Below are 72089 nucleotides of genomic sequence, written 5' to 3'. Positions count from 1 at the left end.
ATCAAAACAAACATGCACACGCTATAATAGAAGGCGTCAATTTAACCACCCTGAGAGAGATTTATGTATGGGTTTGATTTATGAGGTAGGGTGGACAAGCTGATGCTAGATCTCTCCTTTTCCTGAGAATCAAGAGAGGACTTCAGGCCCTCCAGTGCCCATGTGGCACCTTTCTTGGGTTGTATGGCCGTTCTAAGCAGTAATGCCAGTAGTTAAACATCTTGTGATACTTGTACAGTCTTGGGTCTCACTGATGTTCCTCTGAGCTCAGTCCATCCCTGAGTACTTCAGGGCTAGTGTCAGGCTCTCCTGAGCACCCACTTTCAGCATGGGGCAGGCCCTCCCCTCCCGGGTGAGCACGCAAAGCGTCTCATCACGCAGGCAGGCTATCGGTGGCAGGAACCAGCTCACAGCCAAGGTGAATCACCTGGTTGATCTGACACGCAGCATGTCCAGGCTCCCTGTGCTGAAGTGGCACTAATTATTCTCTCAGTGTTATGAAACACGGTAAGCAGGTTAGAGCACTGATTACATTGCAATGATGATTACAGGAACCATCTCAGATATATGCCTTCCCACAGGTATATTCACCTGCCCCTGCTGCGTACACCTGCAGCACATTAGCGATGCTGCAATGAGTTATTTACAGTGCGTGGGAGCCTCCCAAGGTTGCTGTCAGCAAGCAGAGGCCAAACAGGGCCTCACCTTCTTCCATGGTGACTCCACCTCTACTTTATTCACCTAAGTACTCTGTTCTTATGGCTGTGTCTGAAATGCCTGGAAGGTTTCTAGCTCTTTTATAAGAGCTAGTACTGCAGTGAGTTAGTTCATATAGAGGAGGCAGATGCTGAAGTGTTACATGACAATAAGGAGAGGTCCTGCCTGCTCATACCATGGGGCTTCCCCCCATCCTCTGCTCTCCTTCCCCCTGTCAGGAAAGCTAGCAAGCTGCCAGAGTGCCTGAGAAAGCTTTTGCTTTCCTTAGCTGTTTCCTTTGGACTAGAATCTCTCTCTCTCCTTTTTTTTTCTTTCTTTTTTTCCCCCTAGCCATAGCTGGGAAGGCCACAAATGCAAACAGGTCTATTTTGCAAGTATTTCATTATTCTGAGGCATTTGATTGAAGCAACATTAAAAATATATCCCCAGTGCTAGGATTACTTTGCTCTCTGTTGTCAACAACATATTTTTTAAAAGAAACATTCCATGTTTTTTTTTGTTGGTGTAATCGCCTTGTTTTAGAGTTACTTAAGTAGGAAAATATTTCCCTTGGAATTGATCCAAGCCCACAGAAGTCAGGGAGAGTCTCTCTATTGACTTTAAATGCACTATGGACTAGGCTGCTGTAAACCACTAAAATGAATTCATCGGTAAAGATCAAGGCACTGTTGGGTTAAATGAGACAAATATGGTGGGGCTTGTGATGGTGAGCAGTGTTGATGTTAGTTGCATTAATGGAGCAGAAGGAAAGCTCTCTGGACTGTGGGTATTTATGCAGTTAATAGATGGCTGGATATTTATAGCCTGGCAGCAATCTTTTTAAGGCTATAGACACCAGGCATGGTTTTTCCCCTGGGGAAGGGAGAGGGGGATGAAGTGGAAGTGGTGGTGGTAGTGGTGGTGGAGATTTAAGATGTCTTTTCCCCTGATCTCCCTCTCTCTAATTTCACTCCACCAATTATTTAGGGTTTATACCCAAAGCCATGGCTGCGACCGCGTATCTGTTTGTGTCGCATGTCCTGTCTCCTTCAGCCTTGTCCTACCTGAGCTGACATGAGGATTTGGCCACAGTCCCCTGGCATAGGGGGACTGCATCGGCCCCATACGTGTCTCCTCAGCAGCCCTGGGCTGAACTGTTTGCGCAATTGCTGTCTCTCCTCCCCCAGCCAAAATGAGGATTGGAGCTGTCGAAGGAAATTTTGAGCGGTGCTGGCTGTGGAGCCCCGCAGCCCAGGTAGGGGATGCCCGGGCTGCCACTACCACGAAATGCCCTGCCTGCAGGTCTTCACCTGCTGGACTCAGGCAGCCCCGTGCGCTTGGCTGTCCCACCGGTTCCAGCAAAGACAATTGGGTTTTCAGTGCTTTTGAAAATGAGACTGCTTTATATAGGTACCTATGCATGGATAAGGGAGAATAATATGGCTCCTGCATTTGAAAAGGCTTGTCCCCTAGGCAATGCTGAGTGTTGATGCCCTTCTGGACACCATTTGAACCCTCGTATTACATGTTTCCTGATACAAATTAGAAAAGCTACTCCAAAACTGTACAGCCAAATGCTACTCATGTAAAGGATGGCATAAGGCTACTAAAACACAGCTATCATTCCATAAACTTTTGGTTGTTGCATTTTTTTATAACTCTCTGTCACACTGGAGGTATTAGAGAAGCAAGATAGTCATTCAGAAGGAAGAGCTTTCACTAGCTCTGATGAATGCTGCTGATTAGAATGAGCCTTGATCTGATGCTAGATACTGATCACAGACAGGATCTTCCCTTAAAAAAAAAAAAAAAAGCTTTTTTCATGTTTACATACAAATGCAACGTAAAAAAAAAAGAATTGAATACAGCCCCTGGAATCATACCCAGAATATTTGCCTTGGAGTATATGTTTACCTCCTGAGAATTCACGCAGTAATTAGATGAATGTGCTTAATTAATCACATTTTCTGTGCTGAAGAGGTTTGATGGAAAACATTTGCTTCTATCACTTTATTAAAGCATTATTGCATATTGTGCTTGTCATGTGTTCATCACCAGCCTTTTTGCCAATTAATCCTGACAAAATGAAGTTTACCAATAGCAAAGTATGCCAGTGCTTACAGTTGCTTTGCTGTAGCTTTGTGTACATGCCTTTATGCCTCTATGTAATTACTGGGTAATTGAGAGCAGAGTCTGTTTAATCTAAAACTGGATGTGCTAAATATAAACCATCTTCAGTGCCTGATTGATATTGTTTTAATAGCCTTGGTACTGTCTACTTTCATGGACATGTAATGCATGATTACCCTTATTTATTGCACTTGTTTACCATCAATTTTAAAGTCAAAATATAATTTGCCAGCACAGTTAATATAACTATGAAGCAGTTATTGCTTTTTCTTTTTTTTGCCATGTCTGAACTAAAGTATAGACATCCCAAATCAGATGCCTGAAGATAGCATCTTAAACCTTCTTGGAGGCACTTAGCAACTGGTCTAGGGTACAACATTGTTGAATATCCATCTCCTTGGGGCTGGGGTCAGTGGGAGCAAGCTGGGGCCTTATCTGCCAGCCGGACTCCTGCAGGGACACTCAGCCCTGTCCCTGCCTGGGTGCCAGGGCAGAGGTCCCCAAGAGACAGTGACAACAGAGGGAAGGGGGAGACTGAAACTGCTTTAAACACTGTCACTGCTGCTGGGGACTGGGGGCCTCCTCCAGGCTTTGGGAGCCTGGCCCCTGCCTGATGTTCATTTGTTTTCTCTGAAGCCACTGAATAAGGCTGGTGTCAGGTGCTCCCAGTTACTCCCTGCACCACCAGGCCAGGGACCTTCTCACCTGGGGCTCTCCAGCTGTTATAAAAGAGTAGCCCAAGGGGGATGGAGGTTGATCTCAGTCAGTATTCAATGTTAAATGACTTACGCATGACTATACAGCAACTCACTGAAAGAGCTAAGATTAGATTTTGCAGCTCAGTGTTTGTAACTGCTAAGAGGACAACTCAGATCTCATTGCCTGCTTCTGAACTAGTCCTTCACTGCTATGATACCTAGGCCATCTTTTTAAAGGTTCTTCCATTCATCTAAAATATTAGGCACACAGACAAATGTTAATTTGAGCAAAATGGTTTCCCTGTCCTATCAACTGTCCAGCACTGAGAAGCCTCTTACTGTATAAATAAGCAAGCTGTCATCAGTGCTTCTGCTTGCATAGTCATTAGGAATGGAAATACTTGTTTTCATAGAAAAACAAAATGCTTACTAGTGGGCAATCTGATTTGCTCTTCTCCCTCTACCTTGCTGCAGGAATTTTGTGTTATGATACAGGCATTTTTATTACTGATGCATGCACAAAGTTACTTATACTATTGTACATAGCAAGATATGCTTCATCTGTAAGTGTGCATTTCCAGCAATTACACAGAGCTACTGCAGTGATAATTTTTAGTCTTGAGACTACTTCATTTTTTGTCAAAAACTAAACCTAGATTTGGCTGGAAAATATTTGGCAACAGATTGACATTTTTGATAGAGTGCTTCTGCGTGCATAATGCTGTTGCTTCCAGAAGCCCAGGTTGCTGTTGGAAAGCAACTTGGATTGAAAGTTTGCAGCCAACTTCAACAACAACTCTGCTATACATGTCCTACCTTGTTACCCTGCCTGCCACTCGCAGAGTCAGTCCCCTGCTTTAATAATTTTTTCATAAAGGGGAGATATAGTCCAAGGGGTGGTTGAGTCTCTGTAAAAAAGGAGAAAGCTAGAGCTGAAGAGGGAAGACTGTGCAGCCATGCCAGTGACCATGCCCTTCCCTTCCTTCTCAGTCTACGGGTCAGGCTGAAATCCTGCTAAGTCCATTTGGTTACTCATATAGCTGGGCATGCTCTAAAACCTATGGAAGTCAATAGAAAGAACATGAAAACCCTTGGTGAGTTTGATAAAAGCCTCTTCTCGGTTTGGGGTTCAAAGATCTATCTGCAGGTGCAGTACCCCACAGTTAGCATTTCTAAATCAAGTAAAAATGCACAGTCTACTGTCAACACCTTGTTAACTCCTGGAAATATCTTAAAATACCCTGGAAATACCTTGGATAGACAAAGTACCCAAGAAATGGTAAATACCTCCCACTGAAGTGAATGGGAATCAGAAACGCCTGAAGGAAAAACTCAACCCATAGTCTTAAGGTGAGAGAGCCAGGCTTATTTGTAATACAAGTAATAGGGGAATGCAGTAGAAGCTGTATCAGCTGTTTCAGTCAGTTAATTATCGTTTCAAAAAATCAGAAGGAAATCTCCTAACTTATTCCTCTTTCCTAAAATTCTCCAGCCTCTTCATGAAGTGACCATGCCAGACATCTCCCCAGGACAGGCTGCCATTTGACACAGATAAGGCATAACAGGGGGCTGGTTTGGTCTCTGGACTAGTGAAGAAAATGGGTGGTGCTAATTAAAGATGCGTTCAAGAAAAAGCAGTGACTTCACATTCATGTGAAAAGCGCTACGCTCTGCTCTGGGACAAGAGAAGCAAATGCAGCAGCAGATAGCAAGAGAGAAAGGGAGGCTAATAGGAAGCAAGAAAGGTGGAAAATACCTGTGCAAAGGTTGGGATGAGAAAACCCTGCGATCACCCCGGATGCCGTTAGTGAGGCAGCCAGGAAGGAGCTTGCACGCTCTTTCGGTCCCCGCTGAAGAAAGCACTGAAGGGCATGCTCAAAGCGATGCAGGTGCCTACACGCTTGCTTTGCTGAAGGAGGAGGTGTCCCTGAACACCATGCTGCTGCTGCCTGCGCTCGTGTGCCTGGCGCCATCCCCCCTCTGATAGCAGCACACACTTGTTCTCTTCGTATCAAAAAAACCCTTTGCAGGATCCCCAAAGGGGCCACGGGGTCGGGCCCCACGTCCCCGCTGAATGCCGGGCTCTCGCCCCGCTCTCCGCAGGTGGCCGCGCGGAGGTGAGGGAGCAGATCAGCCCCTGCCGCCGCTGCTCAGGCCTCGGCGCAGAGCCGCCGGCGAGGGTGGCAATTAGTGCCACTGGGAGCTCGCTGAGCGCTGAGGTGGGCTCGCTGCTGAGCAGCTCCTGGGACATGAAAACAGCCTCTTCCTGCAGGGTGGGGTTTTTCTTTGTTTTTCCTGTTGTACGGTAACTACAATTAAACCTTTCTTGGCACGGCATTTCATTTGAGAGCTCTTTGCCTACAGGACTGCTCTGCATCCCTGTGTGAACTTCTTGATGTTTCATCGCACAAATAGGCTTCATTGGCAGAAACGACACCCTGCCGGGAAAAATCAAACGCTTCAATTACAGGTATTCGGCAGGGAGGAATCCGTCCTGAGACAGGGAGATGAGGGGCCGAGGCCTGCCCACAGCCCATGGATCGGAGCAGTTGCATTGAGGGAAGAATTTATTTTTAAAAGTCTATTTTTTTAAAAAAAGGCTGCTAGGTCTAAGGGGAAAAATAATAATTTCTCGACTACTGCCCAAGCCTTAGAAAGCCAAGGATGCTGGTTCTGCTTGAGCCAGCAGCAGGGGGATCTTGAACAGCAGCCCCTGAAGCAAGGCCTGAGGTTGTGTGCAAGTGCCCCCCAGGTTCATGACCCAGCTTTCCTGTCTGCTGTGTGCTTGGGCTTAAAATCTCACAAAAACTACCTGCAATGAGTGGAGGGGGTGCAGTTTTGGTGTTCACAACAAAAAATGCATCAGTAGCAGGGACTTTGTGGCATCTCTCATTCCTGCTCTCTCCTGCCGGAGAACACATCGTTTTGGGGGGCACTGCAGGGTTCTTGTATTTGACACAAACTGAGCTGGGCAAACTAATCGCAAGAGGCCTTGGAGGAACGTCAGCAGATCTCACCCCCTCCTCCTACCTTCCTTTCTTCTCCCTGTTTTATACTATCAGGGCTGGAAATATTTTGTCACCTGGGGTGGGATTCATCTAACTGAAGACAGACATTTACAGTGGGCTCTATATCTGGGTTTACTAAACGACCACTATGGTCAGTGGAGACACCCAGACACTTGTGGGGCTCATGCTGTCCTAAGGAAGTCTCTAACACAGGCCAGATGAGCTGTGCCCTAAAAGTGTCTATTTTTCTCCATTGATTTTGAAGGGAATCCAGAGCTCCTGGCTCAGATGCTGATACCTGCTGTGTCTGAATTTTGGTAAGAAGAATCCACACTGAAGTCCTTAGCCTCTGAGTTTTAGCAAAATACCTGCACTTGCTGCTGTTGCAATATACAGATTTATGCATGCAGTGTGATCATCATTGGGATTTTGTGATTTTCAGAGAGAAGCAACTTTATGTATCAAGGTCATAGCTTACTTTCCTGCATATAAATATTAGTCAAGGAAGAAAAAACAAGTTAAACCTTAGCCTTCTGATATTAAGCCTCACCAAGTCCATAATCCTTCTTTTCTAGTAGTAATGCAGCATATTTTCATTAATGCTTAATATGAAGAAGTCTAGCTCATCAGCCCAAAGAGGCTAGTAGTGCTAATACGCATGGGGTCATGGCATATAAATACTCAGAATGACCAGATGCAATTTGCTGTGCTAATTGTGCCTTCAACAAACACAATAACGACTAGTCCAAATCCTGCCCAGGTCAGCTGAGACTGAAAGTGGTTCCCATGGGTCGGCTGCTCAGTAAGAAACAGTCTCATTGCTCCCATATATTTGCTACACGGAAAGGAAATAAAATGCACAAGTGCAATTGTATGGGGCGTCCCTTAGAAGCACCTTGTAGGGCAATCAGGGACTGAATTAATAGGGAGCAAATACCCCAGTGATGGGTGATAGATAGTTACAGAATAGATTCTATAGATAATAGATTATGTATAGATATAGATTATGTAGATTGTCAATTATATACAGTTATATATATAGATTAGATAGCTATGGTTTGAGTTCTGGAGCTGATCAAGGGTGGCCACTGCTGTTGCCTTGTAAGCTTGACCAGTATTCTACAGCTGACAGAGGCTGGTGCTATCTATCCCTGCATCCCATTTATGCGAGGGAGACTCCATACGCCACCAGAGAGAAACGGGAGCCTTTCACAAGTGATAGAAGTGCTCCAGAAAGCCAACCACTTTAAATTAAGGAAAAAAGCGAGGGGGAAGTGGAGAGGAACAGCGTGCCATTTTGCAGCGCGGCAGCCATTCGTGCCGTCCAACCAAAGCAGGTGCCGGTGGGAGGTACAACCAGCCGCTACGGGAGGACCAGGGGGCACGTACGCTGGCTTAGCAGTTACTTGTGCCCTAAGGATTTTCTGTGCCCCAAGGAACAGCTGCCATTGCACAGGGAAGCCAAGGCAAGTTGCCCATTTCAAGATTTTCCAAAGAAATAAGAAAATGCAAGGAGTCTGCTGGCTGAGCTGGAGCATTTTGCACTCTGATGACTTTCACCTGCTGGGCCCTTCGACAAATAAAATGCTTCATTTTGGATAAACAAAATGCATTTGTTCCACCGCAAGAACAATCACAAAGAAAACTGTAACTTTTTTTTGGCTCAACTTGAGATGAAAATATAATTGCTTTTTTTTTTTTCTTTTTTTCATCCCTCCTGCACATGAAAAGCCTGCTCTTTGTGGAGCTCTGCTCTTGTCCCGTCCCGAGCAGGCAGAGGTGAGCACTGCCATGGGCTGAGCCGCTCCGAAAGGCGGGCTGTGGCTTTTGATTCTGCTGTTCATCACAGTTCATGAGAAGGACAGAAAAGAGATAACCGAAAATAAATGCTGCTCAAATCATTTGCAGGTACATCTCACTGCAAATATGTGATTTTTTGGGCAACACTTATGCATCAACATTTAGCTGTACAAGGATGAAAAGTTAACATATTCACTAGGCCCTATTACCATATAACATGTATTACCCTATTACCATATTAAATGTATAATTTATAAAATTTTAAGATTAGGCTGATTTCTGTTTTTTTTTTTTTAATACAGACACTTTGCGATTTAACTTAATTAGTCTGTCCTTTGGGTAAAATAATAAAATCCCTTAGCTCAATTTTAATCCAAATTCCCTAGTCACCAACTGAATCAGATGATATTAGAATACTTAAATCATTGTTTAAATACCTGAAGTCAACAAATAAGTCAAACTTGAAAATAAAGCTCCCATACCAAGTGGTTCCTTTTTAACAAGGCCCTGATAGATTTGCAGATTTGATGCAGGAATCGGGCGTCTTTCAAACTGCACTTGCAAATTAAGGTGACAGTCCAGGCAGGCAGCTCTGCACATGGGAACGTGCTGATATAAATGTGAACTAAGGGGAAAGCTTGCAAATTTTCCTCATTTATCATTCCTGTTACTCTTTCGGACTTAACTTATTGTGTATAGGTGTGTATGCACGCCCTAAAAAGGAATCTAAGCATCACATAAAAGGCAATAGTCTAAGGACAGGTCTGCTCCAACGTACTGAGTGAAAGCCAATCAGGCGGCTTGCTTAAAAACCATGAGATTTAAAACAAAAGACATCTTGTTACCTTTTACCTTTCCTTTGGTTATTTTGGGGAATTCTTGTTGCACCACTTGAAAGTCACAGACCTGTCCATTTTCAGTGCAAGTTGGGACTCTCCATAATTCATTATCCTACAGCACCAGAAAAGTGCCAAGCAATGGATGAGACTTGAATTAAATCGAGAGAGTCCCAAATGTCTGGAGCAGTCCTGGGGGAAGGTGCAGCGGAGCAGATGCCGCCATGCACCGGTCTAGGGAGCGTCCTCCTGGCAGCGACATGCCCCAGCCACTGCCGGGCGGGCAGCGCGGTCCAGCCGGGCCCTGGTGAGGTTTCGGGTGTTTGAACCACCTGGACCTCGTGGGGGAGACTGAGTAGGCTGCAGCACTGACAGTTTTGCCCACCTCTGCTGCAGGCAAGAGATTAAATCTAACCTTACTCGCTGTCCGAAAGCTGCACTCGGCATCCGTGGCGTGACCGCGTGGCTGCATCTCAGTGTGGCTGGAGCCACACGAAGCGCACGGGCTGAGAGATTTAGAAGATCTTCCCCACTTTCTGTGGCTTTGCTGCTGGGAGATCAGGTTAGCCGAAGCCAGGCAGCAGGGGGATGCAAAAAGCAGAGATTTGCCACCTGCTCTTCTGCCCTCGTGCCGAGCGCCTGTTGCAGAGCCCAGGTTTCAGGCAGCTGCGTTGCAGAGGCTCTTTCTTCGTGAAAGAGAAGCAGAAGGTAGGAAAGGGAAAAAGAAACATATACAGGGAGGGAATGGCTTGACTTGGAGCTGTTTCATGCTGATAACTGCCCTGCAGCAGCAGGAGGTCATAAATTCCAAAATTAGAGAGGACAAGAAATCTTCTAGTCAGCTCCAATAATTTCTGATTAATTTATAGACTAATAAGTTGCAATCCACTCCAATTAACTATTTTTATTTGGGTTTCTTTGAAGCAGTGGCTTCGTGGCTGACATAATTTTGATTCTAGCATTTTTTTCTTCCTTGTTTATTAGGGTGATGACTGTTTTAGGGGAAGATTTGTCTGAGATCTGTGGGGGGCACAGATGGCAGCCCCCTTGGGCTGGCTGCTAGGACCTTCCAGGCAAGGAAGAAAATTGGTCTTGGGACCACCGAACAGTTCAAATCCATTCTGACCTCAGCGCAGATATAGTGAATCCAAATAACCAAACACAAAGAAAAATTCTCTTGGAGGCAAGGAAGAGAGAGGATAAACTCCAGCATTAAATGGCTGCTGGTGTGTGCAATGAGTGGCAGAAGACAAAATGAACTAATTAGTTGATGTGTAAATGAACCAACACTTCGTATGCTCTCACATCTCACCTGTGTTTGATAACTGTGTTCTTGCTCTTTCTCACTGTATCCACAAGCCAAGCAGATTATTTTCCGGATATGCTTTAAAAAGGGTTCAAACTGGGAGAAGTTGGAGGCATAGCAGAACAGGACGAGAATGCTGAGCCTGCGTGGAGACAGGAGGTAAATATTTTGGTGGGTGCAGCAGACACTTGGGATAACGTTTTTGGCCAGCCCACGCTATCAGGTGCTTCTCGCAGATTATTGCACGGCTGCAGAGCGGTTTGGGAGAGCAGATCAGGACATGCTTTTGTAAACAAGTGAGGCTCATTAGGAGGCTGAAACTTTTGTGGTGGGTAGTTTTAATTAGCTGTTGATCAGGACAAATACTTTTTCATAAGCTAAGCAGAAGCAGCCATTTCTAGCTATAAGGCAGAGCCGCTTTTGCACATTGTTTGTTGAACAATTGCTATTTTAAACCTAATCCTAAATTATAAGACACATATTATAAATAAAGCAGGAATTAGCAGAGCATATGGGACCTAATAAACACAATATTCATAGGATTCGATGGGAAATATTAAGGTTTGATCCTGCCGGCCTTTCCCATATCAGCAATGTCATTGATATTTCATGCATTCATGTGAAAAGGCCTCTTTTAGAGAAGGATAATAGCTGTGAGGATAAACTACAAGTAAAGCAGCATGGAAATGAGTCTTTAAGGGATGACTTGTGATTTTGAATGTCCATGTTCTTGGGTGCCCAAAAAAACCCATCAGAAGCTGACAGAGGTTGGATTTTCCTAACTTCCTGTAAAAAGTCAAAATTGAAGACATCCACAACTGTGACTCAAAAATTTTCCCCCTCCATTTCTGGGGAGCTTTAGCCTATAGTGGAAGCTTAGAGTGGAAAGTACAGATTGTATTTCTCTACCACATCACCTTCACAAAGATGGCAGTGCTCAAGAAGCAAAAATCAAATGAAACATTTAGCGTAAATAACATTTACCTTACCACTTAACACTAGATAACATGAAAACCCAGAACAGAGCAGCACCAAGCTCTGGTGTTACTGGTATTTAGATATCTGTGTCAATGTGAAAAGCTTTCAAATATTTGGAGCCAAAATTGAAGCTTGAACTTTTCTATAATTAAAATGCATGTATCTTGATGAGGAAGTATGTATTCATAAATCATTAATGTTCTCAGTGCAGAGGAAGGTATAAACATTAGACTCTTGGTCCTGCCCTTCTACAGCCAAGCAGTGACAACCCATTCATATGAACAGATCTTATGAAAAGAGATGTCAGCAGCGTTTCGTGCCCGCCTTGCCTGTCTCTGTATGTTCACACGCATGCTTCATTCTGAGCGTCAGGGCAGAAATACCAGGATTAGACCTTTGTCCCTGAACCAGCCATAGAGACCATTAACTCGATCTGTCACTGCTGGATGCCCATTCCCAGCTGATCTGATTGATTTCCAGTGGATTAACCCAAATACATCAGCTGTTACAATAAACCAGAACCCTCTTACCAAGAACGGTGTAGGGGGAGAGGCCACACGGCACGCATGCAGCCCTCTGCGCCTCTGCCTTGCGCTTTGCAAAATGCTGAGCTGCGGCAGCACGTATTGATCCCAGATGTGATAACAGCTGTTACCCAGATGCACCAATCTATAGTCTGTGCCGCTGATGGCCAGCTAAGAACAGTAATCACACTTGCTGTGCTGGGAAAATAACAGACTTCAGCTTTGACCTTTGCTCTGAGGACACCGTGTTGCTTAGATGTTGGCTCTGTGAAGATGTTGCAAATCTCTGAGCAGTGTAAAATCCCCCAAGCTGCCCTCAGAGTACCTGCATGCGAATTTTATTTAATATAGGAGGGGCATCCCCATGCTTTCGTGAGCCCGGGTGACCGGGAAGCTGAGCATTAGTCAGAGCAGCTGCAAAGTTGCGTTTCCTCTTTGTCAGTCCTGATAGCTTGACCCCAGCCCAGTCTCCTAAAAGAAGAGGCCTTTTCATTTATATATCCACAGCTTTTTAAATTGCAGCAGGAGGCTTGTGTCTGTATCAGCCATGTTTCAGGGCAGGCTGCCAGCACCAGGCAGCTCACACTGCTGCCTGCCCTCGTTCCCCCGCTGCTCAGGAAAGCGTTTGCCTGGGCTCCCGCACAAACAAACTGTTCGGTGTAATAGCAGCTAATTGTTTCCAAGAACGAAACAGCGCTGCGTGGGATCCTTTGGGTTGCTTCTCCTGCTTGCGCAGCTTCCCCGAGTGCCAGCCCAGCCTGCCCGACCCGCAGCCCCAGTGCTCAGCCAAGGCCTCCAGTTACACCCTTTCTGCTTTCACGCCTGTGCTGAGCCAGAAAAGGGAGGGAAGCCAAAAAGCCTGCGTAAAGCCACTAAACAAGCTCCCTGGATGGGAGCAACCTGCCTATGCACACACACACAGACACAGAGCTCACTCAATGAGAACATACAGGTTCAGTCACACACATGCATGTTTAATGCAACAGCTATAGAGCAAGCACCTTCTTGATCACGTTGCCAAAATGCCACCACAGGCCTGACGACCTGCACTGCTGAGCGCCCTGCTGTAAACCTCAGCAGCACAGATGCTGCTCTGCAGGTGCTGGTGCTGGTGCTGCTTTGCTTTCCCAGCGTGCCAGGCCAGCAGTTACCTGATCCCTTGACGCCTTGGAAGACGCGTTGTGTGGCACAGTGCTGCCACAAGATGAAGATGGGACTTGCTCCAGAGGTCCTGGAGCCCACTTCTAGGGACTTTAATCAGTTTAATCAGAATCCTGCCTATTTTCAGCTTTAATGCTAAGCGCATAGCTCTCCCCCTCACTAAGATTTATCATGCAATTTTTCACTGAGGCCTTTGTGATTTAAAATGCATGTGTTGGGCCAATGATCTATCTGACACTGAAGTGACATATCTGCTTGTTATTAGCTCTGCATGCTGGGTTACTCTGCACCCATCGGTGCCATTCTGTACAATATTCAGCAAGCTGCAGCCCTAATACCTAAGCAGGAATTGCCTTGGAGCAGACTTTGCTGCGGTTCAGTATTTCAGAGTGAATCAGGTAGAAATATCAACTATTCATCTTCCACAGACCAGGCATAAAGCCAGATGTGTAAGGGGGAAATGCTAATAAGCCCAAGAAGTTCTGTTTCTAAAGAGAAACCCTCTTCCTAAATGCAGTGGGCTATTGATCAATGGCTTGGGCTCATTTTTGGAAAGTGCTTCAGGAGAATACTGATCTCTAGGGCTTTCAATAAGAAATGTAGTACGGTGGGGCCAATTTTCTTTTAAAGGTACGTGAGAGTGCCAGGATTGCAGCACATAAAGGAGAGGAGGATAGCTTCTGCAGGCTTCATCAAGCATAAAACAAAACAAAAACAATGTCTCTTAAGAAGAAAGTGAAAATATTTTGCCATGCATTTTTAATGCAATCCATTATTGAAAAGAGATATTATTCATAACATTTTCATTTGCCATACAGAAAGTAAGACCCATTACCAAAAGACTGATCCACTTAAGAATCTGCTTATCAGGTTGTTGTCTTAGGTGTGAAGGTAATAAGAAGATATTTTTCCTGGTTATATTCCTTTTATAAATCTGGTCATTGGGATGCTACTGGCTCTGAAGGGTGTTTAAATACAGTTTTGCCCACAGAGGTAGTAAATAATCTTTGACAGGAAGACCACTGACAATTTTAACTGGAATTTCAATTCAAGGAAATAAAAGGAATTGTCTATCCCCAAATGGTATTTGTACCAAGAGGCACTACTGTAATATTTGTGCTCAAAACTGAATAACTTACAGTTGCCAAAGAGTGACAGCAGCAGATTATTCTTTTCCATTCTTTTACATTATCTTGTACATAAGTTAAATGAACTAGTGATGTCAGAATGTGCTCCCAGGACATACGTATTTAGTTTTTATGTACTAACACGTCTCCCCTCATCTGTGCAATCAATCCCCTGTGTCCCCTGTTGGGACTGATTGATACCTGTTCTTCTCAGGTACATAGTGAAGTAAAAAAAAAGTTAAATAATTACTTCTCACAGGGTGTTTTGAACGGGGAAATGAAAACTTTCTTCAGTGCTAGTGTCTGGGCATATACCAGAAGGCGTATGTGGCCTGCCCCCTCAAAAACCCTCGTCTTCTGCAATAAATGCACCAGCAAGGTTAGTTCTCCTAAGCTGTGCCATTCTGAGTGTTCTATTAAAACTTCCTTTCCTGTAAGTGGCAATTCAAATTTTGGACAGGCTGCAGGGTAGTGTGTGGATAACGACATCTGTCAGACAGACTCAGTAGTGTGGATGGATTATTAATTTGCATGTGGTGGGTCTCAGCTCCAAGTGATCCAGCTACCTGTGCTCCAGAGCACCTCGGCATGGGCAGCTGCTTTAACACTCCTCTCCATCAACTGCACGTTGGCCAGTGGCTAGCAGCCTGGGAAGAGACCCAGGCTGAGTTGTTTCTTGTTCTCCTGAACTTACGAGATAGCTTCAATATATATATCCTTTGCCTTTACTTTGGGTGTAGATTGAATTTTCCAGATCTCATTTTCGTCATTTGGGGCAAAAGAGTGGGGACAGTCTGATTTCCCACACTGACACAAGCCCTTGCTCCCAAAGGTTTCAATGGGAGTTTTGCCCAGGTAAGGAATTAATTCATGGCTGTTCCTAAAATCACTCATTAATTCCTGTTCCAGCAGTCCTCCCCCAGCAAGGTGGTGTGTGGTGCAGTCCAGTTAAGATCTAAAGAAATACAATGAACCAGATTCCCTTGGGTGCAGCTTTATGGCTGGCACTGGAGTGACACTGCTGGAAATGCAAAGAACCACCAAGAATGAGGTCCTAGCAAATCAAAAGCCCATGTGTTCTGGTCTAAACAGCATAAATACTGCTTCAAATGGTTTGGAGGTTTTGAATGGTTTGAAGGTGGAGCTCTCATCTAAGAAATGTAAGAAAAATGTTGCAATGTTAGTTACAGCTGTTCAATTAGCCAGCTAGTAATACACACACGCATGCATGCACAGATATGCTTTTATAGATATATGTATTTATATGTATATTTAATGTATATAACATACAACATGCTACATATGCTATGATTAACACACACTTATTCAGAGCTGTCTGTGCACAACAGTGCATAAACTGCAGGTCAGGGCACTTAGGCCAGGTTTTGTTTGCCATGCTAGGCATGTGGCATAACTATCAAGCCTCCCTTTACAGTCAGTGAAGAGAAACAGGCATTTCTGGGGTGCCTTTCATCTTGCCCTAAAGCGGACCCCAAAAGTAGGCCAAGCAAACTGCACCCTGGAAGCGCCTCTCTGATTGCAGAGGGAATGTGGGCTGACTGTAATAAAGAGGTCAACGTCTGAGTGAAAGGGATAAAAATAGAAGAGCTAAATTCCACCCCTGCAGTTCAGATAAGGGAGGCAAAGTGGAACAGGTCAGAAACCACTTGATGGGTTCAGTCTGGTCGGTTGCTTATTAATATTACTGAGCCTGGTTCTCCAGTCACTGCAGTTTCACAGTACTGCCAGTACAAGGATGATTAGGGTCCTAAACGCCTTCCTGAAGAAACTTTAATTAGTTATTGGTACAGCCGAGCTTAGACCTATGGAGATCAGAGTCCCTTTGTGCCAGATGCTGTACTAAGAAATGATCCCAGCAATTTCACAGGCTGAACAGGCAGGAGCTGGGAAGGGAAGAAAGGTGGAGAGGAGAAGTCATGCACTCATGAATTTTGCTAAGGAAGTTGGTGCAAAATTGCCCTGGTCAGGGCAGTAAGACGGGGAGAATCCAGATCACCTGAGCCACAGGCAGCCAGAGCCCCCCTTCCCCTAAAAAAAAAATAGTGTCACAAATGAAAATGTGCTTTCATGTGTATTGATATTGTCAGTGAAAAGTTTGTTTCAAATAAAAGTAAAAAATTTATTAACTTTTAAGTTGCTAGACATGAAGGAAAGTTTGAGGGTTGTCATTATTTTTACAGAATTAATACTGTCACTAGGATTATTACTATTCGAGGAAAGCAGACATTTCTCGCAGAAGAGTTGAATAAAAATCCTGGTTTACCTGCTGAAAGAAATACAGATGGAAAACTTTCTGCCAGTGCTGTCCTGCCTCTGGCGAATTACAGGGAGGATCCTGCGGCTGGGAAGGGATTTTCGGAGGGCTTCCTGGGGCGAGAGCCACTCTAACTGTGTGGAGAGACGGTACTGAGGGCAAGGCAGCCCCGTATCGCATATGGGAAAGGGAGACGGAGCCGAGTGGGGGCGATGGCATGGGAAGGACCTGGTCAGCAGCACGAAAATAAGAGCTGGGCAGGGCCGAGCTGAAGCCGTGGGGGCCAGGTACGGCTGCGGGGTGCAAACTGCAGTGAGGTTTGCAGCAGGCGCGTGGACTCGACGAACCCGATGTGGGCGCTTCCGGGAGTGCCGAGGAGATTATCAATTCAGTGCAGCCGGATGCTTGAAACAGAGGCAGTTTCAGTGGCAGACCGTTGGTCTGTCTGGGAAAGACGGAAGGGAAGAGGCTATGGGAGGATGAATACAGCAGAAGAATAAAACAGCTGCTGAAGGCGCTGGGCTCCCGAGGGCAGAAGCTGCATTTTCAGGCAGGTACCGGGCATGGTAATGGTGAAAACCTGGTGGCTCATGGGTGACCCAGGGCCAGGTCCACTGCGCAATGTGCCCAGCCATGGAGCGGTGAGAGATCCCAGCAGGTCCAGCTCCCTCCTGCAGCACTAAGGAGCACCCCTGTGAGCTGCTTCCTGATGCTGCAGCTGAAAACTCCTCAGTGGAAGCAGGAAAGACAAGCATCCTAAAGAGGTTAAACTCTGTCCAGAGAAATTCGTGGAAATCTGAAGAAGATGGCTCCAAAAATAGCCAGAAATCCAGAAAACAGTGGGCACTGACCTCTCTACTTGCTTCTGAAAAATCATACTATTTTCTGCAAAAATTAAACTATTTCTTCTCCTTCTCTGCTTTCCTGAGCCCATGTTTAGTGCTTGGCCTCCTCCCTTTATTTTTAAATGAGAAAACACAGGTTGCCTTTCCTGATAGTAGTTACCGATGTCCTAGGAAGGCTTCAGTTTAAAGCCTAAAGCCGGGGCTGCACTGCTCCGTGTGGGCAGGCTCCAGGCACATCCCTGCTGTCACAGCTTGGGCACGTCCCCTGCTACCTCTGACATGTCCCCTGGGCACCGGGAGGATGGCTCCCGTTCCAGCAGGCAGGGCACTTCCTTGCTGAGAAGCCAGGCCACAGGACACCCTCACAGTAAGAGCCCTTGTCCAGAAGAAGTGGGTTGAAAGACCATCTGGTAGATAGGGATTTAAATGTTAGAATCGTACATCCTGAGCAATGCTGTAATCGCTGATGTTAGGATAAGAGAGGGATATCAACAGCATTTTCTTAAGTGAACCATGTATTTGCATCATTTTTTTTACCAAGTGGCCAAAAGTGAAATGAAATGTTTGTATTGTGAATACAAAATTATTTTTTGTTAGTCTGGTTTCAGTGAGAGAAAAAAAAGAAAATCTAGAAGTCAATCCAAATCGTATTTTCTTTTTCCTGATTTTGTCATTCAGTTTCAGAACCAAAAAGAATAAAAGAAACTGTTATTTGCCCAGCCCTAAATTCTACCCTCCATATGTTGTAGAAAAAGTTTAGCTTAAGAGCAGCTTGTTTGATAACTCGCAAATTCCCATCAAATGCTTTCTGCCTGGATTAGGGTCTCCTGACATGGAGGAGGTAACTAATTGCCGTTAATTTATTTTGCAAGGATGCTTTTATTGTTACGTGGAGTTGCCATCTGTCCGTCCTGGAGGAGAGAGTCCCAGAAGATTTTAATCCTCAATGATATAGCTTCAGGTGCCTTGCTAAAGGACAGAGATTGGCCTACTTTCATCTCTGCAGTACGCCAAGATTTCTTCAGCAGACAAGTTTTGACTGAAAGACTCACCCTGAATCACTAGATCACACTTCACCTCCTCTCAGAAAGGGCTGCAGGAAAGATGGATTCATTCAGTCAGATGGCCAAATTTAGAATTTCTGACAAATTTAGTTTTAGGTCAGTTGTTTCCTTTTTTCTTGTCAGGGTACTTATTCCTCCATTTAAACCTTTTCTTTTTTCCCCCCTTTTTTTGAGAAAATAATATACACTGAGAACTAAGCAAAAATTTTCTTTTGAAATAAGAAGCTGAAACTTTTCATTTTGAAAATGTCCAAGTAAAATATTTGGACCTACTGGAAATTTCCTGTCCTTTTTTAATTGGGAACAATTAGCTAAACTCAAACCAGATTCATGAATAATTTCACTTCTAACAGAAATAGCATTTTCCAGCAAACGTGACACACACATATATATGTATATACATATGTACATATACACACATGCGCACACATACAGACACACAGACACGCAAAGTCAAGTTAATCGGCAAAGCTGCCACTGCTTCATGCAGGACACATTTTCCATCATGCATTTCTGTGTGGATGACTCTACGTGCGGGATTTTTTTGTACCTGGGACAATAATCAGCAGTAGTATTTATCTGCAGGCTCTGTGACCTTTGCAACCAGAACCACCATAACCAGGGCTGTGGTCTGGAGCGGCTGCTGCGCACACACCCTCCTGTTTGCACATCGCGGGCACTGGGGCAGGCCCTGGGACTCACGCGTTCAAACCTGCAGGGCTGGTTAGCTCAGCCTCTGGGGCTCGCCGGGTGCAAGCCAAGTCACTACAGCTAGCACCAGGCAGGGCCAGGACCGGCACCACCCACCAAACAGAATAAATCCCAATTTATGCAACAACGGGAAAGTCGCTGCTCAAGGGAGCCCTAACGCCATCCGTGCCCTCCCACGGGACACTGATTTAAATGTGGTTGGCAGTGGCCAAAAAGCCGCCGCCGTGGGACAGTCGTTGCTGGATTGGCCGCGTGGGCCTGGCTGGAGCCGCCGGCCTCCTGCGGCCCCAGTGCAGATGGCCTCGGCGGCAGCCCCTCAGCAACCAGGCATGGCCAAGCCCTGGCTGCCCGCCCCGGCCGGCGGCCTCCAACGCGCAAGGAAGCTGTCGCGGTGCTGCCCGTTGTGCCTCTGCCTGGGGTTTTAGTCTGGCTTCTTTCACAAGGACTGAACTCGCACACTAACAGCTAAATATGTGAAGTGGGAGAAAAAAAAGCAGAATAAAGCAATGAAAGGAAAACTCTCCTCAGGACAGCGGAAGCACACAGAGGATCATCAGAAAACTTGAATAAATATTGCATTGTGGACAAATTATTATCGCCCAAACATTATTCCTGAAAAAGTACCTTGCTACCCTCTACCTTGGTAAAGCAGCACATGACCTGTTTCTGAAGGCACAGTCAGTACATAGCAGTGCAGGATTTGAAAGATCTGAACACAAAAAGCGTGACTGAATTTGCTGAGAAATCTCCAAATGGAGCAAATTTGATAGAAATGAGACCATAGACAAAACTCCAGCTGATGTAAATTAGCCAGTTTGACTGGAGCCTTTAAATGGACTTTGCTGAAGTTGCGTGGCTTATAAATCAGCCTTCCAGATTGCCTATAGGCTTATGCCAGAGCAGAACTGGAGGTGTGGGAGCAGCAAGCAGCACCTTCTGCGCTGTTATAGCATTGAACTAGAGAAGCAAGGCCAGACCACCTCGCCGCCGTGGGATGGCAGCCCCTTCCCATCGTCCCAGAATCGCCCTTCAGAAGGCAGCGGAAAGCTGCTGCAATTCAGAAGAGCTGCAGAGCTGCGTCAAGCTGTGCCTTGGGGCCATCCCAGAGCCCAGATGATGAAGCTGACTGAAATCCTGCCTTGCCCTCCCATCCCTCATACCGAGGGAGGCTCCCACGGGTAGACCTCACTGGGTGGGGTGCTCAGAGCAGGTAACTGGAGGACGACTGCTGAGCTCTCTTCCTGTATTGCCCCTCCCTTTCTCCTTACTTCTCTGTGCCTCAATTTACTCACCTCGGTGGAAGAATATTTAGCTCCCTCTAAGGGTTATTGGCAGAATGATTTCATATTTACACAATGCTTTTCAATGAGCAGCTGGAATGGCATCCATTTCAGATCTGCTTATTTTCTCTCTTGGCCTTTTGGAGGGTTATATGATAATTTGATATTACCCATGATACCAGGCAGTGTTAAGCAAATTCTCATTATATTCAGGGTTGATCCTACAATTTGCAGGGGCCCAAGGAAGAGTAATGCTCCGGTCTGCCAGAAGTGAAAGAGTTTAGCCAGACTCTGAGTCACAGCCAGAGAGAAAGATCAAGCTCCAGCTCATGAAATGCCAAATCAGTGCTGGGCTTTGAGCTCCTTCCAAAGCATGAGCCCTAACATAATAACTCATGCTGCTTTTGCTTCCAACCAGTCCTACTCAGTGTTGTACAGATCATTTGGAAGAACAACATCTGAGATGTGGCATCCTAAATAAACTCAAAAATGTGGCTTCAACCTTAACAGGGTTGAGGATAGTGTATTATTCCTCATGCTTTAGCACTACTGTTATTATAAAAACATTTACTTGGTTCCCTGGAGAGAACATGATCGAGTTTTACTCCGAGATACTCAGTAAATGTGACAGTGCTAAACAGAAGGGTTTCCAGCCAAGAACAAAGCCGGCTTTAAGCATGGCATCAAGAGAGAGAGAAGGAAAGGGAGAGATAGCGATAGCAAATTTATTACTACATCTGATCACATATTCTGTCTCAGAGGAGATCATATGAAAGACATGGAACATCATTTGCACTAATTAGAAGAACAGTGTCACCCCAATGTATAAATATTTTAGATTTCAACACATGTACTGTAGAGGTCATGAGCAGAAGGAGCATATCACGAGTGGAAGCAGCTGTTAGCACTCTGATATTCCCTGTAGGTATTACAAATGACACTGATAGATTGAGCACCCTTCAGGGAAACCTTTTGGAAACAATTTAAAAGACAGAAGGAAAGAAGAAGAGAAGGATCTCAAAGGCAGCAAACGAGTTCAGAAGGGAAAGTTTAATGTTACCTGGAAACATATAAGGGCCAGGAGGGGTTACTGAGGCTGTCCTTTGGCAGGTACACTTCAAGTAATGGAAAATTAATGTGCTCCTTGGCATGTCCCCTGCTCTGGACTGCTTGCTCTCTGCAAGTCATTGTTTCTGCCGGTACCGATTAGAACCGCCTGTTTCAGGTTTTCTCTTTGGAACAATCTGTTTGGTATTTTCAATTTCTCTCCTGTAAAGGACCTCTATCCAGCTTACTTAAAGCTGCTTTTTGCCTAAATGCCAGTCACTGACCCCTCTTTTTGAATTAGCTGTTTGGTAATTGATAGGGCTGTATCTGTAAAATGACCTTCTCCCTGCCAAAGACAGTGACTGCTAATTCAGGACAGTCATCATCTCTTTAATGGAAATTCCAATAGACTCCATAGGAATCTTTGCTGCTCTCTATGGATTACTGCTGCTTCTATTATTTTCTGCTGGAAGACCAATCTGCAAAGACTAATTTTAAATGGATTACTTGTTTTAAAATCTGATTTCCAGTTGGAATTGGTAGGAAACAAGTTGCATGGCTTTCAGCAGGAATTTCCTGTGGGACATTCAACCACTTCAGCTCTAGAGACTCTTTCTAGCTAATCCTGTAAAGTCGATTTGATGTTGCAAAGATTTGCCCGGCAAAATAGAGGATAGATGCAAAGGTCAAGTTTTTGCCACACACATTTCTCTGTTACACTTGTCCCCTGGAGGCTCCTATCATCCCTTGTCTGAGTCCTTGCCTCCAGCTGAGCCTGTTGCTCCATGGAAAACAATACACTAACCTTGTGGGGGGACACAAAGTCATTCATAATGGGGGGGGGGGGAATTGTTATCAGACTAAACAAATTGCTTGCTCAGTCTCTAGAGCTGTCTTGGCTATATTCTTTACATGACAGATTGTTCATTAGCTGTGTTGGCTCAACAAGAGGTCTTAAAGTGGCTGACGCTGACGGCGGGGTGAGGATGCAGAGCTGCTGCCCAGGGCTCGTTGCCCAGCAGGAGCTGCTCTGCTCTGCCAGCAGTGCTTGTGCAGCAGGCAGGGAGCGCTTCGGACAGCCAACCTTTGCTGGGCACGTGGGGAGGCAACTGGTGCATCCCAGGAGGTCTGTGCTGAGCTGATGGCATGCTGCATCCCCCAGGTGTTACAGGGCATTCAATCCCTCTTCCTGCAGCCCTGTTCATCATAACACCAGCATTGGAGAACAGCTCTAACTGGAGTGCCCTGCGTGGCATGGGGCTGCCGAGCCACCACAGATTTAGACATTGCAGAGATCAAAGTAAAAAGGCCTGGGAAGCTGAGCTGGCTACAGCTGCGGGCTGAACCTGGGAAATGAGGCCAGGCAACACAGCCTGGGAAATCTGTCTCGACATTTAGAGTTTCCCCCAAGCTGCGTGGCACCTTACTCCTCGACCAGAAGAGGTTTTATTTATTTCACCAGTGCTAGAAGAAGCCACAAAACTTTCTAAGTCATAGAAACCCACCGAAAATAGCACTGAAAAGATCAGGAATAGCCATGTGATTCCTGGCAGCTGTCTGTCTCATGGTTCTTAAAGAGTTCAGATGATGGCAATTGCGCAAACTTGTCCAACACTAAATTATCCTTAAGATGAGACAGTTTTGTACTGTATAAGCTGATTTTTGTTGTTGTTGTTGCATCTTAAGCCTCTTATCTTGTCTATTCTTACCTTTTTAACAGTTCCTGTGGAGAACAGGTTATTCCCGTGCTCTTTGCTGCAATCTTTTCTATATTTGATGGCTAATCTTCTCTAAATTAAAAAAAAAAAAACTCCAAACAAATGTTATCATTGTGCCCTTTTACCTCTCACAAATTTGGAATCAATTAATACATTTAACTGTACACATATACTTGCATTGCAAATGGAGTGGGCCAAGTATATGTTACTTGCCTCAGTGGACAGTGACTTGAGAAGCTGCAGTAATCTGATCACTTTTCATCATGTGAAAGTATATTGTTTGGTCTGGATTAGACTAGGTTAGTTCAAATCCATGTTGGCTGTTACTTACCACCTCAGATTCTTTGAAACAGTCACAAATAGTCTGATTGTTTGTTTTTCCAGTTTGATAATCCAGTAGCTTGCTTTCCTCTTTCTCAGAGCAGGCGTTATGCTTGCGCCTTTTTCATCTCTTGGAACCTCACTTATACACCACAGTTCTTTCAGAACAATTGAAAACAGCTTCAAGGTTATCTCAGCCAATTCCTTAAGTATTCTAGGGCGTATTTCACCATGCCCCGCCAATCTGAAAACATCCAGTTTATCCAATTACTTTCTAACCTGCCATTTTCCTATTCCAATCTGAGTTTCTGTTCCTTGTTGCTGGTGTTAATTGTATCAGTCACACACACTGAACAGTCATCTCTTTTAATTTTACTTAAATCTTGCCTTCTTTATAGAGTATTGCTAAAATATCAGTACTGTAATCCGAGACTCTTAACACCCAGCACTGTAATCCAAACAATCCCAGGTTTTGGTTCTTTATTGCTGAGCCTTAAAATATATTAAAACTATGCATCAGCCATTTGAACTATGAGAGGCCAGGATAGTTGTTCTGAAGCCAAACGTAAGACCTGAGGCTCCTTGATTTATTGCATACCTATACAACACTTCAAGAGTCCACCAAGTGCAATATGGCTAGACAATGAGTTCAAAAAAGGTCATACTGGCAGTTTCTATCTGAAGCAGCCTGTCAGAGTCCAAAAATTAAGCCCATCTATGATTTTTCATATTTTAGCCTTGAAGATATCCCAATGTACAAATATCTGAAAAAATCCTTTTTCTTTTTTGTTCACTATCTGTGTGCACTGGCTCTGCTGACTTTCCTCAGAGCAGCAGCTTCCTGCAGATGACAAACAGTGTTTTCCTGTCGATGGTACAAGAAATGCCTGCGTGTTCCTGCTGCCTCCTGGCTGGGCTGGGTCATTGCTGACCTCTCAGCTCTCCATGCTGTAAAAATTCCTGGAAAGATGCTTTATTATAGTTCTTACTGCAATTTCCCTTCATGACTTGAAGATATTACTATGTAACTGTTTGTGCCTTCAGACTGCTCATACCTGAAAGGAGAAATATCCAAAATATCACTCAAAGACCACGACTGGCTCTCTCTGGTACACTGTTCATTGTTATTAGCAGTTCAGCTTTGTCTGACTTACTTGCATTATAAGAGCATGCCCACAAGCCTCGGTCATAATCAGGATCTCCTGCTCTGGACCGGGTACTAAAAACACCTGTGAGAAAGTATGGTCTCCCCGCAAGGACTTTTCAATGATCTTGAAGAAGGGAAGCATGTGACAAAGCTTAAAAATATGGGAGAAATGGTGATCTGAACTATCCCTGATTGCCATCAGCAGATCCCCTTTAATTATTTGCAACAATGGATTGGATTTAAAAAGAACGGGTAGCAGCCATCTGGGTTGGACTGCTTATGAAATAGCTGCATCAAAGGCAGAGATTTTGTAAGGAAACTCAGACAACTGGGCATTCATGGCTTATGCCAGATACGAAGGGAAAAACGTGGCGATGAACAGGAGTGGGTAAGGATAAAGGAGTCAAACTGGAGTATCTCAATGGTGCAATCAAGGCACTGAAGTACAAGCCTCAGCTGCATGGGTCCAAACACACAATTGCCTGCCCAATGCACGGGCTAGTTCAGAAGTCTTGTATACTTGCATACTTATACAGCTGCCTGTTACCCAGGTCTCCCCTGGCGGTGCTGTTTTCAGAGGGCAGGACTAGGTCCCAGTTACGAAACTGTGACAACACAGCTGTCACTGCCAGAAGGGAGTGTCTCTGTTGACTGCAGGGCTTTTCTGCAGCTAACAGGGACAAATCAATTTAGTTTTCATGGCTTTTTTGAAGATGCAGGAAATCATTGGTTATGATGAGGATGTATCTGCAAGCTTTATATCCAGGAGAGATGAACTGTACAGGCCCCAGTAGAAGCCCCAGCACAGGCTTCTGGTGCGTTGTCTTGGGAAAGTCCTAGCCTGTCTTGAGATTTTGGCCAATGAAAAGCAGTAACTGGTGATATCAATCGTTTCTACACAAGGGATTTTTGTAAGGAAACCTTGACACTGCTATATTACGATCCAGCGGAGACAAGGCCCAAGAATGTGCAGCCAAAGGGGAAAATACGAGCAATTTCCCCATTGTAGGCATCCCTTTAGAGATCAGGCTTCTAGCATTAAGTCATTTCTTGTTTCTGAAATAGCAGATAAATTTTGGGCAGCATTCCTGCAATCCAAGGAAAGGAAAAGATTGCTGCTAGTATTCTGGCTGAATTAAAATGGGATTGGCACCAAGAGTTAGGTTGAAATGACCTATGCAGATAACTTTATTTGGCAGAGAACAAGGTGCCGTTTATAGTCCCATTAAGAAGCGTGAGAACGCAGGGGTGGAGCTCCTCAGTGGGTTCCTAGTGATGTGGGAGAGAGAAAGAGAGCAATGCAAGAGACGGAGACTTGCCTCTTACCAGCCTCAGGCAAAGAGTCAAGCTTGCGAGCTAACAGCCTGAAGGACTGAGCAACACCCACCGGCCTCCTGCACAAAGCAATGCTCATCTGTGCTCTCTTTCTTTCCCACAGCACAGCAACGCCTGTGAGAAATTACAGCATGTTGGCTGAGGCACAACAGATTTAAAGCTGCATTTTAACACAATTGTAGTACATTCAGCTGTGCTTTTTTTTTTTTTTTCCACCTAGTAGCAAGTGTTCTGAAAACGCTGGGATCTCAGAAGCCATCCACATTATTTTTTCTTGAGGTTTATATTTTTAGGAACATTTTATTATTAAAATATTTATATTCTGCCAGCACCAGGAGGGTTTGGAGCCTCTCTGGGGCTGACTATACATACGAAAAGCCAAGCCTTGCCTCAAGGAATGTAAGGACTGAGAGAGTTATATAATGTGGAAAGAGTTTGGTCTGTACAATGCACGCATACAGACACACTCACATTCAAAAGTGCAATTTTCCTCCAATAGAGACTTTGAACAGGCAGATAAAACCAGTGTGCTATACCAGCACTTCAAACAAGTATGCTAACATGCCCTATGGAGGTAAACAGCAGAGAAGCAGGACTTCAGTTGTTTCTATGTGAGAGTTTATACACATACACACATATATAAATATACACATACCTATCCATACAAATACATGGAAATAATAAACATACATGGAAATATGTTTATACTTATATATGCATGTGTGTGCATGCACGTATTTATATGTAAACAGACATTTTCAGTCCCTTGAGCCATCACCAAATTGCTGGTTGCAAGGCCCAAGGGCAGCGGGGAGTTTCAGAGGAACAGGGAACCGTCCTGTCCTGCACGCAGCAATGCCAGGGGGTGGAGGAGGAGCTGGCGAGGAGGTGACGGTGGCTGCTGGAGGTAGGAGCAGGAGGGTGCAGTAAGAGCTGCACAAATTCCTCGGTTCGGCATTCCTGGATGGGCAGTGAGAAGTAGAAAAACTTTTTTGCTCAAAGTAGGAGCTGGTGGCTTTCATTTCCTCTTGACTATGCCACTAGAGAAAAGCAATGAGAGACGGGGCAAACTGAAACACAGGAGGAGAGGGCACAATGAAGCACTTTGACAGCAGAATCAAGGAGCTTTAACTTGGTGAAATGAAAGGAGAGGGAAACCCATAGCAGGGATCTTACTGAGGGACGACGAGTTTGGGAAGATGTGCAAGGAAGATGATCTTAACATTTATATGAGCCAGATGAGAATAATAGGGGTATCACAGTGCAGAAAAGACGCTGGTGGAGACTACAGCTTGGCTGCTCGTCTTTACCTTCTGCCTGATTTCTTTTCATTAAAAGAGTCAAGAGACTCCTGTAGGGAGGAGTGAGGGACTGGGAAGTGTTTTAGCAAGGCTTCAACACAGGAGAGGCTGTGGGAGCCAAGAGCCCAGGCAATTGCTGCTGGGTGTATGACAACCCAGAAGGAGGACAGGACAAAACTGAAATAGCTGCAATCCATGAGGTCGTGGGATTTCTCTCCAGAGCCATACAGCAGCAGAGACATGGATGATCGTGGTAAAAAAAAAAAAAAAAGAGAGAGAGAGAGAAAAAAAAAAACCACAGAGGAGCAGACTTGATGACAGAAGAGGAGTGAAGACCAAAGGTGTGAGAGCAGCAGAAGAACTCCTACCTTTGCCTACTACCTTTGAGTCCTCAGCTGGTCCTGGCCAGACTGGTGGGACTCACTTAACTGCTTTAAATACTATTCCCACTCCAGCTTTTGCAGCTTCTGTCTTTTGTTTCCTGACATCATGTTTTCCAGTCACAGAAATCCATGCCTCTGTTGTCAGTATGTTCCTCTCTCTCTTATTTGACTTTTCAGTCTGACCAGGACCAGCTGAGGACTCAAAGGTAGTAGGCTGGTGGTAGCTGGGGATGTCTTGATGGATGCTGAAGCTTCTCAAGCCAGAGATTGTGATGGTAGTGAAACCAGACATGCCCTCATAAAGTTTATATTTTTGCTGGGTACTTCTACAGGTGCCTCACTCATATGATAATACTTAAAACATAAAATACATTTTAAACTCAGAGAAAAAAAAATTTCTCTTAAGTCTCAATCTAAAACCACTACATATCAGGGGCCTAAAATTCAGTCCATTAATCCACATTTAAAGGCCAGGTCAGGTTGCTAACCCTAAGCACTCAAAGATGAAAAAAAATTGGTTCACATCATATTATGCTTACACTTTATTATGTTTACACTTGTACATGTAAATTTGTTTTTTTTTTACATTTAAAACTACACTATTATGCCTACGCTTGTACATTTAAAGCAATCACACACAAAGGCATTCAAAATGTTCTGCAAGTCTGAGATCTTAAGCTAACATTCAACCTCTGAATAGACAGATCTGGCTAACTCTAAGAGTCAGATTTTCTTCTCAGATGACTATCGATTTCCTATCAAGGAAAAGTACCTGTAAAATCAGTGGAATTGCACCAGTATAAAATAGGTGTGAGTGAAAGGAGAGTCGGTTCTTGATGTCCACAGAGGATGGTTGTAAGCAGAGCGTCAACACATTTCCTCCTGACGGTGCTATGAGGGCGTTGTTAACACAGTGCGATGGTGCTTGAATTGTCGTGAAACCGCATCACCCATTTTCAGCAGTGGACAGATACATCGAGTTTGAAGACAGGATGAAAGCAGAGCTGTATTTGCTTATAATCATGCATGACCAGCTGCTCTGAAGCAGTAACAAGCCTGTGAATGGAAGCAACATGTAGAAGTGATGAATGTGCATCGCAGCCTGCAATTGGAGCACATTTAAATATTGATCACAGGCTAAACAGCCTGGAGAACTGGCTTTTACCAAATGGGTATTACAATAAGGAAATGGCTGATGATATTATGCTTATGTATATAGCACTGTTATTAAGTATTTACATGGTATTATACCAAGAGAATAAGACTGGAGGAGTGAGTGTAAATTAAATGAAAGGTCCCAGATATGTTGTCCCAGAAAAGCTAGTTCAAATTTTAGATGCAATATGCCTAGCCTGAAAAACATGGATGAGAGATAAAAAGTCTTCAGAAACTTTGGCAGAGGCTTCATGAGCAAAAATAGAAAGTTAAAGAAACCACTGCTGGTTAATGAATGCAGGGCTAATGAAGAAACTGGCAGCTTTACTGAAGAAAATCCATGCAGCTAAATATACACTGAGATATCAAGCTCCCAGGCTAGCCTGTTGAAGACCTCCCATAAGTTTAAAAAATGTACAATTTTATCAGTGCTGTTTACTAAGAACTGTTTCGTTCTACAAAAGAATTGCTAAACTTGTTCTAATCTGGAAGATTTAACTGTGTGAGGAACTGCTAACTTTTCAGCTGGGAGACATTTCATTATGTCATCCATATGCTGCTGGAAGCAGTGCCATTTTCTAGTGTCACAAGCATCCTCCACACCAACAGCAGAGCTATATTTGGAAACATTTTTGAGCTACTTGCAGACAATCAATTTTATGTCATCCATGAAGCACAAGCAGGAAAATACCCCTGTCCTAAACAAAAGTAACAAAACCTTTTCCTTGAAACTGGTGTTTAAAATGTCCTCATTCATTACACTTTCAGGGCTAGCCAACAGAAATAACATAGTCTGTTCACTATAAGGGAAGTTATCTGATTTTATCCTATCGAAACGCTGGAGATAAAAGTGAAAAAAACAGCATAAGTGAGAAATAGGCACTGGGGAAGAAGGGGAGGATTTTTTTCTACTCATCTTTAGCCATCTAAAATGTAGGTGTCAAATGAAAGCGGACCTGGCCCCTTCTAAGTCAATGAAGAAAGACTGACTTGCTCCTAGGATGGGCTTCCAAGACAGAGTATGCACCCTCCACTAGAGGTGCCTATGTCTCTTCCTTTATAGGAGGAAGAAAATAGAAGATTAATTTATACTAGGTATCGAACTAAGATGTCTAATGCTAGCAGAGAGTGCTACCATCTCCATTATAGGCTTCCCTGGTTTTGTATCAAGCAGATACAGAATATCCGCTGTGCAGGATTTTGCAGTGCTGTGCAACAACCTGGAAACAATCAAAATAAAATGATTTCCTGCAGAAGAATCTGGACACAACCACGTTCTTAGTAGATTGTATCCACATAGCCTGTGATTGTGACCATCCCTAGAAAGCTGCTGCATAAAGTCATGAGGCTGAATTTTTAGATGTTTATACACAGCTCTTCAAACTGAGTAGGGATAAACATTTTTGTTTTATACAACTGGTTTCACTTATTACCCAAACAGGCTCTTTCCAATGATAAATCTAGTACCATGCTCCAGCCAGTCACACTGGTGCTTGCAGCCATGCCACTTTGTGCTGATCCACCTTGCCAGACTTTGGCACCAGAAGATCCAAGGAGGAAGAAGACCCACAGTCAGCACTTTTGAGAAAAATCTGTCATGAGATTTGACAGCCATGACCTGAAGCAGAACCATCATTGCTGTATCTGTATTTTTGATAGCTCCATCACACAGGTTTTATCCTTTGTATGACTAGTTCCCCTTACTGAACAAAGTTAATAATATATGAAGTGAAAGTGATTTCTTGGTGATCACTAATACGATTAGTGTGCTCTCAAGATCCTCTCCATTCTGAAGTACAGTACTCAGATGTCTGTCCTACGCTTCTCTAATTTTAGGGCCACACTGTACCTACTTCCTATATGGATGATTTACAAGTGTGTCAGGCCAAAGCCTCTGGAATTAACCCAACCCTAAGTTGGTCTTCCTAACCAACCCCACAAGGCAGACCAACAGAAGAAGGGCAGATCCTACCTCTATCTGAACGTCAGCCAGCAGAGCCCAGGCAAGCAAATTCCACCTACATATGGATAAGAAGGACAACCGCCCTGGTGTGCCCCCAGCTTGAGGTCCTTCGCTGGAGACCCGGTGGCACATTTGCATGCATCGTGCTCAGCTCCAGCTGCCAGCTCTGCCCGGGGTGCTAGAGGCTGTGGTGGGTAACCTCGCACCTCCTGGGGCCTTTGGGGCCTGGGCACTCTGCTGATACCCGTCAATGTATATGAAAAGAAGCAATCAGGACATTGTGTTGTTTTTCTTTATCTCCCAGTAAATGCCTGAATGGCCTATACCATGTTATTATTTTGTAACTACCTGCTGTGAAATTATTTGTAATTTTTGTATTACACACACTAGTTTCTTTCTTTTGCATATCTTATTTCAATTCATTTTCCCTGATTTGCCTGTGGATACTTGCTAACCTAATTCTCATTTATATTAACCTCCCTTCTGCTGTGGGGAAGGGGCTTAATATGGTCATAAATAATGATTATAGTCTCTGTAAGTTTTTTTTTTCTCTGCCTCAATTCTGTGAAGTCATGAGAAGTGTCCTCAGTGTACATAAGAGTCTGGTCACATTCAGGTCCAGAAACACTGGCAAGCAATATTGGTGTGTTAATATATTTTTCACCTGTGAACCCCTTTGGCTTTGAATTTCACTCTGCGTTTATTCTTCTTAAAAAAATGCCTCTGGAAACATGGAAGAGGAAGTATTCACTGTATTTGTTGTTACTGTTCTTTTGATTGGTTTTAGTTCATATAAACCTATGGAAAATGTTTTTTATGTCTCCTGGTATTTATATTTGCCTAAGACTACCTCAGTGTTAAATCTCAGAGAGATTTTTCTATATAGAGCAATGGAAAAAACAGCCATGCTACCTACTTAAATGCATTCTGAATTTCTGAACTGTGTTTTTGTGGGCCCTGTGCTGTTTGGAAAGACTCACTTACCTCTCCTTGTCTGGAATTTCTTGAACATACATCATCTAATTATATACAGTTACATCATGTACATCACATATTTGTTTGACTTTTCTCTCAATGGCTTTGTATTGCAGCTGTGCTATATTAAATATCATATAAAATAGATATTAAACAGATATTGAATTCTGTATAAACAAGGATTTTATTTTAGTGGTGCGGTAAACACTGATTTATAGAAACATACATGTAAGCTCTAATCTGGGCAATATAGAACTCCTGTATTTTTCACCACTCAGCCCTGAACACCAAACAAGAGAATTTACTCACTTTTTAATTCACTGTCACAGTGCCAAAGTGTTTTGGAATCACCCACAAAAAAAATAGTTCCACACTCTTAACTTACATATACCTGAGCATAATTTGCTTCATCCAAAAGAATCCAAAGGCACTTCAAAAGGGCCAATTCCACTAACATAGTTACACGAATAATCCCACTGGGCCTGGTTTTACTCTGCCTTGTATTTTTGTAGCTGTTTAGGTGTCTGACTGAGGCTGAGAAGTGCTTCCCCTCTCTCCTGGGAGTATTTTAATGTTAGTGCCCACAATGTTGGTGTGATGAGAAATGCTAGCATAGTATCTCTAACATAGCAAAATGTAGTAGGATCATATCTGAAAAATGTGAAGCACAGAATGGAACGAGTTGGTTCTAGGTTGCTGTGAAAACATCCTGCATACATGCAAAGTATTTTTACTACTTTTGCCATAACTTTATCTGAACAAAAGAATCTTTTCCAGCCAAATGGCACTCCATGTGAAGGCAGGATTTTAGCACTGTTTTCAGGAGGAAATTGGCTACAATATCATAGATTTCTCTTGAAATCAAGGTAAGAGATAAAAAAATAAACGAAGTTATGCTCAGGAATAAATGGCTAATAGCTCTGGGTCATAAGGTCTGTGTCTCTATTGTTGCTTTCTGAGTTACACACTTATTTTCTGCTATGGGTGGTGAAGTCAGGCGGTTTTAATGAGATTTGGGGTTAGTGATTTTTTTGCATTTTTTTTGCATGTGCCATTTTTATCTAGCATTGAAACAACCTGATTTTTTTGATTGAGGGGAAGACTGTGAGGTTGTTCTACACAGCCATAATCACAATGCAAATTGCAGCCTGCAGTCAAAATTTGATGATGTGCACTCTGGGAACAAGGAGTGTTAATGTCCATTCTGAAAAAATAAATACTTTCTGCAATATTTTATTAATTGATCTTCAAATATTTATTATTTTAATGAATCTAAACATTGCAAATCTTACTTTCTATCTACTGACCACATGCAAGTGATATGCAGCAGGTATGTAGGGGGAGCCTGAACCCTTGATTACTTATGTTAGGAGCTGAAATTTGATAATAGAGGGCTCTCAAATCAGAAACAAAATGCTTCAGACAAGAACTAATTGCTAGATTTTGAGGCTAGACAAATTCAGAGTAGAAATAAAATCAAAGTGTTGTAACAATAGGGATAGACACTGAAGTACTACACACAAGGCTTATGATGAATTCTCCACCTCTGAAAATATGACTCTTTTTTTATAGAATGTATGCTCTGTTTTAAGCACTGACAGGGGGTCTGAGGAAAGAGTTTTCTTTAGTGAGTCCGAAGACCTCTATCACATAGGAGTTCAGACTGGGTGATCATCATAGACCCATCTGAACTTAAAATCTATGAATCTGCATGTTGAAACAGCTTTGAAAATCAGGACACAGATGGCTACTTGTCCTAGGTAGATGCTGAGAGTGCTGGCATAATTTACATTTTGACCCATCTTTTAGATTTAGAGCTTCTGCTGTAGAATACTCTCTTGAGTACTTTGCAAGTCTCTCCATTTTTGACAATAGCTATATTTTCTCATATCCTTTTCTCTAGCTTGCAGTTGAGATGCTGTTGTGCAAGGTGAACTTTGAAGAGGCAGATGAGGTTTGGAAGCTGCTCTTCAGCTGTCTAACAAGAAAAATGCCTGTGGCCTGAAAATAGAATGATTAATCTAGATTCAGCTGATAGATTGGTTACACTGAGGACATCTCAGCTCATCTTCAGATACAGAACAAAGACAAGATTCATGACCTGCATGGATGAGCAAGGAGCTCCTGGCAAAACTCAACCAGAAGAAGGAAGTATACAGAAAGTGGAAAGGGGGACAGGCCACTTGGGAGGAATATAGGAACGTTGTCCAAGTATGCAGGGATGTGACGAGGAAGGCTAAGGCCCATTTGGAATTAAATCTGGCTAGAGATGTCAAGGACAGCAAGAAGGGCTTCTTCAAATACATCAGCAGCAAGAGGAAGACTAGGGAAAATGTGGGCCCTTTGCTGAATGGGGTGGGTGCCCTGGTGATGAAGGATGCAGAGAAGGCAGAGTTACTGAATGCCTTCTTTGCTTCAGTCTTTACTGCTCAGGCCAGCCCTCAGGAACCCCAGACCCTCTAGGCAAGAGGGAAAGTCTGGAGAAAGGAAGACTTTCCCTTGGTGGAGGAGGAGTGGGTTAGAGATCATTTAAGCAAACTTGACACCCACAAATCCATGGGCCCTGTTGGGATGCACCCACGAGTGCTGAGGGAGCTGGTGGATGTTATTGCTAAGCCACTCTCCATCATCTTTGAAAGGTCATGGAGAACAGGAGAGGTGCCTGAAGACTGGAAGAAAGCCAATGTCACCCCAGTCTTCAAAAAGGGCAAGAAGGAGGACCCAGGAAACTACAGGCCAGTCAGCCTCACCTGCATCCCTGGAAAGGTGATGGGGCAGCTCATCCTGGAGGCCATCTCCAAGCATGTGGAGGACAAGAAGGTGATCAGGAGTAGTCAGCATGGCTTCACCAAGGGGAAATCATGCTTAACCAATCTGATAGCCTTCTATGATGGAATGACAGGCTGGGTAGACGAGGGGAGAACAGTGGATGTTGTCTACCTTGACTTCAGCAAGGCTTTTGACACTGTCTCCCATAACATCCTCATAGACAAGCTCAGGAAGTGTGGTTTAGATGAGTGGACAGTGAGGTGGATTGAGAACTGGCTGAATGGCAGAGCTCAGAGAGTTGTGATCAGCGGTGCAGAGTCTAGTTGGAGGCCTGTAGCTAGCGGTGTCCCCCAGGGGTCAGTCCTGGGTCCAGTCTTGTTCAACTTCTTCATCAGTGACCTGGATGAAGGGACGGAGTGCACCCTCAGCAAGTTTGCCGACGATACAAAGCTGGGAGGAGTGGTGGATACACTGGAGGGCTGTGCTGCCATTCAGAGAGACCTGGGCAGGCTGGAGAGGTGTGCGGAGAGGAACCTCCTGAAGTCCAACAAAGGCAAGTGCAGGGTCCTGCACCTGGGGAGGAATAACCCCCTGCACCAGTATAGGTTGGGGGTTGACCTGCTGGAAAGCAGCTCTGCGGAGAAGGACCTGGGAGTGCTGGTGGACACCAAGTTAAGCATGAGGCAGCAATGTGCCCTTGTGGCCAAGAAGGCCAATGGTATCCTGGGGTGCATCAGGAAGAGTGTTGCCAGCAGGTCGAGGGAGGTCATTCTCCTCCTCTACTCAGCCCTGGTGAGGCCACATCTGGAGTACTGCATCCAGTTCTGGGCTCCCCAGTACAAGAGGGATGTGGCACTACTGGAGCAAGTCCAGCGAAGGGCTACAAAGATGATTAGGGGACTGGAGCATCTCTCTTATGAGGAAAGGCTGAGAGAGCTGGGCCTGTTTAGCCTGGAGAAGAGAAGGCTGAGAGGAGATCTTATCAATGTGTACAAGCATCTGAAGGGAGGGTGTCGAGAGGATGGGGCCAGACTCTTTTCAGTGGTGCCCAGCGACAGGACGCGAGGCAATGGGCACAAACTGAAACACAGGCAGTTCCATCTGAACATGAGGAAAAACTTTTTCACTGTGAGGGTGACAGAGCACTGGAACAGGTTGCCCCGAGAGGTAGTGGAGTCTCCTTCTCTGGAGATATTCAAAACCTGCCTGGACGCGATCCTGTGCAACGTGCTCTAGGTGACCCTGCTTGAGCAGGGGGGTTGGACTAGATGATCTCCAGAGGTCCCTTCCAACCTCAACCATTCTGTGATTCTGTGATTCTGATGAAAGGGTGCTGATTAGGAAAGCCTGCAAGGTGAAAGAAATGGTAACATAGAAGAGATCACAGTTACCATGTAGCACAGTCTTGACTAATTCTTGTCTAAGCTGTAACTGTTTCACCTTCACCATCTTGCTACCTAGATGTGAGGGTTTTATATCTTTTTGACAGATTGGCTGGAAAGACAAAACCTACATGAAAATTTGAATTACCAGAGTTGTCAACTTTGTGTGTTGCTCTCATATGACCAGAGATTCCTGGAGCTCCAGATAGCTCACTTGCTTCATGTCAAAAGTGAGAATGAGTCTCATGGGTCCATTCTCACAGCTTACGGAGTCTGTGGTATCAACCAGCTCTTGTGCAGTCAAGGTCATCATTTCTTTTAGCAGAAGTTGTTTGTGCCTGCCTGATTCTTTCATGCTGCATCTGAAAAGGGCACCCCATATGTTTTGAGAATGTGTGCAGAAACCAATAAAGATTCCTTGCTATTACTGAACGGAGTAAGACGCCTTAAATGTAGTATACAGTCTATTTAGCCACAAAGACTGCCCTATTCCCAAGGCTCTGCTCCACAGGCATGTAAATCTATCACTTCAGTCCCCAACTCTCTCTCCATGCTGTGCACTGACTTGACACTGGCAGTCCGTGGCAGACACTGAATTCCCTGGTTTCCCTCAGTCTTATCACATCCTTCTCCTTACCACATCCTTCCCCTCCTCCTGACTTCTGGCACTATTTTTACCAGCATCAAAGACTGCAAAGCCTCATGAAATGGAAGGATGGGGCAGTCACAGCCTGAGGGGGCAAAGTCACAGGCAGACAAGGGTGGGAGGAAAGGTTAGGACTTGTCACAGATGTGCAAAGATGCTCTCCCCACAGCACTGCCAAGGAGGGAGCCCCATGAAGGCTTGCAGCACGCACGTTATTTTTGCCCAGGGCCCTGCAGAAATTAGTGTCAGTCTGGTAGGAAACACACAACCCTTAAAGATACAATGCTGAATTTTTTGCAAGCACAGATGTATGTGCTATGAACCAATGACTATGAAGCAGCCATCACATCCTCGATTTGAAATAGATTTTAATCATGTGGATTTTTAAAGGGTAGGGACCTTTCTGTTGATTTTGTGCCACATCACTGGGAACACCACAACAAAGTCATATGTCCTATTTAGAGCTGGATGCAGAGCACATTTGTTTAAAGAACTGCACACAAGATCACTGTTCATTCTTGTTTTCCTCTTCCAATAATTGAAATCAACAAAACAAAACAAACACAGATAATTTTTCTTCCCTTTTTCTTACTACATTTGTCCCTGTACTTCTAAACGCAGTTGATGATAAGGTTAAAAGCATCACACTGACGGCCCTGAAGAGCAAAGGCCTTTGTTTCTGCACAGAATAGATATGAGCACATGTAAGCAATAGAAACATAAGATTTCCAGCTCTTCCTCAATATACCCCTAATCCAGTCCGGCAAGATCACTTCAGAGGCAGTCTCAGCTCTGTAGGGAGCATCCAGAGCCCACAGAAACAAGTGCGAAATTTCCTTTGAGTAAAAGGAACCTTGATCTCTTGATTCAATGAGAGTCTTTGACCATAACAGACTTTAAGCCGGGTCTTAAACCCTGGCTTTCCTGCCGAGGGCTGTAATACAGGCGGCCTTATATGCACTAGTACCCACACGGACATGGCTGACAGATTTCATGTTGTCTGACCAACGTAGTTTTTCAGTCACCACCTGTCTGGACCACATTCAATTCTTTTATTTTTCAAACAATAACTAAAGAATTTTGTGTTTTCCTAGAAACAATGCCCATGGCTGTTCATTACTCCCCTTTTGAGAGGAGTGTGCTGGAACTGACCATTCCCACTTGGAGTGTGGGGAATTCTGAATTTGCCATAATGTCTCATTCTTGTGAGTCAGTCTCATACCAGGCCCTTCTTCTGCTATGAGCAAAGCCACGTCAGGATGTTCCATCTACTTCCCTGGGATCTGTATCAAAATAGAAATTACCCACAAATTGAAGAGAGATCAGGAGAAGAAAATGGCGGTCCTGACATTTTATGAGCCATATGGGAAAGAAGGACTTAAGCATAGTGCTTCTGTTTCTTTCTCTCAAGTGAAGATGACAGTAGTCTGGTTGTTTTTTCAAGTTTCTACAGTAAGGTTTACTCACGTCTAGGAGAAAAAAAAACAAAAACAAAAACCAACCAACCCTTGTATGACATGTCTGGACTAAGCTGACAAGCATACTGCACAGGTGATTTATATTTAGAGCAAGGCCCAGAGGTGTCTAAAGCAGTCTACTTTCAAAAGTAGAAGTTGTCATATTCTAAATCTACTCTTAAAGAAAAATGGACCTCAGTGTTATCTTCAGATTAAAATACATAATATCAAAAGAGAGAGCCATGTGTGAGAACAAACATGTGATGCCCAGAGTTTAGTGAGGTAGCTGTTTTCACTGTAGGATGCTTTGTGCCTAGAGATGAATGGTCAAAGCTATTTTGTTTTAATCAGTGAATTGTACAAATGACCTTTATGCAACTGATAGAAGTTCTTACAGAGATAATGATAACTGCGTTGACTGTAGATGGGTGGATTTTTGTGAATTATCTCTGTCTTCTTCCATGTGCTGTTCATGGCAGAGGTGCTGCACTGGGTGCTATTTTGTGAGTTGATGTCTTCCTCACATCTTCTGGAACTACCACGTGTTTCCAGGGCATGTTCTCTGTCTTAGCCTTGTACCAATTCTTTATTATTTTGCAATTACTGTCATTTCAAAGACTTCATATCACAGTGCCCGGGGAAGATGGGAAATGAAAGGGCCTCCTTGTGGGAGATTTGATTGCTTGAGATTTTTTTTCTCAAACTAATGTTTCTTCTCAACTGGATGTCTGTTCAAAGATTGTCATGTTTCATGGCTAAGATGTTCCATCAATCCTGCAGTTATCCTCTCATGTAGATTTTGGGAAATTTTACTCCACAGTAGCAAAGGAAGTGTTAAAATTCTTATAAGGATAGGTCGAAATAAATATAGGAAGTTTCTTTATCTCTCCATGTTAGTTTGCCTAGTGAACTTCTAAACATTTATGGCTTTCTCTGTCTAGAACATGAAGCAGTGAGATGTCATGCCTATTTCCCCCTAAGGATTTCTCATCATCTGCCAGTACGATGATGGCTGTTATGAATGGCCTTCTTGTCAGAGAAGTTCCTCTCCACTGCTATTAGCTCTCTAGAAATCAGCATGTGGGGTCTATTACACGCAGCTGATGTTGTTACACCACTCCTAATGCTGTGATATATGAATATTTACTCTGAGGCCCTATCTTCTCAAGGGATCAATATTTTTTGATTATTTATCTTTCCATTTAAAAAATAAATACATACATATATGAAGTAATAATTTTCCTCTTAGGGTGCTTCTTTGCACTCCAACTTCCAGCCTGGAAAGAAAGTGATCTTTTAGACTGAATGTCATGGGAAAGCCCTTGGACCAGAAATGGACTACCAGATTCTTTTTTTTTTCCCAGGATTTGGGAAAAGTTGTGTAGAAGAGACATGTGGCATTTCCACTTTAAGTCTTGGAAGCAGCAACTACAACTTTTGCTAAAAGTCAAAACAGGAAAATAATAAAAAAAGAAAAAAATTGCAGCCATCCTTAGAAGAACTGTGCTCCATTCCTTATCAGCTCCTATGCTTCTAGTCCTTCAATCCGCTTCCCATGGTTCTGGCAGTTCACCAATAGACTTTCATCTCTAAAACAAAAAAATGAGTTAGTCACACATATTTATCCTGAATTATCTCACTAAACAGCCTGAGAGGAGCATTCACTGTGAAAAAAAAATGTTTTAACTATCTTTTCAGCAATATATATTGCCTCTCTGTTAAGTTCAGCAGTACTTCCCAGTTTGCTGAAGATGTCTCAGCCAGACCTGCCTTGCGAAGTCACATCACAGGCCCTGTGCTACCTCTCAGAAATAGACCTGCTAGCATATACTCTTCAAACTCCATTTTAGTGACAGTTGTCAGTTTGGCATCCCATTAAAATTTCCAGGAGAAGACATACATATTTTTCAGGCACACAGAACCTTTTTGCTGCCTGAATGAACATAAGACTTATGCCCTGTGAAATGGAGAGCTGAAGAACTCCCCATAGCTGCCTGACATCCTCAACTCCCACCTTGAGCAGGGCTCAGTTTAACTCAGTACATCAGGCTGATTCTTTCATGTTGCCCTAACACAAACCTTGATTATATTTTAATGAGAAAGTTCTTTCCCAGCATGTAGCCCTAAATTTACCTTTCAGCAGGTGGCTCATGGTTTAACTCAAAAGTCTCCATGTAAATCCTGAAAGTAGATTATATCAGTTAATAATATAACATGCAGGCTCTGGGACTTAATGATTCATTTTCCTTTTATTATTAATAAATTCCGCCTAGATAAAGCCTGGGTGCGGCAAAGAACTTGGTTTGAGTTCTTCCTGGATTCTGGGCTGCTCTGACCCATTATCTTTTAATTATGTCTCACTTTTGTACTTTTGTAGAGTGGTGATTTCAATGAGCTTTATCACAAGTGAGTGACATATGTAATTTCCCAATTTCAATGCATCCTGTGAGATACTGGGCTCCCTCATTCAAGGGAGCTGAAAGCTCTCAGCACCCAGCAGAATTAAATCTCAGCTTCTGCAAAACACTGCTGTGGAGAGTAGCTGATTCCCATACACCCTTTAATGTTAAGATTCTTTCAGTTTTACACGTGAAATTGGATGAGCAAAGATTACAAGGGTTTTTATAGCTGGGACTAGCCCTGTGTGTAAACAGATGGTTCTGAAACTGAGTTGCCTACACAGTGGGCATAAGAAAGATTACTCTGAGTTTCTATACTGATTTTCAAGGTGGTTAGAAAAGGAAACTGAGTTCAGAGAATGACAAAGGATTTAACAAGCTTGTGGTTTCTCTCTGAAACAGTTTGGTAGAAATTCTAATTACCATCTGCAAATTAATCTCTCAGTAACAGTTATTTTATAGGACTTCTTTAGAACAGGCCAACACTCTTATTTTATAGGACTTCTTTAGAACAGACCAACACTCAAGTGCCATAAGAACCAGTAGTTTTAAATGATGCCTCCGCAGGTATCCTATGTGCCCTGTTTGCACAGCTGGGGCTAACAGATGGGATGGGAAGGGTCCACAGAAGAAGAGTTGACAGAACACGTATCATTTCCCCTTATCCTGTTCCACAGGTTCACTTTTTTCTGAGTTCACATGGAAGTGTGTGTCAGCAACTGAAAAGAATCAGCCACCGTTAGAGTTTTTCTCTGAGATTAGTTTTACGTTAACACTATTCCACTGACTCCATCAGGATTGCTTCTGCTGCATCTGAGAGGAAAACAGGACCCTTTCTCCTCACATTGCCTCACATGCTGGGAGTTTACACAAAAGAATAAGTCTAATGTTCTAATGAATATTAATGTTAAAAGAATCCAGAAATTATATAGAACATATATAATGTAGATACTCAGATACATTGGGATGATCTAGTGAAATAGGAAAGCATTTTCCTTAATGTATAATTGGCCATCACTAAAATGCAAATACATTGTGAGATAATCTCCCACAAAACAGCTGTAATAATGTAAGGATAAAAAAATGATTTGCATGCCTGCATACTCATATAGGATCTCATAGTATCTTTTCAAGGTGTACTCACTGACCAACAAAACATCCTTTGTTTTGCCTTAATACTGTAATAAAAGTGGTGGCTTATATGTTCTTAAACAGCAGAAGAAACAAACCCTTGAACACAAAATCAAGCTTACCCTAAACAGAACACACACTGGAATAAAGATCAACAAACATCTGAACCTGGCAAGCCAGTTTAGCTTCCTATAGCCTTATGCCAATATGAACGTGTACCATCAAACTGAGTTGTGACAATGGTTCTCTGCACTCTTGCTCTGAATACACAACCTCATTTTTTATAATTGTATTGAAATACAATTTTATCCTAAGCTACAGGTGATGCTCTGTTGGGATTTTTTTTTTTTTCCTGGGGAGGGTAGAGAGAGGGAGGAGACACAAACCTTACATATGTACCACAAAATGAAGTATGTTGTTAAGAGCTGGTTGAGTCCTGACCTATGTGCTTTCCATCTTCACTGATAGCATTAATATTTTCCTTATAGTTTGGTTTTGAAGTGCCTGCACTGCACTCAGCAAGCTCTGCTGAAAGACTGGACTGTAGTGTACTTAGCCCTATTCATGCCTAAATTATCCACAACACATTAATGAGACCCTGGTGCTGATTGTGTTCAGGCCCTCCTGAGGCAACCACTTACTGGGCTTAAGGGTTTTCTTTTAAAATACAGATTACTGGCTGAGAGAACAGGCTTGGACCTATGTTTAATTGATGGTGAGACATATCCTAAGTGTTTTAATGTCTCAAGCTGAGAATGTAAGGTCTGCTTCACAAAAACAATGGGAAAAATCATACATATTTAAATGGCTTAGGTTTTGAAACAATTTAAAGGCAATGTTGAGAGTGAGTATAGATTGTCCTCCTTATGTGAACTCTGCTTAGTATGGGAGGATGATTAAAAGGTAACAATAAGCGACATTTTTACTTTCTCTGTTCTGGGCTTGTCTTACTTCTCCTTTTCCCACTTCCTCCATCCCCACCGTATGTCAGAGAAGCTTTGAATTTGCTCTGTCTAATGGCCATCTATCTACAGCCAGAACAGTTTGCTAAGCCAGGTGAGAACAGTCAGAGCATAGCAAGGTGCTGAGCACCGGCTGCGCCCATGGCTGTGGGAGCCCCAGAGTCATCATCTTGGCTTCGGACATGCATGGCTTCTCAGGAATTCTCTGGTGGCCAATCATGAGTGTCTGCTAATATCATGGAGGCAGAGATGCTGTGTGACCGACTGGCCAACCTTTCTCGCCCTACAAGCACATACCAAAATCCTCATATAATTAAAGCCTACCCAGGATCCACCTTGGAGAGGTAAAAGGACTGTCATGAGGGATTTCACAGTGATGCTGAGGAGGCACAGTGCTCTAACAGGACAATTAGGTACAACCTGGGTCCCAAGGCACCCTGGCAAAATAGGCCTCAGCAGCCCCTCAGAGTTTGCTTAGAATTAATTTCCACCTCTCTGTCTTCATCACAGAACAGGGCCCTGACAGAGTGGCTCATGAAGTACAGCATGCTCTGTATCTCTCCTCACTGTACTAGCATATTATCTTCAATAATGCATTTTAATGTATTATGGGGGCAGAATTACTTTTAGAAAAGGTTTTACAGATGAGGTGTTTTATTCTAGACTATTCTGGTTCTGTTTTTTTTAATTGAATTTTAATTTTTTATTTAATAGTTGTGATTTAATCATTTATTTGTACCAACTGTTGCTAAGTTATGTTTGAGAAAGATATGTACTGTTTACTACAGGAGGATGATACCTTCAGCAGTCCAACCTATGCCTCAACAAGACACTTTCTTGCTTTTCCATCGCAGCAAGTAGCCTTCTTGCTGCACCTGCATTTGCAACTGCTGACCTCTTCCCCACTGTCCTTAGGTGGCCGCTGTGGTGCAGAACCACTACTGATTGAGTCCCACTGAGTTGGCACTTTCCAGTGTGCAGCATTGTTGGGGTGCCCTAACTCACAAAAGGCATCAGATCATCTGGAAAAAAGGTTTTCAGATATTTCTCTCAAAAAACAAAAGCTTTGATGACAGTACCTTACAGAGCCCCTTGCAAGCAGTCATGAACACTCAGTTTGCAAGAAAGGGAAGTCTAATCTGTCCTGAGGGGTCAAGTCACACTCCTAGGTAATAAAAGCTGAGGGAGCAGGAAAACAAATCAAGAAAAACCCTGATTCACTTTGTCCTCTAATTTCTGAGCACCGTACATTTTCTGCTGTCAGGTGTCCAGTATATATTTCTGTGCTGGGAACTGAACTCTGTTGATCTCGTCTATGTGTAGACTGCTCTGGAAAGTGCAGATATGTTCAGTTGGTCAGTATCAGAAACGAGAAAGTTTTGTGGCCACTCAGCAGGACATAGTTCAGATCCTGAATGTAACACTTGGCATGAAAGAATTTAATCTTTGCTTTGTCTTTGAGTATTTAGGCTTTGCCTTTTTTTGTTTGCTTGTTTCTTTGCAGATCTGTACCTAAGTTTTTTTGGAGAAGGCTGTTAAAGGCATTGCCATTTGCAGTCAAGATGTACAATTGTATTAGCATGTTTCTCCTCTTTGTCAATCTAAATCCTGCAAGAAAGAGGCTATTAAATGGAAGTTTCTTGTATTGTATTCAGTTGGAATCAAGAGAGGCTTGCCCTCATCTTGAGTTTCACTTCAGACTCAGTCTGAAGAAGTAATATCCTTGATAGCAGCTGTCAGGATGGGTTGCAGATGGGTAAAGAAAGACTGAGAATGAGAGGATCTGAGATATCTAGGCCCAAGTCCATTCTGAGGTTTAAGAACTAGTGCTGAAACATTACAATGCACACAGTTTTAGATAGGAATAGCTGGATAGGTACCAATGTAATATGGGTTCCTGTTGACTTAATTAACAGATTATTTATTACATGACGGACTAACTGAACTTTTCAGGCAGTTTTCATAGTACTCCAAGACTGTTTGAACAAACTGTGGAAGACAAACTGTGAATGGTATAGCTGATTGGAAAGGGGGTTGAAACAGGACATTTGCAGGCTTTCTGTTGTCTAGATGTTTAGGTGTAACAAATCCCAGAACATGCATGAAGCCATCTGTGACTTTGACAGAAAAGACACTTCAAATGATGATGAAGTCAGAACTCTTGCTAGCCCTTTGAAGAGATCAATTGGTATCAACTTCCATTTTTATCTGCATTGAATGTGAACAAGCTTCTTGCTCCTCCCCTTCCTTACACTAGAAAAGTGTCTTTTTCTTGACTATTTGAACATTTAAGGCATCTTACAAAGAACAGTAATATTCTCACAATGCATGTCATTCAGGTGCTTTCCACGTGCATGCACTGCTTGTGAAAATGATAGGAAAATACTGAGAGTAATTAGAAATCAGCATTTATACACCTGGCAATGAATGGGAAGTGACATCTGGAGTGTCTGTGTGTATCTGGGGGAATACTGTGGAAGACAGACCTTGCTTGCTGTTACAGTGAAGGGAAAAGATTAGGTGGATATGGGCGGGAAAAGGTATGATTGTTTTCTCTGTGTTACAGGAGGAGTTAGGGAAATTGATTATTTCATTGTACCAGTACAGGAAATGTCTTTGTTTATGCATGTATCTCTGGCAGTGAGAGAGGCAAAGTCTTTCTCACTGGCAGCGGGGATGGAAAACTGGAACTGGATTTTTTTTATTTTTTTTTTTTTTGCCTAGGCATTGGAAAAGGAGAGATTTATTTTTCTGTCTTTTTCTATGGCAGGGGATGAAGGAAAGTCTGTCTACCTATCTACCAGCTGTTTCAAAAAGGAAAATATGAATGATCTGTACAGACTTCAAAAAGAAAAAAAAAAGGTTGAGCATAGGTAGGAGAGCTCATTTCAATGCTGTCCCAAGCTGAGCAAATGTTTATATATCTATTTTTGGTACTAATGACGCTCAGGCTGACAAACCAGGAATTCAAAGCAGTGCACTCCATAAAGCACCTTCTACAGCGTGGAAAACACCCCCTGCCACCCCCCATTTCCCTCACCCTAGCTTGCGGCACTTATTTCTCCAGGGCATTCCCACAAGCTCTTCTCCCTCACTGCCTTTTTTTCTTTCTTTTTTTTTAAATTTCCATCCCATTCTGTGTTTCAAGCTATTTATCCTTCCTCCTACCACGCCACCTTTGTCGGCCTGGAGCCACCCCCAGCCCCACACAGGGCCGGGCGCGGGGTGCTCCAGGCCGCCAAGATGGCCGTGACCCCGCGGGGTGACCAACGGTCGGGCAGGCGCGCGGGGCCTGCGGCCGCCTCCCGCGCCGGCCCCGGCGGCCCCGGCAGCCCCGGCGCCGGGAGCGGCAGGCAGGCAGGTGGGCAGGCGGCGAGGCGCCCGCCGGGGGGCCGCGGAGCCGCCGCCGCCCCTCGCGCCCGGCGGGCGGCTGGCGGCCGTTGGGCGGCGGCGCCGGCGGAGCTCGCCGAGTGAAAGTGCCGGTGCGCGGCTGGCAGGGAGAGAGGGAGGAGGCGGGGAGCGGCGCCGCCGCGTGCGGAGGGCAGGCAGGGAGGCGGTGGCAGGGGCGGGGATCGCCCCTGCAGAACGCGGCTCGTCCCCATTCCGCCGGGCGAGGAGGAGGGCCCTGCCCGGCCGCCCGCTGCTGCCCCCTCCTCCGCGCGAGGGGACCGCGGAGACCGGGGCGGGGGGCGGGAGAGGTGATGTGCTTGGGCCGGGGGCTGCGGCGGCGGCGGCGGCGGCGGGAGGAGGAGACGGCGGGCCGCCGGAGGGTCTGTCCGGCGGGCCCGGGGCCAGGGGGATGCGCCGGAGGACATGTCTGGGTCTGGGTGTAGCTGATTGGAGAAGAAAGGCAGCCGCCGAGGCCGAGGAGCAGCGGAGGAGAGCCGCCCTGACATGCATTTTCCTCTCCCTCCTCTCCAGCGGCCATGTTAACCAGGAAACCCTCCGCTAGCGCCGCCGCCGGGGCTGCCTACCCAGCCGGTAAGCGGAGGGGCAGCGCGCTCCGCGGGGCAGCGCGCACGGCTCCGCGCCGAGCCCCGCTCCGCCCCCGCCGCGCCGCGCCGCGCCGGCGGAGGGGGAGGCTGGGCTGCCCCGCGGCCTGGCGGCGGCGCCGCCGCCGCTGCCGGGCAGACAATGAGCCGCGGCGGCGGGGGAGCCCGGGCTTTGCGGCTCCGCCGGGCGGCTGTCGCGCAGGGGGGTGGGCTCGCCTCGCCTCGCCGGGGGGATCGCTCCAAAAAAAAGAAAAAAAAAAGGAAAAACTGAGTATTGCTGCGCCCGCCGCGGAGGCGGCGTGCGACGCGGCGAGGGCAGAGGTGCCTCTGCCGCCCTCCCCGCCGTGCGCTCGGGAACTGCCGGCGACGCGGCGCAGCGGCCGTTTCCCGCTGGGCGGGGGGGGGGGTGTGCCGGGCAGATCCAGCGCCTTCTCCCGCTCAGGAGCCTAACGGCTGCGGGTTAATCCGGGATGAGGGGTTAACGCGGCCGGCAGCCGCCCGCCCGCCCGGTTAGCCAGCGCCGCGCGGCGTTTCATGGCTCCTGCCCGCAACGGGACGGGGCGCTGGGGCTGGGGCTGGGCCCGCGGCCGCGCCGACCCGATCCTCCGCGCTCACCCCTCTGCTCTCCGCAGGCAGGGCCGGGGACGGCGGCCGCCCGCCGCAGTCTTCCCCGGGCACCGGAGCCGGGGCCCCCCGGGCAGGAGCTGGGACCGGCCCGCCGTCGCCCCTCGCATTGCCGCCGCTCAGGGCCAGCAACGCCTCGCACACGGTGAGCCCGGGCGCGGGGCGGGGGCCGGGGGGACGCGGCGGGGCGGCCCGGCCCGGCCCGGCGCCCCGGGGAGGGCGCCGCCTCGCCCGCCGGCGCTCCCGCGGCCGCGGAGCGCCTTTAAGCTTGCAAACTCCGAGCAAACTGCGCGGGGACCCGGAGACTGCGCCGAGAAGCAGCTTTCTTACCCCCGCCCCGGTCTGGTTTTATGTCTCCTTTTCAGGGACAAGTTAGATCTTCCACACTTGCACAGAGGAGCGGTTCTGGTAAATGCATTTTTTGAGATGACATTGTTTTGGCAATGAGGTTAGTCACTGTGATTAAAGGGGCGCATGAACTGCGGTGAGAAATGAAGGCTGCTCTTTCCTTATTTGTCTGATTAGCTCAGGCTGATATCTGTCTTCCCTGGAAACAGCTATCACTGTACTCAGGGACAACGATTGGATGAATCCAACTTTATTGCTGCAGTGGAGTTTACCTAAAGAAATAAGCACTAATGGCATGAAAAGGATCTTACTTTCCTCTTTTGTGTTATCTCACATTATCTCCCACTCCTGGTTAATCTAGCAGGAATGAAACTTCCCAAGTATGCCACTATATATGGATGAGAGAGGGTATCTCTGTCCTGAAGGCATGACAGGATAGAGAGACGGATCTATATGCTATCATGTTAATACTAAATATCTGGAATTTTTATTGCATACATTTCCTTTTAAAATATGAAAGAATTCATACTGGCCCTGTAAGGCATTGATGGCATGCTTTTCTTAGAATTAATGAGTTCTTCATGGATGCTCTCATACTATCTTGGTAAACATATGGCAGAGCTTTAAACTGTAATGTGATTATGGGCTAGTAGAAGGTGAAACTATGCATTTAGATATTAGTGTTTCAGTGACTTTCTATGTAGCTTCAGGGGTAAAAGCATCTTATTCAAATCCATTTATAGAATTGGCTTAAATTAAAAAAAATCAGAGTATATGTAGAATGTTTTCAAAACGAACAATGAATATTCTGCAAATTCAAGATGCACCTGCACACTCAGTATCATCATCACTATATATTTATGTAGCTATGGTATATATCTGTATTATTTATTAATACCAAATGCCATAGTTGTCACATTTGCATATCAGTTAAGTGTTGGTTGATTTTAGAAAAGGGAATGCAGTTTATTTTTTCTTTAAAAGCAGAAAATAGGCATAGTACAAACAGCTTGGGCACTGATCATGAAACTGTCTGCGCATGCAGATGGACACACCAATAACAGAGCCCAGACTTGATTTAGGTTTTGTGAAAATGGTCCAGCTGTATACCTGGGACTACTTAATAATTTTGAAAGTACAGAACCTTAATCTTTTTATACATATATGTGTGTGTATATATATTTATATCTAATGTATGTGTGTGTGTATATATATACATATATAGAGAGAGATATGAAATATTTATGAAAGGGCAAAAGGGTGATTGGGCATTATATTGCTGTGTTTCAAGTATTTTCTACATATTTTTATGTGTGTATATATTTATATATATTGTATAAGCAGGTATGTATATATATGTGTGTGTGTATATATATACACACACATATAGAGAGATCAAATTTTTATGGAAGCACACAAGCACACAAGGGTAATCAAGCATTGTGTTGCTCTGTTTCAAGTCCCTGTAGATACTGATTGTTACAAACTCTGCCTTTCCTTTGTGATGCAGATTCTGTTATACAATATTTATTTAGCCTTGAGTACTATTACAGAAATACCTCAGACTGCCTCTTTGAATCTTGTAGGTTATTATCTTGTGGTTGGCTAACATAACTTTTTGTGGTAAGGATCAGATGGGACATCAGAATGGTGGGTTTTAACCAAAAAAAGATTGCTTGTGTCTGTTATGTGATCATTCTGTGAACTTCAGGCCTAGTGACCTTAGTTGACACTGATTGAAAGCGCTAGTTTTACATCCCACTACTTCCTCTGATCAGGACCGTTCAAAACGGAATATTTTAGTTTTCTTAAACCATTTTCCCTCTTTGTATTCGTTTGCTTATTGTTTTCATCACTATTGTATCTATGTGACCACTATAATAGCTTAAAAATGAAAACTGTCTTTCTTTTGTCTTTCAAACTTGCAGAAGGTATAGTTTGCTTAATCAATAGAACTTTTTTGTGGCTAGCTGTACATGTGTGCATTGCATATACGTGAATTGTGAAGAGAGAGTGAGGTTGAAGAGTTTTGTACTTAAGCTAAAGAGTTTTTCTTTCAATTCCGATAGAGAAGAAATCCACTGTTCTATTTCTTGGAGAGTTAATTATGTCGTTTAGCCTTGACTCTAGTGAAATTGTTGTCTCCTACTTTCCAGTGAAATTTCATTGTTTAGGAGAATACAGTAGCATGGGGAGAATGGGAGAGATGCTCTCTTACACAGGCTCCATATAACAGGGCAGAGGTTTTGGCTGCAGGTTCTGCAATCACAGCAACCTATGTTGCTTAGCAGGCTGTTGTGTTTTGTACCAGGGAAAGGTTTTGTTTATTTTTAAAAATCTGTGGCTTCGTCCAGGCTTCTTTTTTGTCCATTTCCATCCCTGACTTTATCTTTTTGGATGCTCAGGGTGGAAAACATGAACTCATTTCCGAACCCTTGTCCTCCTCGTTTTCCTCTCCCAAATCATTGCTTTTTCTTCTGAAGCCTTAAGTTTTGCCTTGATGATTGGAACCTTTTTCTACTCACTCTCCCTTGTTTCATCTTGGTGTTCTTGCTTGACATGTTGCTGCAGAGATTATCCTGCTCGCCTGCTGCTCTGCTTGTGTAAATCCCCATCCATCCGTGAGTCCCTCTCCCAGACTCTTTCTTGTCTCTGTCTTCTGCCCACCTTCATCTCCACTCTTCCTTACTTGGCATGTATCCCTACACTCTGCATTCTTCCTGTTTCTCCTGCAATAAAACAGTCTCAATCTTTTTTTCCTCCTGCCTATGACTGTAACAACATCCCATTTACAATGCATGATTCAGTGCCCTTCTTCAAGCCCTTTTAGGGCTTCAAAATTTCCCTGTACAGGTCTGTTTTCTCTTGCCACCAGGTATGAGTGTCTACCTATATGCTTTTGCATCAATCATTCAGTCTTAATCTTAAAATGAAATAATTTTTAAAAAATTAACTTGCATTATAATAGAACAGAGATTCCTGGACTGTGTCACCTGAAGATCCTGTGGGTCATGTGCTACATGTTTTTACTGTGTGCACCTGCTTTAAAGCAGCTAAAAAAAAGAAAATATCTTCCTACTATGGTGTTTTTATGTAATAATTGTTGCCATAAAAGTGCTATGACACAAGTAAAAATAGCTATACAGTTCTGACCTGGACCTAGTTTTCTTTGAATGTTTTCTTTTTTATTACCTAAAAATTTTATGTAGGGGGTATATGAAGCTAGCTAACATTTCTCAAGATTTCTGGAATATGGAGCTCTGACTGTTGGAGTGACAGTGCTATGGGAACTGTAGTACATCTGGACACATCTCTCATACATGTGCACATCAGCTTCCCCAAAAGGTTGGATTTAGTGTGCATTGACTGTGCTCTTTGATTTCAACACGTGTCCCAGAAGTGTTCAGAGTCACTGCACATGCGCAACATAGTCCTGATGGGAGCAGAAATATTTGAGAAACTATATTACTACTGAGATGTGGTTCTGGCTCTGACAATATTTGCAACGTAAAGTCAAAGATAACTTCTCAAAAATAAACTTATGTGCACCAGGTATGCCAGCAGCGAAAAATCCAAATGGTGTGTATTTTCTACATCTCTCGTTGAGCACAAGCTCTTTAGGGCAAGGACTTAGTCTTTTTAGGTGTATAAAACCCATACTAAAACCATTATGATAATCCTGCATTATTGTTATCATACTAATTAGCAGCTATTTTTAGTGCTGAACACAGGAATGCTGCTGAGTTCATTTATCAAGGAAAAAAGGCCTTTTCTACATACGCTCAGGCTGTAATCAACAAAATAAGCAATGAAGCATGCTACGCCTGATACTGTATGCCTCTAGTATGTTAGACACAGCAGGGCTGAAACTAGCATACCCAGAAATATTTTTAAAAAAAAAGGTAAGTTTTTTTTTTTGAAGGGGGGGTAATTAACTTACTGTTTTGGCACAATATTTCTCCTGGATTGTGAATCAGTTTGCTTTCTTTTTAGCAGGGTGGACTCAATTTTATGCTACTGCTATGTTGCTGCAACTCTGTAGTCTAGGTGTAGTAAGTTACTGTTCTACCTCTGTCCCTAAACATATTTCTGAAAAAAAAATCCTTTTGTTTTAGGTTATTTTTTCCTTAGTGTCTCTAATTTAAAGTATAGGTGAATGTTTTTGGCATAACCATCTACTTATATAAACTGAGCAAACAAAAGTTAAAGCAAAATCATAGCAGCCATTTTGAAGTTATGAAAGCCTACACAGAGAGAAAAAATGCTGTAACATTTGCTGTTTTATAATTGATGTTGCCAGATGATTCAAAAAGATTAGTTCTTTGAGTTCAAGCTTATGTGGTATTTCAATATGTTTTAGTGAGATGTGTGTGCTTCAGTAAGTTTTTGAAGATGTGTGCTATAAAGGTATGTAAATCTTAGAAGGTGTGGATGAGCCTGAGCATGGGCAGTAAAATATAGTGGTCAGCTGCATAAGTGCATGCATGTTATTAGCTGTGTAGGTCTTTAGTTCTGGAGTTTACCGGTTCATCTGCAGAAGCAGAAGGGAGATGGTTTATAAACCTCTCTAGGGCTTATGGTTTCACATGAAAGGCTGATGGAGCTTGTGCATACTATGAGCAGTTTGGTACTGGACTAGGAAGACTACAGCCCTTTGTAGCATCCCAGGCCAATTAGCTGTGGTTCAGGGAACCTACAAGCGCCCCTGGGGAAGCTTGTGGGGTTTGTAAGCAGTGCAAGTCTGGACTTGATGCAATCTCAGATGCCCACTACACAGAAGTAGATGGGTACAGTGATGGGCTGGTGAGAATCCAACCCTCTGCTCATCCCAACTGGAAACAGAAGAGGTTGTGATTCTTATGCAGGCAGTACCCTGAGATGGGACAACTTCATTTTTCATGCTGACTTTCTCGTTGTGATGTGTCTACTACATCTGAAACTCTCTTGGGGTTTTCAAAGGAAGAGTGAGCTCTCTTCTCCTCCACTGCTCTTGGAATAGGGCCTGCGCTAATTTGGTGTCTTTTCTCCCACAAAGAAATCAAGTGCTACTGTCTGCATCTACATTTGCATTCCCAAGCAGCAGCTGACTGAAACTGGCAAAACCAGTCACTTTGGATTGGGTGAAGCTGGGATAATGTTGGTGACTTCATTGTGCCGCTTGGGAAAAAAACAAAACAGAACACCCTGAGCGGCAAGAGAAACAGTGAGGCTGCCTGAAGGTGCAGAAAGCACAGCTACATTGTTTAAGTTTTGGAAATGACTTTTGCAAACATGTTCTTAGGAAAAATAAATCATTGGTCCCTGTTAGGAGTGGATGAATGTTTTCTTTTTTCCAAGCCCTGATACAAGGCAAATAACTGAGATTTGAAGAATCTAGCACATCTATTGAAATATTCACTTCTTAGAAAGGGCAGAAAATAGTTAACTCTGAAAACAGGTGACTCAAGTGAAAAAATAAAATTCAAATTATAAATAGTGGCAATGAGCACTTGGATTAAGAAATTCTGAAAGACTTTTTTTTCGCTTGTGCTCTTGCTTCCTCACTGCCTGTATGTTAGTATTGTCTACTCCCAGTTTCTGCAGGTATGTTCTGCTTTGTTGTTGAACCAATGCTGCAGAAGAAGCCTTTCTTTCTGGAACTTTCTGGCTTGAGTACTTGCAGTCTTTACAGTTACTCTGCTGCTTCATTGCGTGTTTCTCACTTATGCAGTTTTGCAGTTCTGCATGTGCTGAACCTCCTAACACATCTTACTAACTAGATCACTTCTTCTGAGTCCTGTGGCAGGTCTTGGGACCAAGTTCTCTTTTGTTCAGTAAAGGAGTTCAGCTGCAAGTAGAGGATCAGGGCAACCTTCAGCAAATTGCTGCAGCAATGCACTTCAAACTTGACCTGAAGGAATTCCCTGTAGGCGTGATAGGCTCGTTAAGTCCCCTTGATGATTTAATTCCTGGTGCTTTTGAGACATCAAACCAGGAAGGCAATGAGTGTCAATATCCTATATATCTTCACTGCACTTAAATGTTACAAGCCCCTTTGCTCTGAATTGACAGTGTGTGGAAGCCCTTTTTATGAGATCGATCAAATTTGATAGCATGAGCCCAAATTGCTCTGTGAATAAACATATGCAGTCAAGTTACAATGATGAAATAAAATGGACCAGTTATTCAACCTGAGTCAAAATGGAATCAGAAGAGCAGTGAACTCAGCAGAGATAATCCCTGACAGCCTCATATCAGAGCACATGACTGTCATTTTCTAATTTCATTTCAGCAACTTTTAGTGAACAATGCATATGTTTTCTTTAGAAGCATAGAGAAAATAAGATTCAAATTAAAAGTAGTCTCCATCCTGGCTTGATCATCTGTCTGACAATATCAGTGAGTTTTTGGTTAGTAATTTGGCATAAATATTAAGGCTGGTGAATCAGCTGGAGAGACAGCAGGGGAAGTCTTCCCACATTTGTGTAAGACCAGGCAGAAAAGACAGTAATTATCCTCTACTTTAGAGCAAATGAGGAATTCTCAAGTAACCATTTTAGCGGCAAGTATACGTTGGTAAATTTCTTGTTTCTCCTTAAAAATAATAAGTTTTGTGCAATAGTTGTTTTTACACTCCAATGCTTCCAGTGTTTCATTGCTTGAAAATGCTGAATGCTTCTGTTTATTCCCTTGTGAAAACTGCCAAGAACAAACAATTTCTAGAATAAACTAATCCTTTTCCCTCCCTTAAAATGAAGTTGTTTGTATGGTCTTCAAGGCAGAGATTTTATTTTCCTTCAAATCTGTATCAGGCCCCAAATTAATCTTGGTAAAAGTTGTTATAAGACTGCTTTGGCAAGGTGCTAAAGGGTGTACTTCTGCTTTATTGATTTGAATGCTTCGCTGTATAGTGACTGTCTCAATTGCAAGTAGCAAATGGCATCTCTTGAACTTAAGAAATGTCCAGATTCTTTTTGTGCACGTCACAGCACTTTTCTCGTGGCTTAAAATTGTATGTGGCACTTCTGATGTATAGCAAATTTTGGAACTAGTTAAAAGCTTGATTTCTAGGAACAGGTGACTAGAAGAGCTTTAGCTGTAAAAGTTCTTCAGGCACTATATATAGATCTCAAGCCTAAGTACAGCTGCTGCTTTGTTCTGTAAATTCTACTTTAATATCCCTCCAGCATACTTCTTGATGAAAGGGACTGTTGCCTTGAAGATTCCTTGGAGAAATTGTTAGCTTATGATAGTAGCCCATCTGTGATTGCCTTCTTGCAAGCGTTTTGCTTAGAGAGTCGTGAAAGTAGCATTTGAGATGCAAGGATCTTAAAAACATAATGACAACTAGCAGTATCATAGTGTATTTGCTGCATTTTTTTAAATTAGTCCTGTATTTTTTTAAATTAGCTGTAGGCAACTGACTTCTAAGAAAATGCTTAGTTTTTGAGGTGGTTTAGGCCGGATGGTGGGCTGCAAAATGCATGATGAAACGTAGAGTTCATGCCCATCTTGTTAACTGGAAATGTGTTTATTTTCAATTTTAGATTGGAGGCAATAAGCACACAATGAATGAGCACCTCCATGTGGGTAGCCATGGACAAATCCAGGTTCAACAGCTGTTCGAAGATAATAGTAACAAGAGGACGGTTCTGACAACGCAGCCGAATGGACTTACAACACTTGGCAAATCTGGATTGCCAGTGGTTCAGGACAGACAGTCGGAGAGTTCTCACAGACGACAAGGAAGCTCCAGCTCTTTAAAATCTACAGATGGAACAGGGAAAGTAAAAGCCTCTGTTATGACACCAGAGCAGGCAATGAAGCAATACATGCAAAAATTAACAGCTTTCGAGCATCATGAGATTTTTGGCTACCCTGAAATATACTTTTTGGGTCCAAATGCAAAGAAGCGGCAAGGTGTGATTGGTGGTCCAAACAATTGTGGGTATGATGATGACCAGGGGTCTTACGTGCAAGTACCCCACGATCATATTGCATACAGGTATGAAGTCCTGAAAGTTATAGGGAAAGGAAGCTTTGGGCAGGTGGTGAAGGCCTACGATCACAAGATGCATCAGCATGTGGCACTAAAAATGGTGAGAAATGAAAAACGTTTCCACCGCCAAGCTGCGGAAGAAATTAGAATCCTGGAGCATCTCCGGAAACAAGATAAGGATAACAACATGAATGTTATTCACATGTTGGAAAATTTCACATTCCGCAACCATATCTGCATGACATTTGAATTGCTGAGCATGAACCTGTATGAATTAATAAAGAAAAACAAGTTTCAGGGCTTCAGCCTGCCTTTGGTCCGCAAGTTTGCCCACTCAATTTTGCAGTGCTTGGATGCTTTGCACAAAAATAGAATCATTCACTGTGACCTTAAACCGGAAAACATTCTGTTGAAGCAACAGGGTAGGAGTGGTATTAAAGTGATTGATTTTGGCTCGAGTTGTTATGAGCATCAGCGTGTCTACACTTACATTCAGTCACGTTTTTACCGCGCGCCTGAAGTCATCCTTGGTGCTCGTTACGGAATGCCCATAGATATGTGGAGCTTGGGGTGTATTCTAGCAGAGCTTCTCACTGGTTATCCTCTTTTACCTGGAGAAGATGAAGGAGACCAGCTGGCTTGTATGATTGAGCTATTGGGCATGCCTTCCCCAAAACTCTTAGATTCATCCAAGCGAGCCAAAAACTTTGTGAGCTCTAAGGGTTATCCCCGCTATTGCACCATCACAACCTTGTCTGACGGTTCTGTAATACTCAATGGTGGACGTTCTCGAAGGGGAAAATTACGTGGCCCACCAGAGAGCAGAGAATGGGGTAATGCGTTAAAGGGATGTGATGATCCCCTGTTCCTTGACTTCTTAAAACAGTGTTTAGAATGGGATCCTGCTATCCGCATGACACCCAGCCAGGCTTTGCGTCATCCCTGGCTAAGGAGACGATTGCCAAAGCCTCCAACTGGGGAGAAGGCCTCAGCGAAGAGAATTACAGAGAGCACTGGTGCTATAACGTCAATTTCCAAGTTACCTCCGACTTCAAGCTCAGCTTCAAAACTGAGGACTAATTTGGCACAGATGACAGATGCCAATGGGAATATTCAGCAGAGAACAGTGTTGCCAAAACTCGTTAGCTGAGTTTGAAAAACCCGATGCTGTTAATATGAGAGATACAATGTGGCTGAGCCTTATTTGTATGAAAAAGTAGCTCAGATTTACATTTTTATTTGCTCAATAACTTTATTCATTTGTATCTTTCAGCACTCATTTTAAATGTAAGAAATGTTGATTTTGTTTTTATAAAAATAAGGGGACAATGCTTTAAGTTTTTATACTTATTTTTTAAAATGTTTGTCTTCTACAGTACAATTAGCCTTACTGTAACACAGTGTGACACAGTAATAAACATCAGTGGCAGGCCACTGGTTACAACGTGACTGTCATGCATTACAATGTGGTGTCAAAGGTATTAACCTTTTTCTTCCATGGTTCATATTAGGTTTCACTTGGGGTAAATTTGTTTGACTGTACCTTCTGGAGTTTACAGATATGGGTCTTGATCCTGCAAACACTCATGCCTGTGCCTGAGTTGACTCCAGAGAGAATACTCAAATAAGTACAGTTAAGCACCTGTAAAACTGTTATTTTGAAATAGAGCCATAGCATGTAATATTGTCATTTTCTATACAGGAGCCCAGAGAAAGTGGTATCACTTAGTAATGATACAGTCACCTCCGGTAGAATGCTTTCTCTATTTGAAAACAATATTATTGATTAAAATGAGCATTTAAATATAAATGCAAAAAATAAGAACTTCCAGGGCTAAAATGATTCTCTTAAGCTTTCATGCATGTGGTAGAGTGAGAGGAACAGGCAGTCTGAGAAAGAACGGAGGTGGAAGTATGTGTGTTTCTCTAAATCTGAAAGTGACAGATGAGTTGTTTTTTAAAGCTGAAGTCATGTAAAGCAAAATGTTCTGGACTTCATTTCAGGTTTATAACAGTAAGCATTCACACTGGGTTCTTCTTCCTTTCCTTCCTTTCCTTCCTTTCCTTCCTTTCCTTCCTTTCCTTCCTTTCCTTCCTTTCCTTCCTTTCCTTCCTTTCCTTCCTTTCCTTCCTTTCCTTCCTTTCCTTCCTTTCCTTCCTTTCCTTCCTTTCCTTCCTTTCCTTCCTTTCCTTCCTTTCCTTTCTTTGCTTCTTTCATTTTCTTGTTTATTTATTTCTTTTTTTTTTTTTCTCCTCTCCTGGTTTCTTTTCTCTCCTAATGTGCAGCTTGGCCTCCTTCAATCACATAGGCAGAAATGCTTGTTCTGTCACTTTAATACTGTAACTTCCAGACTGTTAATGCTACATGGATTTCACAGACTGTTTATTTCTCCTGACAATGTCTGTCTGATGGATTGTGACCTCTCTGGTGCATTTACACTTCAGATCAAATCTGCATGTGGGGCAAACACTATGTTACTGTATTGATCTTTGTGGAAAAGTACTTCTTGTTAGAGAGCATGACTGAAGATGGAAAGCTCCTCTGTGGAAAGCTTTTCAGGCAGCAGATGCTATCCTAGATACTTACTAAGAGAGAAATATCAAAGGAAAGTTAAATGATTGGAATTTGAATTAATCTTCAGCATTGGTAGCTGAAAATGACTCTGAAGGAACAGTTAGAGATACATGTAGATTTGTTTGCGTGTGTCTGTGTGCATATGCTTGTTTTTTGTTCTTAGTTTTAACTAGATTCATGGAAGAAAGATGGTCTTTACTAGGGAATAATATCTAGACCTACGTGAGAAGTATATTCCTGCATTGTAGCATATTTTCAACAGGAACAGTTTTGAAATCTGAGATCAGTCTTTCATCACATGCAATGACTGTGGTCTACACTGGATGTATAAAGCATACAAAAAGGGAATTTTCAACAAAGTGGAACATAATCTGGAAGGATTTGTGGATGTGAGAACAAGAGAGACTAGAATGGATTGCATAAAACCTCAATAACTCTAGTATAAACAACATTTATTTGCACAGATTTTATTAAATTACTTGTACAAATTACAAAAAATACTTAAAGCATGGTCCCCTGAGAGGCCAAGAAAGTTTCCGGTTAAGTTCTCCTTCATATTCATTAATATTTACCACTTACAGCTTAATTTTGTTTGTTTGTTTGTGTTTGGTTTGTTTTTAATTTAATGTAAGACTGGGGGAGGGATATAAATAAGAAATGACAGAATTCTCAGGAAACATATCACTCAACTTCTTGCCAAAAAGTCAACATGTGAAGAAGCTCCAAAAATAATTTCTGAGTAGAGGATGGTATTTGTTGATTGATAACTGTAAACAATAGAGCATCAATCAACCATTTTTCTTATTTTTTTAAATATCATTTCCTGCCTCTAGTCAAATTAAATTATTTAGATGTTAAATGTTCACAATTTTGTACAATGTATGTAAGTGCAATATGTAAACATGTATGGAATCATGTTAAAAAATGAAATATAGTGATACAGCTAAGAAAACTGGCTTTTGGAATAGAAATGTCCATTAACTGATGGTCCCCAAATTCTAAGCCTGGAAAAGAAATACATGAATTTTCATATAAAATTAACTGATGAGACTCTCATTACTGTGGAAATATAATACTGTGTATTTTTTTACAGTAGCTGGGATTCTTTAGTTCCTCCACCAACTACTTGGCTTTACCACTTATTTTCTCCTTAGCTATTTCTACAAAAGTTAAGAAATAGGGATGCTTATATTAGGGGTGGCAAAAGAATTTTCCCCCTTAATATATTTCAAAGAAAACATTGATATTTATTCCTGCCTTTCAAGGAAATTTAAGGTGAAAACATTCATAATGTTCATGGGTCATTAATGGGCTAAACCACTAAATTTTCTTTTTCGTGTAACCAGTTCTTAATGCCAATAATGCATTTATGACTGACATTCTTCATAAATGCTACCGGAAACTTTAAGGCCAAAATATAGTGTGCAGAGCTATTTTTTTAACCCAGATACTGTAGAACTTCCTCTATATTCAAAGAAGCAGCTACATTAAGGTTTTTAAGTGATAGAGCTGCTTTTTATTGTAGCTTATTTATACCTGTAAAAAAGGAGGGAGGGGGGAAAGGATGTTGCCTCTTGCTTTGATGTGATTTTATTATAAGGGCTCTGATAATTAGGCTGATAGAAGTTGGCTTGGAAACAGTGCTTAGTCTCACATATTACCATTGTCTGGGGATGTCTGAGCTATTTTCAGATTTAGTAATAGCACAGTGTTGTCTTGTCTTTGGTTGCAGTCTCACTTGGCTCAGTTTCTTGCACCACTGGAGTGTTCATTACCACTTAAGTGTATTGGAACAACAGAGTGATGCAAGATGTGTAGATTAACAATAGAGGATGAATTGTGCCCTTGGTGTTAACAATGTGCCTTTTGTTACAAATGCCATGTTGTAGGGCATACATCTTGGCCTCTTTAACCCTTTGAATACTGGATAGTAAGGATGAAATCTATTTTTAAATGCTATACCTGTCTTAAAACATCCTGTAGATTTTTGAGGCCTTAATAGAAACAATAAGGCAATCACACTTCTAGGGTGGAGAGGACACTCTTCTTGCAGTAAGTCTCATTAAAGGGTTAAAGATGGCCCTTCCTCATTGGTTGTACTTTAACATCAAATTGATTTATTTTAATAAATTTTTGTTATGGTGAAACTAGACAGAAATCAACTGTATTTGTAAAAATTTACCTCAAACTCTTTAGTTTTATAGTGTGATTTAATCCCAGGGCATTTGGTATGAACCAAAGTGCATTCCTTTTATATGTGCCTGGCTCTTATAAAGGTGGCCAGGGATTTTTACAATTTGGGTGCAAGGCACTTAAGCCACTTTTAACTTGGTGGGTGTTTTGGAGTTATAAATGACTTCGTGGGAATGTTGAAAACACTTTAGACATAAGTAGCATTGGGCAATATTAGAATCTTTAGGAAAGGGTATGCATTATTTAATGCCCTCCATTTTTTAGCATTTTATCCATCAATAGTATTTGTGATAAGTACAAGAAGAACTCTTTTTTTTTTTCTTTTTCCAGTCAACAAAGATTATAATATTGTCCAAGTTTATGCTATGGTAGCATTTAAATAAAATATTTGTGAATTATTGTTTCTAGGGGCTTGTACATCTCTGCTACAAATTGTAATTACTCAGTTCAACTGCTACAATTACGTCTAAGCAGTAGCTTGGGTTTTTATTGGGCAACGACTTAGACACGTGACTGTAATATGCTGCAACTGTGTGTACTGAAAACATGTGAAAAACGATTGAATGTGGACTGTGTATATATGTATGTATAATTTTCTGTGAGATGCTGCTGTTGCCACTTAACATTAAAGATGTTGTAGTGGGTTTTAATCCTAGTGGCCAGTTTTATGATACTGTATGTATTGTACAGCTGATGACAGGAGTTAAGACTGTTTTAGTGAATATTTGTTACATTTTATTGTTGTGGCCAGAGATCATTTCAGAATAAAATTTTATGCCCTACTTTACTTCTCTCCACTGTAGTTTGTTTTTTTTCTGATCATAAAGAGCCCTTGGAGTGTTGGCATTTCTTAAACATGGAAAGGCCTTATCTTAGCCTGCTGAAGTCGATGTCAGCATTGCCTTTGTCCCCAAAATGCTTACTGATATCTGTATATAGTATTTATCTATTGCTGGAGGATGACTTCTCTGTGTCTTGACAGCCTTGAATATTGCCCAAAGGCTGCTTTTGCCCTGAAGTTTCTAAAGTTCTTCTCAGGACTTAGAATGTAATATTTATATTTTGTGTTTTTCTTTGACCCATACTCCAGAAAAAAACATCCTTAGCAGCAATTTTGCCTTGCATAGGTGTTTTTAAAGGGTTTTTTTAGTTGCTTTTTAAATTTTCAAAAATAACAGTAGGTCTTGTTTTGTAAGAAGTATTTGACTGAGAACGATTCCGTGTATATATATATATATATATATATATATTTTTTTTTCAAAACTGCCTGTAAAAAGCCCAGATCTCTGCACTGATTTTTGACTTTTCAGTACTTGTCAGATGTTGTGAAGTCCCAGGATAATGAGAATGTATTGCAAAAAGCTAGTAGGCTAAGTTGGGCTGAATTCTGTTGACATATAAATCCAGAGTAATTTCACTGCTTAGTGCAAAACTATCTCACAAGTAATTGGCCGCATTCTGTTCTTAGTAACATCACTGTAAATCCAGAGCAGCTTCATTGGAAGCTTTCTGGTTCAAGTGAGTATAGGCTAAAATCAGTGGTTTTTAACATGACTTCAGAGTCTCCTATTCAGCATAGTTGGGGAGATTCCACAACGTAACTTAAAAAGAAACAAGATTAAATATAGAGAAACACAGTGTACAGTCCCAAAGGAGCAGGAAGCCAAAAATTCATAGATTAAAACCTGTTTGTTAATTACCATGTTCTTCTGAGGTCAAAGGCCTGTTTTTTTAAAAAGGTTTTCTTGTCCTTCTAATCTCTCTCTGTCAACCTCTCCTCATCCAGCCATGTATTGCTCTTGCCAGCTCTTGTACATTTCTGTTATATCTGTTTCTTCATTTGACACATCAGTAAGTAAGTAGCATTTGGACAGCACTAGGAAAGTGCTAAAAGTGAGAGGGACAAAATTAAAGTCATCAGATAGTGGGTGTTAAGGTGTGTGGCATTTTAGTTGCTGAGTTAGGGCTTAGGGCAGGGGTCATCTTACCTGATTTTGGTCATATGGGAGTTGGGGTTTTACCTTAGGCTACTTGCCGAGACTTTCCAGGTAGCTGGTGAGGCAGTTGCAATGCTCTCTGCCAGCACTGCTCCCTCCCCAGTCTCTAACAGAGAGGAGCGGCATGACTAACCCTGTGAAGATGCCCGTCTGAAACAAGGTGCTCAGCATCCCACCTTGAGTGATTTTCTGTAGTTGCCATTATCTCCACAGTGCTTCCCCTTGCAAGGTGATTGTGGCTTGTTCTGGCTATCAGCTGTGCATCTCCATTTCTTTCTTTACTACAGAAAATCAAAGAATGTGAGAAGTGTAATATTTATGATCAGGTAAGATGTTCTTCAGTTCTAGGTGCAATTGCTTTTCTTAAAAATCCCACCTTTCCCCACATTTTTAAGATCCCCCTACTGAAATATTAAGCATGAATTTTGTTCTTCATCAGAGCTTGAAACGTGAAAAAGTAGGTAAATGTTAAGGGAAGTGTCTGTACCGGGCTATCGATCGTCAGGAGCTAGTGTTTAGAGGAAAAAAAAAGATATCTGTAAGAAGAAGAGGGCCAAGTTTGAGGTAAGCATGACCTACCCTGGGTTCAGTGGAGGTTCAAGAATTATGGCAAGATCAGGTTGAGACTGGAAAAGTCTTAAATGTATCCCTGGAAACCATCAATGAATAACCTATTATTTCAATAGGAAAATACCTTTAAAAATAGCTGTACTGTTCTTTGGAGACTTGTCATTTTAAACTCTATACTGATAATTAAAGGATAGCACTAAAGGGTCTTTTTTCTAGGTAGAACTTTAAAAACATAGTTTTCCTTCAAAAATATAATTTAAAAACTTAATCATGTGATTATACTGCTGGCATAATCTTGTGTTTCGTATTTTAAAGTTTTTGAGAGGAAAAGCATTCTCTGTGTTTAGTACATGGTACTAGATTTCTCCTTGCCATCAAATATGCTAGATCAGAATAAAAATGGCATTGACAGAACTGGTTTCTGTTCCTTCACAAAAGTCCTCCATGACTCTTGGGACTGGGGTTTCTGTGTGTCATTTTCCGTATTTGGTTTTGTGTCTGTTTTTTATTTGCTTGTTCATTTGTTTGTTTTTAAGAAATGCTTTCCAGCCTCTGACCATGATGAGTCTTGGATCTCTGCCAACTGTCCAGCACTCTGGAATCTGGGATAGACAATACTGTAAAAATAATGTTTCTTAAGTGTTTCCCCAACAGTAAACAGAAAATGTGGGTTACTACCATATTCCAAATACAGGGAATGCGTGTTCATCTCCAACTGTTTGGTTCCAGTGCCCCAAACAGCCTCTGACCTGGTTCAGTGTTCAGATCTCTGCAGAAAGTTCAGCAGAAATGCCAAGAGCTGAGGAACGAAATAGCCTGTGTCCATCACTTTGAAGGGAAAAGGGGAATATTAAAACAAGGTCATGACATCTTCTCACAGCAAGTTTGGGATATGGCTGGACTTAGGGAGAGGCTCTGCTGAGATTTCTTGGGCTGGAAGCTCTGTGTGCAGCCCTGGGGAATGGCAACCACACTGGTCCCGCTGACAGAGTGGGGACTGCCTCCCCCTGTTTGTAGGGGGCGCTTTCATTTCTGTGCTTTGTTTTGATTATCTGTAAGCTGAATGTGACCATACCTAACGTACCTAAAACTACTGTCTGGAGTCGTTGCAAATGGTGAAATATTACTTTACAACTAGCACTGGCCCTGGAAAAAACAGAGATTCTCATTCAGAGACGGTCTGACTTGGCAGTGCCCCATGCATAGCATGCAAAGGCAGAGTCCGTATAGATGTAAGACTGTCTAAATGCAAAGCACTGGAAGATGAGGGTGCAGTGAAGCATTAAACCTTAATTAAATATAATGCATGAGAAAAGTGTCCACTTAGCAGAAAAAGAAACACAATTGACAATTGTATTCTAAAGACATTGGGCCAAACTCAGTTTTCAAGTATGCTAGCGTAAATCTGGAATGATTCTCTTGGTAGGTATGATGGTAAAAACCTGAATGTTTGCTAATTATTTTATTATTTGAGGTATTTATTTTGAAGAAATAAAGGTTTGTGGCCTCTTTAAAAATGTTCTGAATAGAGAGATACAAATAGTGAGATTTACTTTTATTTCAGCCAATTTGTGGCTGTACAAATTCCACACTGAATGTTTTTTTCTTTTCAAGTGTGATGTGCCTGCAGACACTACAAGTATACTTTACTCAAACTATCTCAGTATAGGGATCTACTCTAACATCATATTCTACCAGGAGAGCAAGACCTGAACTTAAAGTAGGTGTGTGCATGTGTGTGTATATTTATATATAAGACTGTTAATTTAAAAACAAAACCAGAAACACTGCAGGCATTCTTTGGAGTGCTTTACAAAGAGAAGAGACATGACTTCATTTTCCCCTACCTTCTTTGAAGGTTCAATGTAAGCACAACATCTTTGCATTATGCACATGTCAAAGCAAACTCTCACTGCTGGAATCCCTGTTTAACTGGCAGAATGTGCAGAACGAATTTCACTTTTTTTGCTTGAAGCAGAGTGTGTTTGGTGAGCAGGAGCTAGGACAGGAGGTCCTAGTCACTATTTCTGAAGTGGACACTCACCAATTGGAGAACTGTTTTGTAGCTTACTTTGCTTGGCAAGTGAGACTTCTTTTTGATTAAAGCCTGAATCCATGTACATATACTGGATCAATAAACTTCAGCAGAGAAAGAAATCCTGAGGCCAGTGTAGAGTTTGTAAAGCCCACAACTACAATAACAACAGATTTCTAAAGATCCCAGTATTTGTCATGTCCAAATGTGTCACTTCCAAAATGACTTTTAAAATTTGAAAGACATTTTCAGAAATCTATGTAGACATAGTTTTGCCCAGGACAGCCAGCTATTGGCAGGCAATGGAAAGCTGGTGCCTCTGCCTACTGCTGTGAGGCTGGTGCTTTTTGTGAGCTTTGAGCAGTTTTGGCTTCCTCAGGATACAAAGAAAACTTCATTGACAAAGAAAAAAAGAATGTTGCTAAGGAGAAAGTAAACATTTGTATATTAAAGGCACTGCCTGGGTGTCTCTGCTCCGCTGGTAGGAGCTGGCCTGAGGATGGGCTGTGTCCAGGGTGCATGCACATGTGTGAGGGTGACACAGGGCCCTTGGGGTGTTTCCATCCCTAACCCTGAGTGTGGGGTGGGGTGCTTTCCCTGCTCTTCTCTCCTGCGTGGCAGAAAGGAAGGATAAAGCTCAGGCAAAGCTCTTGCATGCTGTTGCTGCAGGAAGAGGAAAGTGCTACCAGAGGCCTGGAAGCAACAAGCAAAGTAGCTGAGTGCTTAGCGGGATGGGATGTGAGGAGGCTGTAACACATTGTACTGCTGGAATTGGGGGTAATGTTTCCACTCATAAGCATTTGCAGATGGCCAGACTTAATTAGCTTTGACAAGTACCTAACTTGCTGTAAGTTACACCACAAATGGGATCTTGAAGCTTTCATTTTTGTTGTCACATATAAGCAAAGCTTTTTCCCTCTTCCTCGTACAGTATTTCCATTTTTCTTTCCATATAAGGCGCTTGAGATGAAACGAGATCTTTGCCTAGCTGAGGAGCTATATTCTGATTGACTAAATGATTTATAATTAGGAGGTAGCTCCTGCCAGTGCTCTTCACATGTTGACTGAGAATTGCCTGCAGCAAATCAGTGTAGGCAAAACTGCCAGAAATGCATGCTGATGTGTTCTTGTGTCAGAGACCTTTCAGCCCCCAATATCTTTCTTCCTCTGGTACTGACTCAGACAAATTATCCTTGTGGGCAGTGAGCTATTGGGTTGCACTCTGTGGACCTTCAATAAAATACTTACCAAGTCAATTGTTTATGATCAGTTATGTGGAAGTAGCGGCACTGGACTTTTGAGGTCTATGAAGGAGGTATGCATGAAACGAAGATGAAGTGAAGTGTGCCTCTATCGCTAAAGGATGTGAACTAGAAACCCTTCCCCTCCTGGTAGAAGCCACTTGGCCTGCTAGCTGAAAAGGAGGCTTTCTGGACTGGGCTCACTTGGGCAAGATTGGAAACAGGCGAGAGAGATGGCTATGGGATTTCAAGAAGATACAACTGTTTTTTTCCCCCCTCCGACAAAACTGTGGCATACCAGGCACCTGGAATGTTCTGACCAGGGAAAAGCTAGGAACAGAGTCAGTTCCTGGTTATAGCAGAGGACCAAGTTAAGACTGTTCATTCCCACTTTTTTTGGTTTTCCTTCAGCTGAGGTAGGTCTGTCAGTGCTGGGCAAACTTTCCCTTTTGGCCAAAACTGAGCCTGCCTCCCCCTAAATGGGCAGATGAGAGACACATGAAGCATGGTGGTTGTAAAGGAATGGCAATGAGCAATAAACTGGGGGTCATGTTTTTCCTCTCACTGGTTTCTCACTCTTGCATGTGACTTGCATATCAGTAAACAATCACCTGTTTGGACCATAGCCACTCTATGTATTAAAAAAAAGAATTCAAGTCACATAAATTCAGGATGCTTTTTTAAAAAAGGTACATGTGGTCTTCTGTTTAACTGCTTTCAAGGATCTCAGCTTTCAGAGTTTCCATCTATCTTTTTTTTTTTTTTTCCTCCAGCCATGACAGCCATAACCTTTCTAGGAGCATAAAGACTGACGGACACCCACTGTCATGACCCTAATATAGCAGATATCATGTCATAAAATGTCTTACATAAATTTACTAATTTTCTGCCATAAAAGTAGTTAGCTTGCTTGGCTCCTACTGCTTCTGTTGGAAGGTTGTTCCAAAACACCATTTCTCTGATGGTTAGAAATGTGCTTTTGGCTTAAAATAGTTGATGACTTTTTTTCACACTATTCTTGTGCCAACATTGTCTTATAGCTCAAATGATTCTTCAGCCTTCCTGGTATTTACAAATGTATTTATAAAGTGTAACTGTATCTTCCCCCAGCCTTTATTTTGCTAGGCTAACCCCATTAAGCTATATTTGTCTCATCTATAAAACTAATTCCCCATTCCCATCCTACTAGGTCTTTGCACCTGTTCTAGTGTGAATTCAGCTTTCCTGAATGCAGCTTGTTAGAGCTCTGCACAGCATTCTGGTTGCAATCCCACCAGGGATATGTACAGTAAGAATACCTCTCCCTGTCTACTACAGTACTTCATCCAGTGCACCCCAGGATTTTTCATGTCTATGTCCTGCAGGTAGCTCACAGTCATTCTGATACACCCATGTCTTCTCTGTTCTGTCGCTTACAATTGATGGGCTACAAGTTACAGCAAAATTTCTTTTGGCTGGTATCTAACTGCTTGACCTTGTACTATTAAATATCCATTGACTTATTGTAAGAAATGAAACGTTGATATTCTCATGAGTATATATTATTTGAGAAGCTGGGACTTTTAGAAAAATATAAGAAATGATGTGACTAACAAAAACGTCATATTCAGCATACAACTGTCAAAAATACATTCCAGGATGTGATGCAGTTGGCTCTAATTATCATTGAAGGATGAAGATGTTGCTGTTACACCAAAAAAAATAGCACAAATGTTTTGATTATGTTGCTGCCAGGTCTCATGATTTCAACTGGTGTTTTTTCTTAAGTCCTAGCTCATAGAATCCTATTATTATCCAGTTATATTTTCTGACCTTTTACAGAAACCAAAGTTTCTAGTCTCAGAGCTATATCCGAAAAGAGGTATGTGGTAAACCCAAAATCCAGAGAACAATTCCTGTGAATTTAAAAGGAACAGATTAAAAAAAAAGAAAGCAGATTTAAATCCCAGACTCCAATTCGCACGGCGTGTATCAACATTGCTAAGGTTTTCTAAGTGTTCAGAGTCCTCAGTGCTATCAATAGCATGTGAAATAGTGGGCTTTGAAGTCAAAATGCTGTTTTTCTAGGTACTTAATTGAGAGTTGCTTCATGGAGAAACATCAAGCCAAATGTAGTTGTATTGTTGCACCTTAACTGGCCATCTTCCAACAAAATGTCTTACACTGAACACTTGAGTCCATTCTTTTCATTCTTGTACAAATGCACAAAGAAAATGTTGATGACAGCAGTAAAGCAGTTGTGGAAAGCAGGGAGTAGTTAAAATTGCTGGGATGAATTCAGTGCCTATGAGGAAGTAATAACAAGGCTGAACTTCATGGGGCATGTTCATGTTTATGAGAAAGTGAGATACAAGCTGTCCCCTTCCTCTGCCTTCCACTTCTACATCACTCAGAAAGGGATAGCAGCTGATGACAGGGAATAGATGTGTCAACCTGCTGGCTACAGTAAGATTCACCAATGACCTTAAGTCAAGCTTTGAAGGTATATCTTCAGAGGTGATATTTTTATTCTGTATTGACCCATAATGCCAGCTGTTCTGCATAAGGTGCATTTCAAATTTAGAGATTTCCCTCAAAAAAACCAAAGCCCACACTGATGACCAGGAAGGAATCCTCAGTGTAAGTCTTCATTGTATATCTTTTCTATTCTGTACAACAGTGAACTCCTTCCTGCAAAGAAGAACAAGGCTTTTTTGCAAAGAAGGGCTTGTGCTTGGGATTTTTTCTGTGCTTTCCTTCAATGCAAAGTTTCCTGGACAGACTAAGAGAATACAGTGCATGGAAGGGCAAGAAGGTATTATGGATGGCTGCTTTAAAACTGGAAGAAATATTTTTTGAATGCATTATGAATATTTATTTTGCAAATTTTTCAAGATTGAACTTTTAAATATTAGATTTTACTTTTATTTTTCTTCCTGTGCTTCACAACTTTGTCTTTCTTTCCTTTTCCTCACTTACTTGCTTTACCACAAGATCAAAAATGAAAGAAACCAGAGGAAACCAATTTAAATGTGAAACTGAAAATACTACTGCAAAAATTTTGCATAGAGCTTTGATTTTCAGCCGCACAGAAAATTCACTGAAGAAGTATTCAGTTAAAAAAACTGAACCAGGTATAGGTTTGGATTTTCCATACACAGACATGTTAGCTGACTAAGTCTTCTAATCTTCCAATACTACAAAGATTTTAGTACCTGTTTAGCTTAATACACATGAACATTTATTACTGCTAGGGTGGGTTAGAAGTCACGTTCAAAGTGCCTCTGTGAAGCTTTTAATTGCTCTAACATCTAACATTAAGGATATTTAGAAAGCCCAGAAGAGCTAATTTCCTGTGGTGACTAGAAGATATGACAATGTTAAGGTCTGGCTTTGGATGAATGACAAAAGAAATGACAGCCAAGGCTCATCACTGGATAGTCAGATAAATATTCACAACCAAATATTTGCTGTATTTTTAAGGAGGGCTTAGGGACCCTAAAGGCATGTTTCCTTTCTGAAGATGATGTTCATATAAGTCGGTTTAGGAGACTGCAGTATTTTCTACCTGACTGAAACAATGAGCATAGTTAGATACAACTATTTTCCGGTCTGAGCCTGGGATAGGTTTTGGTTTTGACATTAACATTCACTGATCCAAATATACACAAGCAGTGGCATCTATTTTTTCCTTTTTTGTTGCCTTTCATATCAAGACTATTAGGAGATAAAATCAATCCGACTTTAACTTCCAAAACAGGCAAGGGGGTGGACTTGTAAAATGACCTGCTACAGGAGTTGGTCGATTTGTGTCTATTGGGTGATGCAAAAACCCATAGTTGAAAAGGGACATGATTTGATTACTGGCAGCTGCTGTCCAGCTGATGTAATTCAGTAATAGTCAGTGACAGGCAGAAACTACAGAAGATACAAATGATAATCCTTGGGGAGCTCAATACATAAATAATTCATTAAAATGAATTTTGTAGTGGGGGTCAAAAGAAATAGAAGACAGGCTAAGTGTTAACTCTCTGAGGGAGGAATTGACAAACTGTTTTTGTATAAACTGTGTGGAGGGGAAATACAGGCAAATTAAATGTAAATGAAGAAAATGACACTCTTCCTATTACCAGGAACCAAAGCAAACAGAGACACACACACACACACACAAAAAAAAAAAAAAAAGATGATTAAGGAAATCTCAATAACTGAAACTGTTGCTGGACAGCAAGAGGGCTACACTTGGAACAGCATCAGTCTGAGCTGTGGTGTTTGTACTGTCAAAACCTGAGCTGAGTTGTACCATCAAAGCCTGGCCACTGAGATACTTGATAATAGTAATATGAACAATAAAGTGAGTTATGACAAGTCCATACTGTCACACACTGTATATTATATAGTCTTACAGAAGTGTGTTTTCTTGGTTATCAGCTTGCTAACTAATCCATATTTTGAAGCTGATTAATCTTCCCCAAACATTTTATGCATATGAGTAATAAAACACTGTCTGACTGCCTCTGTGGGAAGGACAGAAGTGCTGGTGTGGGATTTCTTTGTGCCTCCCACAGGTAATACCTGCTAGGGGCTCACCCATTGCCTCCAGGGGTGGCCAAAGCAATGCCCTGCTGGCTGTGCCATTTGCTAAGTCACACTCTGCATTGCTTCAGGCCCTTCCGGGGCTGCATCCCAAAAAGAAAGGTTTCCTGCAGTGTGGCCTTCAGCCTCCAAAAGTGTCCTTGGATGATAGTTTTCAAGGACAAGGAAAGCCAGTCCTGATCCGTCATGCGCTGTTCTGCATTTCAGCTCAGAGTTTCCCGAGGAAAAACAACAACACTTACACTGAGAAAACTTAAAGTCTATTTCTCTGAAACTGCTTTCAAAGACTTTTTTTTGTGAAGCTCCTTTTGAGACCTCCTAGCACAAGGTGACTATTTTTTTCATGTACTAGACTATAATTCTGCAACTATTTGTGCCTAGTTTTATGTTTGCTTTATTTTGTAAACTCTGACTATTCAAATAACTTTATCCTGACTGAATAGGGGTGGGTTTTGTCATATTTGAAGAAACATTGGCTTAGGAATAAGTTGTTATAAGCATGTGTAAATGGCATGTTACTTATGTGCAGTGTGAAATTTTCCATCCAGGCTCATATTTTCAAAAATGGCCTCTAATTTTGTGTATCCAAATTTAGTCACCCAGAGGCTGACTTACAGAGATATTGCCTGCCCACAAGTCTGAGCATGTATACTTTATAGTCCCAAGAATAGCTTCCCCAGGATGGTCTGCTTCATTGCATAGAGCAGCCCTTATTTTGTGCTATTCTAGATTCTTATTTTGTCATTGTCTGAGAACTGCTGGATCTCCAAGACAAAACATTTTCCATGTTGTAAGTTTTGTGCTCTCTAAATCTGGAAAACATTCTCTTCCAGAAACTTTGATATTGCCTCAGATGCAAAGGTCTCCCTCCCATCTGGACTCAAAAAAAAAAGAAAAAAGATAGTTTTAGTTTCCTGTGTAACCAGACTACAGCCATGAGAGCCATTAAAGGAGAGACCCTTTAATTACATCAATTATTTTAAAGTAAAAAGCTATGGGAGAAGGATCATCCCTTACTACAAAAAATCCATGTCTGTTTATCGTTCAGCTACAGGAGGAACACGTCTGTAGCTGCCCTGTAAGTAACTATGAGGCTGGCTATTACTTCATTGTACATGATGCCATTTGACAAAAGTTTAGTTCTGGAGGAAACCTCCTTTGAATGTAATGGGGTGGGAGAAACTGGGAGAAGAATAATCAGAGTTTAAAATGCTGATAATGTTAAAATATTTTATTGTACCAATTGTGCAAAAGGCAGGGAGTTTGTCGCTTTTTCACGATAGTTCCTCGTGCTTGCACCTTCTCATAAGGATGCATTTCTCATTCTCTGAAATGAGTTGCTCTATCTTATCTACAGAGGTTTAACTGTGATTTAGGAGGAAATGATGTGCTTGTGGTAATGTACCAGTTTCCAAAAATAAACAGGATACA

At 42.7% G+C, this 72089-nt stretch overlaps 1 protein-coding gene and 1 long non-coding RNA gene across 4 annotated transcripts; one reads left to right on the top strand and one right to left on the bottom strand.

Moving 5' to 3' along the window:
• Window positions 1-36931: 36931 nt before the first annotated feature.
• Window positions 36932-47205, bottom strand: LOC136994746 (uncharacterized). The gene is made up of 2 exons (XR_010886657.1): window positions 47138-47205; window positions 36932-39627 (listed from the first exon to the last, which is right to left on the bottom strand). It is a non-coding gene; the product is annotated as an uncharacterized lncRNA (long non-coding RNA).
• Window positions 46269-57596, top strand: DYRK2 (dual specificity tyrosine phosphorylation regulated kinase 2). 3 transcript variants are annotated; one of them, XM_067313846.1, is made up of 3 exons: window positions 46269-46511; window positions 47155-47291; window positions 55021-57596. In XM_067313846.1, exons 1-3 carry the CDS (start codon window positions 46457-46459, stop codon window positions 56620-56622), a joined length of 1794 nt encoding a protein of 597 aa, XP_067169947.1. In that variant the 5' UTR covers window positions 46269-46456; the 3' UTR covers window positions 56623-57596. The 3 variants fall into 3 exon arrangements, with proteins under 3 accessions (XP_067169947.1, XP_067169957.1, XP_013803321.1); XM_067313856.1 differs by lacking the exon at window positions 47155-47291; XM_013947867.2 differs by lacking the exons at window positions 46269-46511; window positions 47155-47291 and adding an exon at window positions 47587-47594.
• The last annotated feature ends 14493 nt before the right edge of the window (window positions 57597-72089 follow it).

Source organism: Apteryx mantelli, chromosome 1 (assembly GCF_036417845.1).
Source record: "Apteryx mantelli isolate bAptMan1 chromosome 1, bAptMan1.hap1, whole genome shotgun sequence".
Taxonomy (NCBI): Eukaryota; Metazoa; Chordata; class Aves; order Apterygiformes; family Apterygidae; genus Apteryx; species Apteryx mantelli.
This window is presented reverse-complemented; position numbering and strand designations above follow the sequence as displayed.

Bases quoted from the DNA above. Each gene is read 5' to 3' on its own strand.
- DYRK2 (XM_067313846.1), top strand. From the start codon at position 46,457: ATGTTAACCAGGAAACCCTCCGCTAGCGCCGCCGCCGGGGCTGCCTAC. The intron at 46,512-47,154 runs GTAAGCGGAGGG...TGCTCTCCGCAG, and splicing joins CGGGGCTGCCTACCCAGCCG to GCAGGGCCGGGGACGGCGGC. The intron at 47,292-55,020 runs GTGAGCCCGGGC...TTTCAATTTTAG, and splicing joins CCAGCAACGCCTCGCACACG to ATTGGAGGCAATAAGCACAC.